This window comes from Anabrus simplex, chromosome 1, assembly GCF_040414725.1.
Source record: "Anabrus simplex isolate iqAnaSimp1 chromosome 1, ASM4041472v1, whole genome shotgun sequence".
NCBI classification, from domain to species: Eukaryota; Metazoa; Arthropoda; class Insecta; order Orthoptera; family Tettigoniidae; genus Anabrus; species Anabrus simplex.
Window position 1 is genome coordinate 451,649,597 of NC_090265.1, and position 72,089 is coordinate 451,721,685.

Consider the following 72,089-nt stretch of genomic DNA (forward strand, 5'->3'; position numbering starts at 1 on the left):
AATTTCTTTCTGTTATTGTTTAAGTTGGCTGTATACCCCTCTCTTTCCCCTTGTTTTGCATGTAGCCAATCCCGAATTTCTTAAATTAATTTCTATCCAATCAGATGTATCTTCCCCCAACTTGAATCGATTGCGGGGTCCTAGCCAATAAAATAATTGTGGGCGGGTGTTTTCATTCCCCTAACGCCTAGAACCTTCCACGAGAGGTTATAAACTGCTGATTTTTGGGTCTCCGTGCCACTTCTGTTCCATCTTTCAGTGTGTTAAGTACATAGCAGGAGGCGGGAAGCGCCTCTTTCTTCGGCAGCGGTCAACATCAAGGTAATGGCCGATTAATAACTTCTTTCTTTGCTAGCTCAGCAGTTTAACTTTCGGGGCGGGTTCTAAGCGTTCAACCATGTAACCTTTTCCTAAAATGTAACTACTCTTTTCATATATTCTCTTTTAAAGCTTCATATTGGGATAGAGAGTGCTAACCCTCTCGAGCTCCCACTCATATTGTTGTGAGGTGAACTTAGTTTTCTCAATCTATTCTTCGTTAACGTAAAACAAATTGTTCTCTTCTTTAGTATGGGATTAGCCCTTGTATTAACGGCCTAGCGCCAAGTAGGTCTTAAACAAAGTGTATTAGGAGTGCAAGTTCGCCTCCTCTCAAATTGTTTTAGAGGTCATTTAATTAACCTTCTTGTCATTTAATAGACCTCAGTAGGTTGGGTATTTTACCCCTGTGTATATGTCCTTTGAGGACAGCTTAAAGGTGGAGTTTGGTGTGGCCTGGGAGAGGCTTAAAATTGAGAGCGAGTGGCTCTTTTGAAAATGGTATATTGTATGCCTCGAGGAGGCTTTTCAGTGTAATTTGGAGCAAGGGCTCCTAGGTATGAATGGGGTTTTCTGCCCCTCTGTTAAAATTGTGTTTGGGGTAAAACTGAGCTGATTGCCCAAAAATTATGTTTCTGACTTTTGAAGCCCCAAATGGGGTACCTATGTAAATGTATTTTTTCAATTGTGTTTCGGCTACTAAGTACCTGTTCTATTTGTTGTTACCTAATTTTGAAAAGAAAATATAACCTTGTTAAATTTTAAAATTAATTTCACTTTAGTAGCTTGAGATCTATTCACCACCCAGCACCTTCTTTCACGCATAACTACCACCAAAAACACGGTAACAAGTGGTAGCAGAGCGTGGTTGAATGGGTCTCAATTTAGCCCCTTTTGACGGCTAAACACTGTTTTGATCCGAACTCTAACCATTTTCTCAGTTGCTGGAAATTTTTTATTGAGGTTGTTCAAAACTTTTTTCGTCATCATGCCCGGCCCTCGCGATGTTCTCCTCCTTAACTATTTGCGCAAAGAGGAGTTGATCTATGAATTAACTATTAGAAACGTGCAATCTGGAGGCACGGTTGCTATCGACACTAACAAACTTAGAGAGTCCCTTGATTTGCCCATTTCCATCCCCAATTTGGGAGAGAAAGAAATTGATGACTCTCTTTCCACGATCGTCGAGAATATTTCTGGGCTAGCATCTGTAGTTAGTTTTTTTGATGAAAATGATCCGTCTCCTAATCAAATTAAGCGTGTGCAAGGCAGACTATATCACTTTTCAAATAGAGTTAATGATCTGTTGTCTCTAAAGGTGAATGACGTTCAGAGGAAGGAAGCTAATACGCTCCTTGAAACTATTTCTGAATTGTCTAGTAAAGTCACTCAATTGTTAACTGGGGAAGTTCCTCCCAAATCTGATCAGCCCACCATAGTGAATGCAGGTAGTGAGGAAGCGCCTCCCAAGGGAGAAGTCAATAGGATAACCGTTGCTGCTCAAACTATCCCGGCCCCATTGGACACTGAATCTGAACGCCGTGCATCGTTGAGTAACATCCGTTCTGAATTAACTTCCTTACCATTGAAACCTTTACCTACTATGTCACCCGGGTTTAGCAGCTTGCCTCATCCATTGGCAATGTTGCTCAGAGGTATTTCTAAGTTTTCTGTTAACACCACCAGTGATGTAATTTCATTTTTAAGATTTCTAGTTGAATTTCAGGATCACGCCCTTGTGTTTTCTCTTTCCCCTTGTCAAATTTTGCAAATTATCTATCCTTATGCTATTGGTGTTCTCTCAGATAAAATAGTAAGAGCTATTGCTGAACAGTCATCTATTGAAGATTTTCACGCACACTTGCTTGCAAATTTCATTCCTGCCCGCGCGAGGTCATCTCTGATTCAGAAATACTATTATCGGGTACAGCGCTTGGATGAAAACTTGGCTGATTTCATACAGGACATTAAGTTTTATACTAGGGTGTTTGTTCTCCACTTCCCTGAGGATCAGATCGTGCAAGCTATTGTTGAAGGGATCTCCCCACCCTACAGGTCATATTTGTGTTTCGCGGCATGCCCGCAAACTTTCTCGGAACTTGAAGCATTGGCCGTCTCAGCGGAAGGAGTTAGATACGCCGATTCCTTGCGTGTTGCGAAAGAACCCCCGCCTTCCTTTAGTAACACTCGGCCTCCACCTCGCCGATCAGTCACCCCTCGTAAATGTTATGCTTGCGGGTCGCCTGACCATCTGCGCAATAAGTGTCCTCTGATCAAGTCTAGTAGGGCAAATAATGGAGCTGGTTCATCACAGGGCTGTTTTAAATGTGGGGCTTTCTCACATATCGCCAAGAATTGTCCCAATTCGAATAGCACCCCCTCCTGCTCAACTTCTGGGGTAACTTCCAACAACAGTCAAAAGTGACTAGTGGCTTCGGCTGAGTCAACTAATCCATCTTCCCAAGGCTCAGCCCCTGGCAAAATCGTCGAGAATTCAGGGAACGATAAGTCTTCGAATACATCTTTTGAATGCCCCAAAGAGTGTCTTAGGATTGCGGCGGATATCCCCGCACCTGTTCCTTTTCTTAAGATTGAGATAAATAACGAACCTATAACAGCTCTATTAGATTCAGGCAGTGTTTGTTCCATTATTTCGGCTGAATGGTACTCCAAATTGAAATCTGTTTGTAAACTACCTGTCTCTGACTCTTCTCCTGTTAAATATGTTTCGGCTAATACATCTCCATTAGAAATTCTAGGTTCTTTACTGGTCAAAATTCGTATTTTTAAGTTTACATGGAAAATCAAACTGTTTGTGGCTAAGCACTTGTCTTGCCCCATCATACTGGGAGCGGACTTTATTTCTCACACTGGTCTTGTGCTCGATCTCCAGTCTAGGTCGTGCACATTCAAATTTGCTTCTAGTTGCAAAATCCCACTATTAACGTGTAATTCTGTGTCATGTTTCTCTATTTCGCCTACCCAGGATGAGATGTTGTTAGACCTTAGACATCTACCTGAGGAGCAGGCTAATAGTATTCGTAAATTATGTCAGTCATTTCCAGAGGTATTCACTGATACTCTTGGTGTTACTGATCTTATTGAATACAAAATTGAGGTCACGGATTCGATTCCTGTCCGTTTTCCACCTTATAGGCTATCTCCACCTAAAATGAAGGCCCTGAAAGAAATCATCGATCAGATGTTGAAGGATGGTATTATTAGGCCCTCTAAGTCGGCGTATTCATCGCCTATTTTTCTAGTCCCGAAACCCTAAGGAGGCTTCAGGCCTGTCATTGATTACAGGGCTCTCAATCGGAAGGTGGTGTTGCAATCTGTGCCCCTTCCTGACCTTCATTCTTGTTTTTCATGGTTTCGTAAGGCCAAGTTCTTCACTATCTTGGACTTGAATCAGGCCTATAATCAAATTCCCCTTGCCGAAGAGTCTAAACACCTTACAGCGTTTGCCACGGACTGGAATTTATACGAATACAACCGCGTGCCTTTCGGGCTCCCCACGGGGGCAGCTGTGCTCACTAGGCTACTAGATAGGGTCTTCTCCGACATCAAATTTGAATACTTATATCACTACTTGGATGATGTCGTCGTGTTTTCGGAGACCTTCGAAGAACATCTAGATCATCTGCGAGAAGTTCTGAATCGCCTTCGTAAGGCTGGGTTAACTGTTAAGTTTTCCAAGGTTGCCTTTGCTAAGCCCTCTATGTCTTTCCTAGGGCATATTGTGTCACCTGATGGTGTAGCAGTCGATCATTCTAGAACACAGGCCATCCGTGATTTTAAACCTCCCAAGGACATTAAAGGCATCGCCAGGTTTATTGGTATGGTGAATTTCTTCAGAAAGTTCATTCCTAACTTTGCTAATAGAGCGGCGCCCTTAAACCTTCTTCGTAGGAAAGGCATCAAATTCGAGTGGGGACCTTCTCAACAAGCCGCTTTTGAAGATCTGAAATTAGCTCTCTGTAATGCCCCTGTCCTTGCTATGCCTGATTTCTCAAAGAAATTCATCGTCCAAACGGACGCGTCGTCGTCAGCTGTAGCTGCAGTCCTTCTTCAAGAGACTGAACTAGGGAGGCGACCCATCGCCTATGCATCTAGGACTTTGTCGGCTCAAGAAGCCAATTATTCCATCTATGAGCTCGAAGGTTTGGCAGTCTTATTCGCCTTAGAGAAGTTCCGTCTCTATCTGGAACATGTCAAATTCGACCTGGAAACAGATAATCAAGCCTTAAGCTGGGTCTTAGGTAGGCCGCGTCGTACTGGTCGTATAGCCCGTTGGGCCATTCGTATTTCTGCCTTCCAATTCGATGTCAGGCATATCAGAGGTACTGAAAATGTTGTTGCTGATGGACTCAGCCGTATGTTTTCAAACGAGGTCGAGACCCACGAACCGGTCGACAGTTCATCACCTTCCGAGTCCATACTACCCGAGGTTAATGCCATCCTAACAGATGCTCCCATGCTTTTTAGAGATATTGAGAAATACCAACGTGAAGATCCGACGCTGGCTCCGATAATGGAAACCCTTTCTTCTGGGGAACAGGTTGTCCCTTATGTTCTGAGGAATGGTGTTCTATGTTGCCCATCGAGGCATGATAAGATGATGAAAGTTGTCGTTCCAGCCGTTCTGGTACCTATGATCTTCAAGTATTATCATGAGACCCCATTAGGAGGGCATCTTGGAATCTTTAAAACCCGTGAAAAGATTCGTGAAATGTTCATCTGGAAAGGTATGGACGGTGAAATCCGTGAACTTGTAAAAGCTTGTAAATCATGTTTGCTGAGTAAACCCACCATGTCCACCAAGGTAGGCCTTTTGTTTTCGCATCAAGCGTCGCGCCCCATGGAACGCCTGTATATTGATTATGTAGGACCCTTCCCCCAGTCAAAGGGTAATGCCAACAAGTTCATCTTTGTATGTGTAGATGGTTTTACCAGATTTTCTTGGTTATTTCCGACTAAGCTGGCTACCGCTCAGTCCACCATTACCTGTCTAAATTCCATTTTTGCTTCTTTTGGTCCGTCCCAATATATTGTATCTGATAATGCTAAGGCGTTCACATCAAATCTTTTTCGTAAATTCTGTTTTGACTTGTCCATCTCTCATGTAACTACTTCTGCTTATTACCCTCAACCATCTCTGGCTGAACGGGTTAACCGTAATCTCAGGTCTGCACTTATTGCCTATCATCATGAAGATCATTCCAGGTGGGACACGTCCCTGCATTGGATAGCTTTTGCTTTGAATTCGGCGGTTCATGAATCTCACAAGTTTACTCCAGCTTCTTTGATGTTCAAGTTTGTTCCCAACTCGCCGCTCTCTAACCTCTGGTCTCTGAATGACATTCTACCCGAGACAATAGATCCGGATAACATTAAAGATCTTTGGAAGAAGGCTAAAGCCAATCTTAAAGTGTCTCATGAAAAGGTTAGGGAAAGGTATGATCGTGGACGGAGATCCACCCCTTTGAAGGTAGGTGACCAGGTTATGGTCAAAAATTTTGTTTCCGCGGGCAAGCTTGCCCCCAGATTCCATGGGCCATGCATCATTCTCGATTTTCTCACACCGGTTACATTGTTAGTAAGCAATCCACCCACCGAGAGGATATTTAAGGTTCACCTGTCCCAGGTGAAACCGGTGTAAATTTTGTGTCAGCTTGCTTCATATAATTTGATAGGAATATGATGGTTATATTTTTTTTTGAGTTCCACTTTTAAGGCATTCTGCTCCTTCTATTTTATTTTATATGTAAGCATTTCTGTAAACCTCCCCCGATTGTTAAACTGCCATCCTGTCCTTGTCACGGCCATTACCACGCTCCCGTCTCCTGCTCCACTAAATACAGTGGCTGGCTTAGATGAAATGCCATGGATATCGCCACGCCGCTGGCCCCTCAATCTACATGCCTGTGCCCTCAAAAAAAAAAAGATGATGGTCCAACACAATTTTGCCGCCGAGCTTTTATGTTTCAGTGCCCCCGCAGCCGCGCAGCGCCGTGCAGCAACTGGGGAGGGGGATGGGCCCCCTCCTCTCCAGCGAGGACGACATGTGTACGGCGAGCCGGAGCTCTCCTCCCGGCCAAGGCTGATGTGCGGCGCACGACCTGCTACTGGCCCGCAGCCTGTATATGTTCACCGCGGGCGCGGCGTATTTCAACACCTCTGCTCCCCTCATAGTGCGGGCGAGCGGTATCTCAGGGTACTTGAGGGGTCCGAGCGGCCTCCTTTCGACGCAAGCTGCAACGGCCGGTCTGGCCAGCCAACTTAATCTACATCAACTACATGGACAGTCACCATAAGCAATAATTACACTTGGGAATTCAACAACAATATTTGGTGGACATTGCAAAATTTTCTTCACTTTTAAGTAGTAAAAGTTTATCTTCAGAAATTCAAATTCTACAAACATAAAGACTTTCATTCACCTGCAACAACAACATTTTGAAACTGAATTAAGAAATCTTGTAAATGCTCCTGCTATCTATCTTCATATCAACATCATTACTTGGACTTTGTTCCAAACTGATCTCATGCGTCACCCCTGGAGGAACTTTTGGGGGGGGAGGTCTGTACCGGGCGGTACACCTCTACACCGTTTATTTAAAAGTTGCGCCAGTTGAAACTCCTCTTCTGGAGGAAGGTTGAACTTTATCTACTCTATTAATTCTCTACTTTCTCAGAAGATGTCACCACGTGGAAAATTTTGAGTTTTTGAACTGTGTCACTTTTGATGTGTTTTTGTTTAGCTTGAAGTAAGAAGTGTGAACTTTCTCTTCTAGAGGACACTACTGAAGATCAACAATAGTGCAACCTAGTGCGGAGTCAAAGAACTATTTTGTTGAAGAAATTTTTATTTCAAATGTTTGTTCTTTACTAAATTTCTTTCTGTTATTGTTTAAGTTGGCTGTATACCCCTCTCTTTCCCCTTGTTTTGCATGTAGCCAATCCCGAATTTCTTAAATTAATTTCTATCCAATCAGATGTATCTTCCCCCAACTTGAATCGATTGCGGGGTCCTGGCCAATAAAATAATTGTGGGCGGGTGTTTTCATTCCCCTAACGCCTAGAACCTTCCACGAGAGGTTATAAACTGCTGATTTTTGGGTCTCCGTGCCACTTCTGTTCCATCTTTCAGTGTGTTAAGTACATAGCAGGAGGCGGGAAGCGCCTCTTTCTTCGGCAGCGGTCAACATCAAGGTAATGGCCGATTAATAACTTCTTTCTTTGCTAGCTCAGCAGTTTAACTTTCGGGGCGGGTTCTAAGCGTTCAACCATGTAACCTTTTCCTAAAATGTAACTACTCTTTTCATATATTCTCTTTTAAAGCTTCATACTGGGATAGAGAGTGCTAACCCTCTCGAGCTCCCACTCATATTGTTGTGAGGTGAACTTAGTTTTCTCAATCTATTCTTCGTTAACGTAAAACAAATTGTTCTCTTCTTTAGTATGGGATTAGCCCTTGTATTAACGGCCTAGCGCCAAGTAGGTCTTAAACAAAGTGTATTAGGAGTGCAAGTTCGCCTCCTCTCAAATTGTTTTAGAGGTCATTTAATTAACCTTCTTGTCATTTAATAGACCTCAGTAGGTTGGGTATTTTACCCCTGTGTATATGTCCTTTGAGGACAGCTTAAAGGTGGAGTTTGGTGTGGCCTGGGAGAGGCTTAAAATTGAGAGCGAGTGGCTCTTTTGAAAATGGTATATTGTATGCCTCGAGGAGGCTTTTCAGTGTAATTTGGAGCAAGGGCTCCTAGGTATGAATGGGGTTTTCTGCCCCTCTGTTAAAATTGTGTTTGGGGTAAAACTGAGCTGATTGCCCAAAAATTATGTTTCTGACTTTTGAAGCCCCAAATGGGGTACCTATGTAAATGTATTTTTTCAATTGTGTTTCGGCTACTAAGTACCTGTTCTATTTGTTGTTACCTAATTTTGAAAAGAAAATATAACCTTGTTAAATTTTAAAATTAATTTCACTTTAGTAGCTTGAGATCTATTCACCACCCAGCACCTTCTTTCACGCATAACTACCACCAAAAACACGGTAACAATAATAATAATAATAATAATAATAATAATAATAATAATCATAATAATAATAATAATAATAATAATTGAAATAATACGACAATTTTGCGCAGATCAAAATCTAGAAATGTCACTACTAATCTCTCAAATATGTGAAATAAGTTTACCAACAAACATGCCGGAAGTTACCATAATATAATAATTAATTAATTTTACTAATTTAATTGCACTCAAATTTATTAATTACATAATTAATTGCCTAACTAACCACTGGAAACCATTATCATGTGACTCAAATCCTCCAATGTAGTGATATCAACGAATTTACAATGCATCGAGATCATAATAATAATAATATTGTAATAACAATAATAATAATAATAATAATAATAATAATAATAATAATAATAATAATAATAATAATAATTGAAACGATAATAATATTATCAACTAATGAATGTTATTTCTATGTTGGATATCATAAAAAAATCTTAAAGAATTTATAATCGCCTACCAAAATCCAATACTGTTGTTAACCAAATCGTAGATAAATTGAATTAAAAAAAATATAAAATGTAAATTTTTTAATTAATTAATAAATCCACAATTGATTGACACAAGTGATTAATATGGTATTCATCAAGACTCCCTAATTGCTTGTGAATTGCATTGGTAAAATGTTAAATAATAATATTCAATATTAATAATAATAATAATAATAATAATAGTAATAATAATAATAAATAATAATATCTTAACATGACCTGTAATTACGGTACTCTTGATCCACCATCCTGATAAATTATAGTATGTTTATGTCAGTTATCTTAGAACATTCATTTGCCATGAGTAACACCATTTGAATAGAATCTTTCATAACAGTGCTTATTGGGTTTTCTTTATCTATAAAACCATATTTGCCATAATTTAATTAAATACCTAATCCACTGTGTAAAGGCATAACCATGAAATTCTCATAATAGAGTTCACCAATATTAATAATAATAATAATATTTCTCTTATCAAAACCGTTACTGAGTTCCCATAATTTCAATATCTTCCTTCTAGGTGCAATAAACAATACTTGCTTTAACCTGAGAATTCAGTAACTTTAACTCACATAATGGACCTTGGTTGTTGTTGCACACAAATCTAAAGCTTTACTTTCGATACATGCGAGTGACCCTTACTTAGATATCGTAAAATTAATCTGGAAAAGACAAACTCTCCTACTTTAAAGAAACATACACTAACTTATGCTAATACGTACACCAAGCGAGGTAACGCAGCCAGAAATCCTAACCTAATACCAAATTTCCACTAATATATACATATATGAACCTTGTCATCAGCACATACCACACTTTTGGCCTATTTCAGCGTCTCAACATATTATAATTCGCTGAAATATAGCCATGACCCATTGCAAATGTTACTATGGTTTCTTCAGAATAAAATGCATAGACAATGCACAGACAATAAAAGAAAGTACCTAAATAATGGCTGATATGAGGCAAATAAAAATAATAAATATGTCTAATATTAATAATAATAATAAACATCTGTTAAAACCAATAAAATAGTTCCTAGTGGCAAGCATCCACACCAGCCCAGTTGCGTGATCCATGTTACCAACCTAACTTTAAAATATCATTTAAATGCGTACTATACTTTCTCTGAATAGAATGATATTGTGTCACGGCTAAACCATTTACATGTATCATCTGGTCCTTCTAACTCGTATACCTTCTTTAACTGGCTTATTTATTTCCTCACATTTATTCATTTACGACGTCATCATCATTTCTTATTCTGCACGAATTCTATTACCTCTCAGCTATCACGCTGATACTTATATTTCCATTTTTATTGAGAATATGTTCACCATAGTCTTTGTTCTCCATAATTATCTTCAGGTAAATAACCTCATGTGTTACCATATACTCCCAACTACGGACCTTCAAACATCTCAAATAAATTACCGTTGCTCAATATCGTTCTTATCATTTGACAACACCTTGTTTTACCTGAGCCAAAATAAATCCTTTTATTTAGCATTGTTCACTCAACTGTCTAACCGCGTTACTTGCCATAGCAACCAATATGTGGATGTATCAATGTTACTGTCGTCCCAACAGAATTCTCGACAGTAACTATTGAAAATATATATATATGTTTATTATCATTATTGACTTCTTCACTCCTCCACCACGATAACTGTGCTTGCGTGAAACAAATAAAATTCCGCCTAAATGCAATAGTGCGGGTATATGCGAAACACCCATTATAATTGCCTCAAAAATATAACTTGTTCGATACTAACAGATCAAATTTAGTACATACACGATTAATAATAATAATAATAAATATAAATATTTACACTACTAATAAACGGAATTATCCTAATTTTCTGGCTGTATACTCGGATTTATAGTTACATCATCGTCACTCGCATACCTATTTAAATAAAGATACCATTATCAAAGGAAAGCTTTAGATTTTAAATCAAACATGAGATTGTGTACTCACATTGAGGGCACTTCGGGATCGCCAGGACTAAAGGCAGCCATGTTGTCTTACAGATTCATGACCAACATATTAATATCATTGACCATTCTTGCTGTATCCGGCATTGGCTTATATTACTACTTTCCACTCTTGTTTGACACTGTGCACACGTTTATTTCCTACCCATAATATTAAACACGACAACTTGTTTTAAAACTAGACATTACACTGTAATACATATATACACACATACGCAGTACTCAGATATTTTGGAACTTAGGCCGGATTTTACGTACTCTGCTTTAACACACTGCTGCTTCTCACGAAGCGAAGTCTTGCATGGGCTCAACGGTTTCCTTTGTAAAGCCCCAGCTGGGGGAGAAAGTGTCCACCCCCACTCGACCTAAATACTTATAGAGAGGGAGAGTATTTCCTCCGCTCAAATGTTTCAAACATACTAACAGCTCCGCGGTAGCAGGCGAATTGTTCTCCACCATTTACGGCTTACACATGTATTTTAAACTGTTTGGGTTGCTCTGCGGGCTACACACTCAAACTGCGTCACCTAAGATGCAATTAATGCACAATTCAAAGTTTCGTCTTCGCCCTGCATAGACTGAACACTCGTAAAATCTGTCAATTTAATACTCCACTCACTTGGGTGGTTTTAAGTACCTTAACAACTCAACTACTGTTTATAAGGCGTATATCCACCTCCACTGTAGTAATAAATACACACAATTCTGTACCTTTGTGCTTGAACACGGAGCAAAGTTAAGACACGTCTGACCCCCACAAGACTCTTGATGATGACTGACCCGTGAGAAGCCACTACTCGGGGATGTTGGCGCACTAATCGGCGTAGGAACACTAATTCTTGCCACTAAAAATCCCAACCAAAGGAATGCTGGGTAGCTCCAAAACAAAGTTGCCAAAAACATGAAATGCTTTGTACACACAAATTGCATCAATCTTTGTTACTGCCATGATGCATCGTGACTCTAAAATTGTTCGTAATTTCTTTTACAATACAGTAGGCGTTAGTTGGACTATATCTTCTGCCGCGCTGATAAACCACTCTCCACGCTGGCAAGGGGTTCCCACTGCCGGTGATAACAAACATCTGGATACACAATATTCCAATCCATTTGCCACAAACCAATAAGTTAGTTCAGAATTACTATAATAATTACTGACATCTTCCTTAAATACTGACAGGGATTAATTACAAGCCACATGTCATTCAGTCACGCTAATTTTGAAATTATTTAAATGCAGCAATCTGATTGGAGCACATACTCCGCTGTTCATCTATATGGACGAGTTCATTCCAAAATAAGGGGATTCGGGTATTTAGAACCATGATTCTCCATCTCAGTCACTCCTGCCAGTACTTTTCCACTCTAACTACGCAGTTCCAAAAGATGATGTAATAATAGGTGTCCCAATAATTTATTTTTAGCAGAGAAAGAAGCGTGGGTTCCTATCAAGGCTTCATTCTCACGAGCTAGCTACCAGAAATTTCCAATGCTGTCCCTTTGTTTAAGAACGCTGGCTAATACTATTTATTATCAAATATAATTATTAAAATGTTGCCAATCAGACTCGTCCGATGGGTGCAACACTCTCCCACTTTTAAAAAACAAATTTGAGAGTATCGAGAAAATTTTTCCACCTCCATGTTGATAATGTAACTTGCATGCATCACTTGCAACCATCTGTGAGTCTGTACTATTTTATGCTCTATTTGACTTAAGCAAGTTACTCCGGAGCTCTTGATTCTCTTGAAGAAGGCGTCTCTGTTCTTCTATTAACTGTTCTGCTATATTTAGTAAAACGTTCCTCAATTCTACTTGTTCTTGCAGACATACTGGACAGCATTCTCTTCTCTCTTCTCCCTGGCGTTGGGCCGAAATGGTGTTGTCTTCTCCCTCGGAAACAAGGGATGTCGTTTCCTCATCTGATGATAAATCCGTGTCCTCCGCATCTCCTTCCTCCTTCTCGGAACAGACGTCATCTTCTTCTGATGATTTTCCCCACTGTTCGGCGATGTTAACTTGTGGTGGAACCTCGTGTCGTGGCTGTCTATAGAGTTTCAAGTTTGAAGCATTGAAAATGACTTCGTTGTTCCCGTCCAGATCCGTTATCTTGTATGCATTGTTGTTAAAGGTTTGAGTGACTCGATATGGGCCTATGTAAAGTGGTGCGAATTTAGCATAGTATCTATTAATTCCAGTTAGGTTTAGTTGAGAACTCAAAATTGGTGCTCTTCTTCTTTTCTTGACTGTTACCCTCAGGTGGGTAAGCTTGAGCCATTGGATTAAGCGATTGTTGGCGTCGACCATCCTGCTCCCTTGCTCGCTGAAATTCTATACTCTCTGCTCCAGTGAGATCGGGATTTAAGTCTTGTCTGTCCAACGCTTGCTTCCACTTGTGTTGCTCTTGCTGTTGCTGTTGCTCCCGCAGTTCCTGCACATACCTTTTTTCTCATAATTGCGGTATTCCGGATTCCTGTAACCTGATCTCTGCGATGGATGATCATTCCACGTCCCTCTCCGATTATACCGTTGATATGGCCGACTTCTATTCCTATTTTGGTATCTATTTTGCTCCTTATTCCAGTATCTTCTCGCATATGACCTGGGATAATTGTAGTTCTGTTGATACTGCCGATGTTCATAAAATTCTCGACCACTTGATGTATTCCTCTCATTCGGTGGTCGTCTTGAAATTGTACCAGTGACACGTCCCTTTTCGTCCTGTTTATCATTTGCCTTCACAGTGTCAACTACAAAAGCCCTGTGCTCTGTAGCCTTGGCTTGCCTCGGAGTGCTCATATTTACAGTGTTGTCCAGCTGTCGCAAAATTCCTTCCGCTTCCTCAGGACTTTGTGCTTTGGCGGTAATCATCATCCTTTGTACATCTGGAGGAAACTGCTTTACTATGGCTTGAACCAACTCCTGTTGACAAGGAGGATTATCTAGCTCTTTCATCTTGACCAGCTGGTTCAAAAAGTAATCACTGTATCTCGTAGGCATACTGGAATTGTACTTTCTGGAATACAACTCAAGCCTTAAATTCTGTTGAGCGTCGCTTCCCCGATACCGATTCAGAAATGCCTTTTCAAAATCTTCGAAAGTTTCAAATAAAAATCGGAAACCAATAAACCATGTTTTAGGAGAGCCCTCGAGATATCTTTCTGCGATTCTCAACCTCTTTTCTTCAGGTACTTGCATTTCCCTAAAGTAGGCCTTAAGATCTTTCAGAAACATTTTTGGAGTTAACGACCCACTCCCATTAAATTTTCTCGGTTGTTCATCAGTAATCTTAAGCACATTTATGAGATTTGCCGGTGCAGCAACTGTATGTCCACCTCCAACTGAAGTTAATGGAGTATTGGATTCCTTGTTAATCAACAAATCCCGGAACGGATTAGCATCTGTCACTACCTGTGGTGTCGTGGTTTGAGCCAGCTGTTTCTTAATTTCGCTTTGCTCCTCTGTCACAAATTTTATTAACGTTGCTAAGTTATCACTTTGTACTTGCAACTGGTGTATTTCCTTATTTAGGACTTCTTTCACCTCTTCTCTAACCCCTTCTTCACTAGAGATCAAGCCTTTATCTAACTGTTCCCATTTACTATTCATGTCCACCTGCCATTCAACTATGTCTTCTTTCATGTCAGCGAATTGTTGTGTCACCTTTTCCTGGTCTGCTACCCGGTTGGCCTCGACCGTTTTGAATCCCTGGTCCAACCTTTCCATGGTTTCCTGCATTCTAGTGCTAACCGCCGTAAGGTTATCACGTGTCTCCGTCTCCACCTGATTGACCCTATCTTCGATCATAACGATCTTTTGTGACATCTTCTCACACTGAGCTTGCACTTCTTCTTTGGTTTCTTGCAAACTTTTTGTAAATGATATGCTTACATCGCCTATCTGCTTAATTAGTTGCTTATGTGCAACAGCTAAACTATGCAACTCCTGCTTAGTGTGTGCCCTATTAGTCTCGCAGAGCTTTAATAACTTTTCCTGGTTATCTAGGAATTCCTTTCTCAATTCGCCCTGACTACTAACAATTTTACCATCGAGTGTCTCCAACATAGCCCGCGTATCCTCTAGTTTCTGGGAAAAACTTTCAGTTACGTTCCTAGTGATTTCATCTTTAAGCACTGTTTGACTACTCTCTATGCTTTCTGTTAAGTTCCTAGTAATTTCGTCCTTGAGTACTGTTTGACTACTCTCTAAGTTTTCCGTTAAATTCCTAGTAATTTCGTCCTTGAGTACTGTTTGACTACTTTCTAAGTTTTCCGCTAAGTTCCTAGTAATTTCGTCCTTGAGTACTGTTTGACTACTTTCTAAACTTTCTGTTAAGTTCTTGGTAATTTCGTCCTGTCCTTCCTTCATCTCACTCTGTACAGTTTCCACCTTGGTGTTGAGCATATTAATGCTCGCGACCAGCTGCTCCCACTGCTCCTGTGTTATAACCATTATGCATAAAAGTCTGCCTCTATGCCTAGGTGACCTTACGTGCTATATACAACAACAACAAATGTCCCATGTTTTACATAAATAAACATTAATAACATATATTCAATATGTATCACATATATGAAATTCCGCCTTTTACACAGTGTTCATTTTACTACAAGTTCAAAGAATGTTCTAAGTTTCAGTCTGGTCATTTAAATAACCCTAACATTGACTTACCATTCCCTTATAGACGACAGTCAAGCCTCAACGTTGGGTGACATTTTACAACTCATTCCTGATTACCTATGCACCCTTGCAGAGCTCCTTCGGTGTAGAATAGATGTCAATGTTGCCCCGGCTGCCATAAAAAAAAATATACTTACCGAAGGTGGTGAGGTCCTCTTCTCAGGCGCGATCAGTCCCTGTCGTCGAATCAGGATGCATAGGGATAGTGCATTCGGTAAACTATTGACTACAATAATTTATGACTCAGACTGATTTGAGTTTAAATATGTGTATAAAATTTTATTTATAAATCAAAAGAGAAAAGTAAATAAATTTTATAAAATGTAAAATAAGATTGGTTAATGTTACATTATTACCTTATGAGACTGTACAACTAGAATTCTCAATAATGACACACATGACTACCTCATTAATCCCTAAAGAATAATATTTATAATTTTCCATAAAATTTGTTTAAAGGATGTTTCCCATATTAATTCATCCAATTATATAATGTCTGTGTAACTGTACATATATACTAAGATAATGTTGTTTATAAACCAGGTGGATCAATTGAATAACAATATACTCATGGGAACATTTAGTGATAATAATAATAATAATAATAATAATAATAATAATAATAATAATATTGATGTGAATAAATTTTTGTATAGCCAATTCAAGTTATTCATCCAAAAAAAACTACTTGCCATCAGTCAAAATAATTATAATAGATAAAATTGTTTTATATAAATATAAAAAAAATAAAGTATCGATTAACTAATTAATAAAATTGTTTTGATATCACTGAATTACATTGTAAACCAATTAAAAGAATACAGGAAAGTCTCCACAGTGTATCCCAAATGCATATCTGTAGTGTGGAAAACCAACCTAAAATGTAATACAATAGTAATAATAATACTAATAATAATAATAATTATTATTATTATTATTATTATTATTATTATTATTATTATTATTATTATTATTATTATTATTATTATTGAAATAATACGACAATTTTGCGCAGATCAAAATCTAGAAATGTCACTACTAATCTCTCAAATATGTGAAATAAGTTTACCAACAAACATGCCGGAAGTTACCATAATATAATAATTAATTAATTTTACTAATTTAATTGCACTCAAATTTATTAATTACATAATTAATTGCCTAACTAACCACTGGAAACCATTATCTTGTGACTCAAATCCTCCAATGTAGTGATATCAACGAATTTACAATGCATCGAGATAATAATAATAATCATATTGTAATAACAATAATAATAATAATAATAATAATAATAATAATAATAATAATTGAAACGATAATAATATTATCAACTAATGAATGTTATTTCTATGTTGGATATCATAAAAAAATCTTAAAGAATTTATAATCGCCTACCAAAATCCAATACTGTTGTTAACCAAATCGTAGATAAATTGAATTAAAAAAATATAAAATGTAAATTTTTTAATTAATTAATAAATCCACAATTGATTGACACAAGTGATTAATATGGTATTCATCAAGACTCCCTAATTGCTTGTGAATTGCATTGGTAAAATGTTAAATAATAATATTCAATATTAATAATAATAATAATAATAATAGTAATAATAATAATAAATAATAATATCTTAACATGACCTGTAATTACGGTACTCTTGATATACCATCCTGATAAATTATAGTATGTTTATGTCAGTTATCTTAGAACATTCATTTGCCATGAGTAACACCATTTGAATAGAATCTTTCATAACAGTGCTTATTGGGTTTTCTTTATCTATAAAACCATATTTGCCATAATTTAATGAAATACCTAATCCACTGTGTAAAGGCATAACCATGAAATTCTCATAATAGAGTTCACCAATATTAATAATAATAATAATATTTCTCTTATCAAAACCGTTACTGAGTTCCCATAATTTCAATATCTTCCTTCTAGGTGCAATAAACAATACTTGCTTTAACCTGAGAATTCAGTAACTTTAACTCACATAATGGACCTTGGTTGTTGTTGCACACAAATCTAAAGCTTTACTTTCGATACATGCGAGTGACCCTTACTTAGATATCGTAAAATTAATCTGGAAAAGACAAACTCTCCTACTTTAAAGAAACATACACTAACTTATGCTAATACGTACACCAAGCGAGGTAACGCAGCCAGAAATCCTAACCTAATACCAAATTTCCACTAATCTATATATATAAAGTAGCTTGTCCTGACTGACTGACTGACTGACTGACTGATTCATCATCGCCGAGCCAAAACTACTGGACATAAAGAAATGAAATTTTGGAAATATATTCATATTAAGATGTAGGTGCTCGCTAAGAGAGGATTTTTGGATATTCCGTCGCTAAGGGGGTGAAAAGGGGGGTGAAATTTTAAAATGAGTGTGTCTATATCTCAAAACTTTAAAAGTTTACAGATGTGAAAATTGGTATTTAGAATCTTCTTTAAAAATAAGGAAACACGTATTTTTTTGTTTTGAGACAATCCCAATAAGAGGGGCACAAAAGGGTGAAAAAGGGGTTGAATGCCTTTAATCGGGATACCGGTACTTATATCTCAGAAACTGAAGATATTACAGACATGAAAATTGGTACTTTTGATCTCTTTTAAAAATAAAGAAACACGTATTTTTTTTTGTTTGGGGGAAATCCAATTAATGGGAGAGTAAAAAGGGGGTGAATTTTTAAAATGGGTGCATCTATATCTCAAAACTCTTAAAGTTTACAGACGTAAAAATTGGTACTTAGAATCTTCATTAAAAACAAAGAAACACGTATTTTTTTTGTTTTCGGAAAATCCCAATAGGAGGGGTGAAAAGGGGTGAAAACGTGGTTGAATGACTTTCATGAGGATACTTATATCTCAGAAACTGAAGATATTACAGACCTGAAAATTGGTGTTTAGGTCTCCTTTAAAAATAAAGAAATACATATTTTTTGTTTTTGGAAAATCCAATTAATGGGGGGTGTGAAAAGGGGGTGAATTTTTAAAATGAGTCTATCTATATCTCAAAACTTTTAAAGTTTAAAGATGTAAAAATTGGCATTAAGAATCTCCTTTAAAAATAAAGAAACACGTATTTTTTTGTTTTCGGAAAATCCCAATTGGAAGGGTGGAAAAGGATGAAAAAGCGGTTGAATGCCTTTAATGAGGCTACTTATATTTCAGAACCTGAAGATATTACAGACCTAAAAATTGGTATTTGGGATTTACTTTAAAAATAAAGAAACAGGTATTTTTTTTTATTTTGGAAAATCCAAATAATGGAGGGTGAAAAGGGGGGTGAATTTTTAAAATGAGTGTGTCTACATCTTAAAACTTTAAAAGTTTACAGATGTAAAAAATGGTATTTAGAATCTTCTTTAAAAATACAAGAACACGTATTTTTTGCTTTCTTTAAATCCCAATAGGAGGGGTGTAAATGGGTGAATAATGGGATGAATGCCTTTAATGAGGATACATATATCTCAGAAACTGAAAATATTACGGAAATGAAAATTTGTATATGGGAGCTCCTTTAAAAATAAGGAAACACGTATTTTTTTGTTTTTGGAAAATCCAATTAATGGGGGTTAAACAGGAGTGACAAACTGGGGTGAATTTTTTGAAAGACTATATCTACAGAATATCTGAGAAACGTAAAATGTTATAGACGTAAAAAGTGGGTATTTGGAATCTCCTGTAAATGTAAAGAAAGATAGGTGATTTGTTTTCGGAAACTCCACGTAAGGGGAAATAAAAAGGGGTGAAATTTTAAAAAGCGAATTTCTACAGTATATCTCAAAAACTTAACATGTTACAGAAGTGAAAAATGGTATTTTTATCTCTATTAAAAATAAAGAAACGTGTATTTTCAGCTTTCGGAAATACCACTTGGGTGGAAGGGGGGGGGGTAAAAGTGACTGAAAATGGTGTTGAATTCTTTTAATTAGGCTACCGATATCTCAAAAATGAAGATATTACAGACGTGAAATCTGCTTTGGAATCTGCTTTAAAAGTAAAGAAACACGTATTCTCGGAAAATCCAATGAAGGGGTGGTGGGGGGGGTGAAAGAATTGAAAAATTAATTGAATTAATTGTATGAGAATACATACATCTAATAGAAACTAAAGTTGTTACGGACGTGAAAATTGGTATTTGAATCTCCTTAAACAAAGAAAAACGCGTTTGGGGGCGGGAGTGAAAAGGAGTTGAATTCCTTTCATGAAGACACATAAATCAAAAACTGAAGAAGTTAGAGTCGTGATAATTACTATTTAGAAGATCCTTTACTATTAAGGAAACAAGTATATTTTGCCGGAAAATTCACTTACGGGGTGGGGGGAGGGGAGTGTGAAAGGAAGTGAAAATAAAGTGAATTATTTTTATGGGGATACTTATATCTCAAAACTGAATGTAACAGATGTGAACATTGGTGTTTGGAATATCTTTTAAACATAAAGAAACACGTCTTCTATTTTTTTTGGGGGGGGGGTGTAAATAAACTTAACGGCGGTGGGGTGTAAAAGGAGGTGAGATCAATTGATTTTACTGTTCATAATGTACTTAAGGAGCCTCCGTTGCTCAGGCGGCAGCGCGCCGGCCTCTCGCAGCTGGGTTCCGTGGTTCAAATCCCGGTCACTCCATGTGACATTCGTGCTGGACAAAACGGAGGCGGGACAGGTTTTTCTCCGGATACTTCGATTTTCTCTCTCATCATTCATTCCAGCAACACTGTCCAATATTTCATTTCATTTGTCATTCAACGATCATTGCCCCAGAGGTGTGCTTCGGCAGCCGGCACAATTCCTATTGTCGCTGCTAGATGGGGCTTTATTCATTCCATTCCTGACCCTGTCGAATGACTGGAAACAGGCTATATAGTTTCGATGTACTTATTCTGATCATAAACCGATCATTTTTAATCTTTCCTGGGCTGGTTTTCAACAGCCATCTTTTCCTTCGGAGAACGTTCTTAGATTACAGTAGATCCTCCTGGCATGTAAATAAAAATTTAAACACATTTGAAATAAACGATAGGAATGAGATGGACCGTCAAATTGTTCACCTCTATAATAAGGTCAACAATGCACGGAAGTATGTCATTGGTATCGCCAGAAATCCCGCACACTTGCCTACGCGCGACGATGGTGCTGGTCACATTGTAACAATGACACTGGCGCAAGATGTAATTTACCGCCAAGTAGCGATCTTGCAGCTTGCTGTGGGGTTCAGAACATCTTTTAATAATAATAATAATAATAATAATAATAATAATAATAATAATAATAATAATAATAATAATAATAATAATGTTCTGGACCGTTGTCAAATGTGCGGACCCCCCTGGAAAATGGTCCTGGACGGGTAATGACTAAGAATGCAGTCCGGCCGCGGGTTCAGTACCGCCAAGGCACCTAAGACGACACCACGCCGGATCTCCTGAAGGATTTGATCCATATTAAAAACGCTTATACGAAAAGATGGCAAAGATTTAGGGACCCAACTGACGGGGTGGAATATCTGGATCTAGCCCGGGAAGTACGAAATCGATTGCTGGAAAGAAAGATTGAAAAATGTGAGGAAACATACCGTAATCTATTAGAAAACGAGTCAGATCGCGAATTTTGGCGGATTCTCGCAGAAAACGAGTCAGGTCGCGAATTTCGGCGGATTATATATCTAAAACAATTAGCATTCAATTATAAATTTCAGTATAATACCGTAGCGAAGCACGGGTATCTTGCTAGTATACACATATATGAACCTTGTCATCAGCACATACCACACTTTTGGCCTATTTCAGCGTCTCAACATATTATAATTCGCTGAAATATAGCCATGACCCATTGCAAATGTTACTATGGTTTCTTCAGAATAAAATGCATAGACAATGCACAGACAATAAAAGAAAGTACCTAAATAATGGCTGATATGAGGCAAATAAAAATAATAAATATGTCTAATATTAATAATAATAATAATCATCTGTTAAAACCAATAAAATAGTTCCTAGTGGCAAGCATCCACACCAGCCCAGTTGCGTGATCCATGTTACCAACCTAACTTTAAAATATCATTTAAATGCGTACTATACTTTCTCTGAATAGAATGATATTGTGTCACGGCTAAACCATTTACATGTATCATCTGGTCCTTCTAACTCGTATACCTTCTTTAACTGGCTTATTTATTTCCTCACATTTATTCATTTACGACGTCATCATCATTTCTTATTCTGCACGAATTCTATTACCTCTCAGCTATCACGCTGATACTTATATTTCCATTTTTATTGAGAATATGTTCACCATACTCTTTGTTCTCCATAATTATCTTCAGGTAAATAACCTCATGTGTTACCATATACTCCCAACTACGGACCTTCAAACATCTCAAATAAATTACCGTTGCTCAATATCGTTCTTATCATTTGACAACACCTTGTTTTACCTGAGCCAAAATAAATCCTTTTATTTAGCATTGTTCACTCAACTGTCTAACCGCGTTACTTGCCATAGCAACCAATATGTAGATGTATCAATGTTACTGTCGTCCCAACAGAATTCTCGACAGTAACTATTGAAAATATATATATATGTTTATTATCATTATTGACTTCTTCACTCCTCCACCACGATAACTGTGCTTGCGTGAAACAAATAAAATTCCGCCTAAATGCAATAGTGCGGGTATATGCGAAACACCCATTATAATTGCCTCAAAAATATAACTTGTTCGATACTAACAGATCAAATTTAGTACATACACGATTAATAATAATAATAATAAATATAAATATTTACACTACTAATAAACGGAATTATCCTAATTTTCTGGCTGTATACTCGGATTTATAGTTACATCATCGTCACTCGCATACCTATTTAAATAAAGATACCATTATCAAAGGAAAGCTTTAGATTTTAAATCAAACATGAGATTGTGTACTCACATTGAGGGCACTTCGGGATCGCCAGGACTAAAGGCAGCCATGTTGTCTTACAGATTCATGACCAACATATTAATATCATTGACCATTCTTGCTGTATCCGGCATTGGCTTATATTACTACTTTCCACTCTTGTTTGACACTGTGCACACGTTTATTTCCTACCCATAATATTAAACACGACAACTTGTTTTAAAACTAGACATTACACTGTAATACATATATACACACATACGCAGTACTCAGATATTTTGGAACTTAGGCCGGATTTTACGTACTCTGCTTTAACACACTGCTGCTTCTCACGAAGCGAAGTCTTGCATGGGCTCAACGGTTTCCTTTGTAAAGCCCCAGCTGGGGGAGAAAGTGTCCACCCCCACTCGACCTAAATACTTATAGAGAGGGAGAGTATTTCCTCCGCTCAAATGTTTCAAACATACTAACAGCTCCGCGGTAGCAGGCGAATTGTTCTCCACCATTTACGGCTTACACATGTATTTTAAACTGTTTGGGTTGCTCTGCGGGCTACACACTCAAACTGCGTCACCTAAGATGCAATTAATGCACAATTCAAAGTTTCGTCTTCGCCCTGCATAGACTGAACACTCGTAAAATCTGTCAATTTAATACTCCACTCACTTGGGTGGTTTTAAGTACCTTAACAACTCAACTACTGTTTATAAGGCGTATATCCACCTCCACTGTAGTAATAAATACACACAATTCTGTACCTTTGTGCTTGAACACGGAGCAAAGTTAAGACACGTCTGACCCCCACAAGACTCTTGATGATGACTGACCCGTGAGAAGCCACTACTCGGGGATGTTGGCGCACTAATCGGCGTAGGAACACTAATTCTTGCCACTAAAAATCCCAACCAAAGGAATGCTGGGTAGCTCCAAAACAAAGTTGCCAAAAACATGAAATGCTTTGTACACACAAATTGCATCAATCTTTGTTACTGCCATGATGCATCGTGACTCTAAAATTGTTCGTAATTTCTTTTACAATACAGTAGGCGTTAGTTGGACTATATCTTCTGCCGCGCTGATAAACCACTCTCCACGCTGGCAAGGGGTTCCCACTGCCGGTGATAACAAACATCTGGATACACAATATTCCAATCCATTTGCCACAAACCAATAAGTTAGTTCAGAATTACTATAATAATTACTGACATCTCCTCTTAATATAATCTTCCTTAAATACTGACAGGGATTAATTACAAGCCACATGTCATTCAGTCACGCTAATTTTGAAATTATTTAAATGCAGCAATCTGATTGGAGCACATACTCCGCTGTTCATCTATATGGACGAGTTCATTCCAAAATAAGGGGATTCGGGTATTTAGAACCATGATTCTCCATCTCAGTCACTCCTGCCAGTACTTTTCCACTCCAACTACGCAGTTCCAAAAGATGATGTAATAACAGGTGTCCCAATAATTTATTTTTAGCAGAGAAAGAAGCGTGGGTTCCTATCAAGGCTTCATTCTCACGAGCTAGCTACCAGAAATTTCCAATGCTGTCCCTTTGTTTAAGAACGCTGGCTAATAATATTTATTATCAAATATAATTATTAAAATGTTGCCAATCAGACTCGTCCGATGGGTGCAACACTCTCCCACTTTAAAAAAAAATTTTGAGAGTATCCAGAAAATTTTTCCACCTCCATGTTGATAATGTAACTTGCATGCATCACTTGCAACCATCTGTGAGTCTGTACTATTTTATGCTCTATTTGACTTAAGCAAGTTACTCCGGAGCTCTTGATTCTCTTGAAGAAGGCGTCTCTGTTCTTCTATTAACTGTTCTGCTATATTTAGTAAAACTTTCCTCAATTCTACTTGTTCTTGCAGACATACTGGACAGCATTCTCTTCTCTCTTCTCCCTGGCGTTGGGCCGAAATGGTGTTGTCTTCTCCCTCGGAAACAAGGGATGTCGTTTCCTCATCTGATGATAAATCCGTGTCCTCCGCATCTCCTTCCTCCTTCTCGGAACAGACGTCATCTTCTTCTGATGATTTTCCCCACTGTTCGGCGATGTTAACTTGTGGTGGAACCTCGTGTCGTGGCTGTCTATAGAGTTTCAAGTTTGAAGCATTGAAAATGACTTCGTTGTTCCCGTCCAGATCCGTTATCTTGTATGCATTGTTGTTAAAGGTTTGAGTGACTCGATATGGGCCTATGTAAAGTGGTGCGAATTTAGCATAGTATCTATTAATTCCAGTTAGGTTTAGTTGAGAACTCAAAATTGGTGCTCTTCTTCTTTTCTTGACTGTTACCCTCAGGTGGGTAAGCTTGAGCCATTGGATTAAGCGATTGTTGGCGTCGACCATCCTGCTCCCTTGCTCGCTGAAATTCTATACTCTCTGCTCCAGCGAGATCGGGATTTAAGTCTTGTCTGTCCAACGCTTGCTTCCACTTGTGTTGCTCTTGCTGTTGCTGTTGCTCCCGCAGTTCCTGCACATACCTTTTTTTCTCATAATTGCGGTATTCCGGATTCCTGTAACCTGATCTCTGCGATGGATGATCATTCCACGTCCCTCTCCGATTGTACCGTTGATATGGCCGACTTCTATTCCTATTTTGGTATCTATTTTGCTCCTTATTCCAGTATCTTCTCGCATATGACCTGGGATAATTGTAGTTCTGTTGATACTGCCGATGTTCATAAAATTCTCGACCACTTGATGTATTCCTCTCATTCGGTGGTCGTCTTGAAATTGTACCAGTGACACGTCCCTTTTCGTCCTGTTTATCATTTGCCTTCACAGTGTCAACTACAAAAGCCCTGTGCTCTGTAGCCTTGGCATGCCTCGGAGTGCTCATATTTACAGTGTTGTCCAGCTGTCGCAAAATTCCTTCCGCTTCCTCAGGACTTTGTGCTTTGGCGGTAATCATCATCCTTTGTACATCTGGAGGAAACTGCTTTACTATGGCTTGAACCAACTCCTGTTGACAAGGAGGATTATCTAGCTCTTTCATCTTGACCAGCTGGTTCAAAAAGTAATCACTGTATCTCGTAGGCATACTGGAATTGTACTTTCTGGAATACAACTCAAGCCTTAAATTCTGTTGAGCGTCGCTTCCCCAATACCGATTCAGAAATGCCTTTTCAAAATCTTCGAAAGTTTCAAATAAAAATCGGAAACCAATAAACCATGTTTTAGGAGAGCCCTCGAGATATCTTTCTGCGATTCTCAACCTCTTTTCTTCAGGTACTTGCATTTCCCTAAAGTAGGCCTTAAGATCTTTCAGAAACATTTTTGGAGTTAACGACCCACTCCCATTAAATTTTCTCGGTTGTTCATCAGTAATCTTAAGCACATTTATGAGATTTGCCGGTGCAGCAACTGTATGTCCACCTCCAACTGAAGTTAATGGAGTATTGGATTCCTTGTTAATCAACAAATCCCGGAACGGATTAGCATCTGTCACTACCTGTGGTGTCGTGGTTTGAGCCAGCTGTTTCTTAATTTCGCTTTGCTCCTCTGTCACAAATTTTATTAACGTTGCTAAGTTATCACTTTGTACTTGCAACTGGTGTATTTCATTATTTAGGACTTCTTTCACCTCTTCTCTAACCCCTTCTTCACTAGAGATCAAGCCTTTATCTAACTGTTCCCATTTACTATTCATGTCCACCTGCCATTCAACTATGTCTTCTTTCATGTCAGCGAATTGTTGTGTCACCTTTTCCTGGTCTGCTACCCGGTTGGCCTCGACCGTTTTGAATCCCTGGTCCAACCTTTCCATGGTTTCCTGCATTCTAGTGCTAACCGCCGTAAGGTTATCACGTGTCTCCGTCTCCACCTGATTGACCCTATCTTCGATCATAACGATCTTTTGTGACATCTTCTCACACTGAGCTTGCACTTCTTCTTTGGTTTCTTGCAAACTTTTTGTAAATGATATGCTTACATCGCCTATCTGCTTAATTAGTTGCTTATGTGCAACAGCTAAACTATGCAACTCCTGCTTAGTGTGTGCCCTATTAGTCTCGCAGAGCTTTAATAACTTTTCCTGGTTATCTAGGAATTCCTTTCTCAATTCGCCCTGACTACTAACAATTTTACCATCGAGTGTCTCCAACATAGCCCGCGTATCCTCTAGTTTCTGGGAAAAACTTTCAGTTACGTTCCTAGTGATTTCATCTTTAAGCACTGTTTGACTACTCTCTATGCTTTCTGTTAAGTTCCTAGTAATTTCGTCCTTGAGTACTGTTTGACTACTCTCTAAGTTTTCCGTTAAATTCCTAGTAATTTCGTCCTTGAGTACTGTTTGACTACTTTCTAAGTTTTCCGCTAAGTTCCTAGTAATTTCGTCCTTGAGTACTGTTTGACTACTTTCTAAACTTTCTGTTAAGTTCTTGGTAATTTCGTCCTGTCCTTCCTTCATCTCACTCTGTACAGTTTCCACCTTGGTGTTGAGCATATTAATGCTCGCGACCAGCTGCTCCCACTGCTCCTGTGTTATAACCATTATGCATAAAAGTCTGCCTCTATGCCTAGGTGACCTTACGTGCTATATACAACAACAACAAATGTCCCATGTTTTACATAAATAAACATTAATAACATATATTCAATATGTATCACATATATGAAATTCCGCCTTTTACACAGTGTTCATTTTACTACAAGTTCAAAGAATGTTCTAAGTTTCAGTCTGGTCATTTAAATAACCCTAACATTGACTTACCATTCCCTTATAGACGACAGTCAAGCCTCAACGTTGGGTGACATTTTACAACTCATTCCTGATTACCTATGCACCCTTGCAGAGCTCCTTCGGTGTAGAATAGATGTCAATGTTGCCCCGGCTGCCCTAAAAAAAATATACTTACCGAAGGTGGTGAGGTCCTCTTCTCAGGCGCGATCAGTCCCTGTCGTCGAATCAGGATGCATAGGGATAGTGCATTCGGTAAACTATTGACTACAATAATTTATGACTCAGACTGATTTGAGTTTAAATATGTGTATAAAATTTTATTTATAAATCAAAAGAGAAAAGTAAATAAATTTTATAAAATGTAAAATAAGATTGGTTAATGTTACATTATTACCTTATGAGACTGTACAACTAGAATTCTCAATAATGACACACATGACTACCTCATTAATCCCTAAAGAATAATATTTATAATTTTCCATAAAATTTGTTTAAAGGATGTTTCCCATATTAATTCATCCAATTATATAATGTCTGTGTAACTGTACATATATACTAAGATAATGTTGTTTATAAACCAGGTGGATCAATTGAATAACAATATACTCATGGGAACATTTAGTGATAATAATAATAATAATAATAATAATAATAATAATAATAATAATAATAATAATAATATTGATGTGAATAAATTTTTGTATAGCCAATTCAAGTTATTCATCCAAAAAAAACTACTTGCCATCAGTCAAAATAATTATAATAGATAAAATTGTTTTATATAAATATAAAAAAAATAAAGTATCGATTAACTAATTAATAAAATTGTTTTGATATCACTGAATTACATTGTAAACCAATTAAAAGAATACAGGAAAGTCTCCACAGTGTATCCCAAATGCATATCTGTAGTTTGGAAAACCAACCTAAAATGTAATACAATAGTAATAATAATACTAATAATAATAATAATAATTATTATTATTATTATAATTGAAATAATACGACAATTTTGCGCAGATCAAAATCTAGAAATGTCACTACTAATCTCTCAAATATGTGAAATAAGTTTACCAACAAACATGCCGGAAGTTACCATAATATAATAATTAATTAATTTTACTAATTTAATTGCACTCAAATTTATTAATTACATAATTAATTGCCTAACTAACCACTGGAAACCATTATCTTGTGACTCAAATCCTCCAATGTAGTGATATCAACGAATTTACAATGCATCGAGATAATAATAATAATAATATTGTAATAACAATAATAATAATAATAATAATTGAAACGATAATAATATTATCAACTAATGAATGTTATTTCTATGTTGGATATCATAAAAAAATCTTAAAGAATTTATAATCGCCTACCAAAATCCAATACTGTTGTTAACCAAATCGTAGATAAATTGAATTAAAAAAAAATATAAAATGTAAATTTTTTAATTAATTAATAAATCCACAATTGATTGACACAAGTGATTAATATGGTATTCATCAAGACTCCCTAATTGCTTGTGAATTGCATTGGTAAAATGTTAAATAATAATATTCAATATTAATAATAATAATAATAATAATAGTAATAATAATAATAAATAATAATATCTTAACATGACCTGTAATTACGGTACTCTTGATCCACCATCCTGATAAATTATAGTATGTTTATGTCAGTTATCTTAGAACATTCATTTGCCATGAGTAACACCATTTGAATAGAATCTTTCATAACAGTGCTTATTGGGTTTTCTTTATCTATAAAACCATATTTGCCATAATTTAATGAAATACCTAATCCACTGTGTAAAGGCATAACCATGAAATTCTCATAATAGAGTTCACCAATATTAATAATAATAATAATATTTCTCTTATCAAAACCGTTACTGAGTTCCCATAATTTCGATATCTTCCTTCTAGGTGCAATAAACAATACTTGCTTTAACCTGAGAATTCAGTAACTTTAACTCACATAATGGACCTTGGTTGTTGTTGCACACAAATCTAAAGCTTTACTTTCGATACATGCGAGTGACCCTTACTTAGATATCGTAAAATTAATCTGGAAAAGACAAACTCTCCTACTTTAAAGAAACATACACTAACTTATGCTAATACGTACACCAAGCGAGGTAACGCAGCCAGAAATCCTAACCTAATACCAAATTTCCACTAATATATACATATATGAACCTTGTCATCAGCACATACCACACTTTTGGCCTATTTCAGCGTCTCAACATATTATAATTCGCTGAAATATAGCCATGACCCATTGCAAATGTTACTATGGTTTCTTCAGAATAAAATGCATAGACAATGCACAGACAATAAAAGAAAGTACCTAAATAATGGCTGATATGAGGCAAATAAAAATAATAAATATGTCTAATATTAATAATAATAATAATCATCTGTTAAAACCAATAAAATAGTTCCTAGTGGCAAGCATCCACACCAGCCCAGTTGCGTGATCCATGTTACCAACCTAACTTTAAAATATCATTTAAATGCGTACTATACTTTCTCTGAATAGAATGATATTGTGTCACGGCTAAACCATTTACATGTATCATCTGGTCCTTCTAACTCGTATACCTTCTTTAACTGGCTTATTTATTTCCTCACATTTATTCATTTACGACGTCATCATCATTTCTTATTCTGCACGAATTCTATTACCTCTCAGCTATCACGCTGATACTTATATTTCCATTTTTATTGAGAATATGTTCACCATACTCTTTGTTCTCCATAATTATCTTCAGGTAAATAACCTCATGTGTTACCATATACTCCCAACTACGGACCTTCAAACATCTCAAATAAATTACCGTTGCTCAATATCGTTCTTATCATTTGACAACACCTTGTTTTACCTGAGCCAAAATAAATCCTTTTATTTAGCATTGTTCACTCAACTGTCTAACCGCGTTACTTGCCATAGCAACCAATATGTAGATGTATCAATGTTACTGTCGTCCCAACAGAATTCTCGACAGTAACTATTGAAAATATATATATATGTTTATTATCATTATTGACTTCTTCACTCCTCCACCACGATAACTGTGCTTGCGTGAAACAAATAAAATTCCGCCTAAATGCAATAGTGCGGGTATATGCGAAACACCCATTATAATTGCCTCAAAAATATAACTTGTTCGATACTAACAGATCAAATTTAGTACATACACGATTAATAATAATAATAATAAATATAAATATTTACACTACTAATAAACGGAATTATCCTAATTTTCTGGCTGTATACTCGGATTTATAGTTACATCATCGTCACTCGCATACCTATTTAAATAAAGATACCATTATCAAAGGAAAGCTTTAGATTTTAAATCAAACATGAGATTGTGTACTCACATTGAGGGCACTTCGGGATCGCCAGGACTAAAGGCAGCCATGTTGTCTTACAGATTCATGACCAACATATTAATATCATTGACCATTCTTGCTGTATCCGGCATTGGCTTATATTACTACTTTCCACTCTTGTTTGACACTGTGCACACGTTTATTTCCTACCCATAATATTAAACACGACAACTTGTTTTAAAACTAGACATTACACTGTAATACATATATACACACATACGCAGTACTCAGATATTTTGGAACTTAGGCCGGATTTTACGTACTCTGCTTTAACACACTGCTGCTTCTCACGAAGCGAAGTCTTGCATGGGCTCAACGGTTTCCTTTGTAAAGCCCCAGCTGGGGGAGAAAGTGTCCACCCCCACTCGACCTAAATACTTATAGAGAGGGAGAGTATTTCCTCCGCTCAAATGTTTCAAACATACTAACAGCTCCGCGGTAGCAGGCGAATTGTTCTCCACCATTTACGGCTTACACATGTATTTTAAACTGTTTGGGTTGCTCTGCGGGCTACACACTCAAACTGCGTCACCTAAGATGCAATTAATGCACAATTCAAAGTTTCGTCTTCGCCCTGCATAGACTGAACACTCGTAAAATCTGTCAATTTAATACTCCACTCACTTGGGTGGTTTTAAGTACCTTAACAACTCAACTACTGTTTATAAGGCGTATATCCACCTCCACTGTAGTAATAAATACACACAATTCTGTACCTTTGTGCTTGAACACGGAGCAAAGTTAAGACACGTCTGACCCCCACAAGACTCTTGATGATGACTGACCCGTGAGAAGCCACTACTCGGGGATGTTGGCGCACTAATCGGCGTAGGAACACTAATTCTTGCCACTAAAAATCCCAACCAAAGGAATGTTGGGTAGCTCCAAAACAAAGTTGCCAAAAACATGAAATGCTTTGTACACACAAATTGCATCAATCTTTGTTACTGCCATGATGCATCGTGACTCTAAAATTGTTCGTAATTTCTTTTACAATACAGTAGGCGTTAGTTGGACTATATCTTCTGCCGCGCTGATAAACCACTCTCCACGCTGGCAAGGGGTTCCCACTGCCGGTGATAACAAACATCTGGATACACAATATTCCAATCCATTTGCCACAAACCAATAAGTTAGTTCAGAATTACTATAATAATTACTGACATCTCCTCTTAATATAATCTTCCTTAAATACTGACAGGGATTAATTACAAGCCACATGTCATTCAGTCACGCTAATTTTGAAATTATTTAAATGCAGCAATCTGATTGGAGCACATACTCCGCTGTTCATCTATATGGACGAGTTCATTCCAAAATAAGGGGATTCGGGTATTTAGAACCATGATTCTCCATCTCAGTCACTCCTGCCAGTACTTTTCCACTCTAACTACGCAGTTCCAAAAGATGATGTAATAACAGGTGTCCCAATAATTTATTTTTAGCAGAGAAAGAAGCGTGGGTTCCTATCAAGGCTTCATTCTCACGAGCTAGCTACCAGAAATTTCCAATGCTGTCCCTTTGTTTAAGAACGCTGGCTAATACTATTTATTATCAAATATAATTATTAAAATGTTGCCAATCAGACTCGTCCGATGGGTGCAATATATCATCAACAACGTTTTTCGTGATTTTTCAATCGTAGCGCCACGCCAGTGGTTAGGGGAACTATGTTGCTTGGAAGCATGAGCAGTTTCAGCCTACTTTGGGCAAGGAACTATACCATACAATACATTTGGAAATGTTCCTCTTTCTGCCTCATTTTTATTGAGATATATCGTACTTCACATTCTTCCAGATAAAAGTATCATTTCAACATGCCTTAATTAACCTGAGAATTGAGCCACGTAACTTTACACAAATTCATGTAGAAAACATAACGCATAATGCAGTTCGAAGAACGGGTAAAATTCTATTTATAATTTATTTCTCATTTACATGTTCGTGCCGTCGCTTTGTTCCATGCATGTTGTTTTAATGAAAGGTTACATCGCGCATTTCTATCTACGAAATGTCACTGTAAAATTTGTCACAAATGGAACATAATAATTGATTTTACTTAAATGAAGTGAAAAATCTGCGGTAAATTAAGAAATACCATCGTTATTAGAGAAATATGAATACATACTTAAGGCCTGTAGACAGGACTCCTTTATGTCGCATTTGCTGCTGCTGCTGCTGCCGTCTTTTGTTAATTTCTTGAGGTCCAGGGCTAGCACCGAGGAATGGGAGTGCTGTCTGTGGGTTCTCATTATCTTTGTCCATATGACTAGTGCGGCCAATTCAAACAGCAAAATGGAGGTCAACAGCATTCACGATGTTATTTCGTTCTTCAATGAGGCAAATGACCATGTTATAGTGATGTGTCTGCAACTCTGCGGAAAAACAACTAAGGACGCATTCACCAACTTGGTGCTGCACATTACAGAGAGATATCTTAAGTATCACAAAAATTTATTTTTGTTGAAAGAAAAATAGCATGATCCCTGGACCAATAAATCACCAGTCCACAGAATTCTTCTTATGTACATTGGCCATAGCTTTTTGTCGCCTATTAAATCTTGCATATCGCGATACAATTCAGGAAATGTCATTGACAACTGAAGCAATGAAACGAAAGCAAAGAACTTCAGTGAACACAGACATCACACACGAAATTGTTGAAAGTGTAAGACAAACAAAAGACATAGTGTTACTGTGAGCGTAGCACCAACGGTACTTGTAAAGTAGTTTTTTTTGTTTGTTTTTTTTTTTGCTAGTTGCTTTTACGTCGCACCGAGACAGATAGGTCTTATGGCGACGATGGGTCAGGGAAGGGCTGGGAGTGGGAAGGAAGCGGCCGTGGCCTTAATTAAGGTACAGCCCCAACATTTGCTGGTGTGAAAATGGGAAACCATGGAAAACCATCTTCAGGGCTGCCGACAGTGGGATTCGAACCTACTATCACCCGAATACTGGATACTGGCCGCACTTAAGCGACTGCAGCTATCGAGCTCAGTTTGTAAAGTAGTAAAGTAGGTGTACATAATATTCTTTTAAAATAAAATATTTCTTAATTTACCGCAGATTTTAGACTCCATCTGTGTAAAAGCTATTATGTTCCTTTTGTGACAAATTTTACAGTGACATTTCGTAGATAGGAATGCGCGATGTAACCTTCATGAAAATTCTTTTTTTAAATACGTTCTTGAAGGAATGGTCAGTAATACAGTATATTATCGGCTATATATTCCTAACACAAGTCCTATAACTTCTTCTCACGCACTTAAATAGCGGTAGCAGACGCAAAACGTGTACGATGTGGATATTGAAATTAATTTTTAACTCACCGTCTTTCTAATAGATGGTTGTGTTGCGGTACAGTATTATCTACTGAAATCAATTCGAGAGCTTTAACAAATGAAATCACAACAAAACGTGTTGTTCTATGTTCGTAGTTAAACACAATTACAGTTCGCGTATATTTACTTAAGCAATTAAAACAAAATACTAGCAACTCGCGCCATCATGGCCTTCAGACAACCGTTCTACTGGCCAATGCTAGTAAATTGTTCTCTAACATTTGTTTCACTAATGGAGGGAGTCTGTACACAGTTTAATTTGATACATCAGCTGGTCAGGCAGGCTACACATTCCTTTGCTACTTTGTAAGGGTAATTTCCTTCGCATCCGATGCTTATCAGGGGAAATTGTGCTCCCTAACGTAAGGATTCTCGCATATAAAATGGAAGCTCTGTGAACTTAAGGGAGTCAGACTAAATTTTGCGACTTTGGACCAAAAAATGAAATATTCAATTTTAACCTTAAAAAGTCCCCCAATTCTTTCTTGCATAAAAACAACATCTTAGAAAATTAATTTAAAACGTCCGATAGTTGGAACAGATGCTCTTAAATCCGAACATCACAGAAACATGGTGCCCATTTTCCGGTCATCATATTTTTGCCAGTTACAACAGTTTCGTTCCCCGCTATTCAACTTAACACAAGCGCGGCACATTACTATTTACATTTCATACTGTTTTACAACACATTTGTCCGAGTCATCGGCTGAATGGTCAGTGTTGAGGCCTTCGGTTCGGAGGGTCCCGGGTTCGATTTCCGGCTGGGTCGGATATTTTGATCAGGTCTGATTAATTCTTCTGGCTCGGGGACTGAGTGTTTGTTTTTTCCCAACACTTTCCTCTTGATAGTCAGACAACACACTACACTACCAACCACCACAGAAACATGCAATAGTGATCGCATCCCTCCATATACAGTAGGGTTGGTGTCAAAAAGGGTATCCGGCCGTAAAAACAAGGCCAAATCCATATGTGTGACAATTCGCACCCGTGACCCCACAGATGTATGAAAAGCGTTAGAAGAAGAAGAAGATTGTTTTACAACACATTTGCCGCACACAAAATCACGCTTTCCTGCTGTTCGCACGCATACTTCGTGAAACCATATTTGTCACAGACCGTACTGAATCCATGATGCCATTCGTCCAGAAACGTCACTAAAATAGTCAATACCACAAAAGCCACATAAATATGTATTGTCAAAGTTTTTTAATTTTTCAGGACGGGATTGTGGTAGGGCCTTATTTCTCCTCTATATTGGACACCCCTCTATAACCGAAGCTGGTCAGCGTGAGGGTCATATCAAGTCTGTCATTTTAAAGGTGCTAAATTCTCTGATAAGTGTACCTGATATGGGTTCAGTCGAGCCTTTCGTACAAGTCAAAACAGAAATAAAGCTTTCGCATATGCATGTGGAACTAAACATACAGATAATCTTAGCTGCTTCTCGATGCAGCTTAGGAAAATCTTCCTTTGACAAAATCTTGTAGAATTCGAGCAAAGCCTTTGTATTGAAAAATAGATCCTTTTGATGGTCACGTAATTATTGTCCCACGAATCATTTGGCTTTATAGTCACGACTCAGAAAAATACGAAAGTTCCCAGTTCGATTGAAATGGATTTTCGGAAGTCTTTGCTTTCTTCGAAACAGGTTGCTCCATTATTTTGTTATCTATTTCACTGACAAACAAGCCGTTTATCATCGAACGCTTCGTCGCTCTCAACACACTACACCATCCGAGTCAAGCCGAGTCAGACCGATGCACAGTGCACAGAACCTCTGCACCTCAGTTTTGCACGCGTGACATTTTGGGCGTTTGAAAGGTTCTACTCCAGACAATATCAAAAGAAACAGGGGGACACGCACCTCCTATAATTTTCCTTTACTCTATATTTATTCTGATTTTTCGTTTCACTTTTCCTAAACTCCATCGAGAAGCAGCTCAGATTATCTGTATGTTTAGCTCCACATGCATACGTGAAAGCATTTTTTCTGTTTTGACTTGTACGAAAACTAAATCGGGTGCGAATACTTCTGATTGTAATTTAAAGAATGCTCTCAGAATTCTGTCAGCCGACCCCTTGTTCCAAACATTACGGGTATAAGGAAAAAGAAGAGCTAGAGAAGATAAATTCTGTACTCAAACCAAACTGAAAGAAGATTTTTTCACACCTGTAACATTGTCCCATACAACACAGTGTCTCCGCTCACCACACATAAACATTTCGCAATGAGGGCAGAAGCAGCGAGGAAGGTGAAAAAGGTGGAGACAGGCCGAACGGGTGAAAACGGTGTAGGGAAAGAGGAGTGGGTTTGCACTCTGGTCAACATAGTGAAGTCGACTCCTGCGCCTTGCACCGTGCAGTGCACTGGCGCATGCACTCTGAGAGGCTCTGGTCTGGAGCAAGAACCGCGCGATTCGTACCATTGACTACTGTTTTACTCCACTGCAAGAGGGTGCTGCCGCACATTTGGTGCTTATTTCAAATGTACAGTAAAGCACATAGACGTTACGAGTGTCCGGGAATAGGAGCTGTCCGGGTATTACCCCTTCCCTGCCCATATTTATTATCATTACTTTTAATTTTGTACTTGTTCGCTAAATAACGAAAATAAATAAATAAATACAACTCGAGCTCCAATTTCTGCATCTGACAAACTTGTTTTTGTAGAATTGCTCCAGTTATGTTAAAGATTGTCAGCAATAACATTTGTTTCCATACGTTTAAATCAGCTGACAGAACATTTGGCTAAAAGATGGCGGAACCAATCAGAAAAAAGCACTCCTTGGTCACACTGTACAGTACATATGGAGTCTCTGTAGAGGGGCATCTCAAGAAGCGCCACGTAGCGTTGAACACAAGGAGGTGAAACAGGTAGTCAGCTGCGGCCAGTCGAACGTAGAGCGTGAGAAGAATCGTGTCACAGTGCAATGGGGCAAACCATAATCAGCAAGTTTTTTTTAGAACTTAGGAAAACGGGGTGGAGACGCATGCGATGTTTTTTGCAATTGTATGAAACAGAAGCCGTAAACAGAAAATTTGTTTACGACTGGTTCAAACGCTTTCGCGATGGACTGGAAACTCTTAATGATGCACTACGTCTTGAACGTCCACCCCACTTCCCGGATCTGGAACCTGCAGGCTTCTTTTTGTTTCCCGCCTCACGGGAATCCTGTAATGCATACATCGTGCTGACATGTGGGACATCCAAAGACATGTGACATCAGTGCTTCGATCGCACCGCTTTCGCTGTCAGTTTCCAGCAGCTGTATACACATTGTGGCCAATGGAGAGTACTTTGAATGCGACTGAAAGTGTTTTGCTTGTAACTTCTGTTTTCTTTTGTGGTATGTTAACATTCACCAAAGTTTTTAGATGCACCTTGAATTTTTAAGAAAAATATTTAACAAACAAGTTCGAGTGGATAAAGGATTGAGATTTCTTACGTAGTTAATACACGGAAGCGTATCTACACTTTGTCTATGCAAGGGCGCATTTCTATGCTTTAAGAACGAGTTCAAATAACATTTACTACAAATTGCCCTAAACGCTACTTGTCACTTTCGTAACGTAATCTATGTATATAAAATAACATGGACTGACTGACTGACTGACTGACTGACTGACTGACTGACTGACTGACTGATTCATCATCGCCGAGCCAAAACTACTGGACATAAAGAAATGAAATTTTGGGGATAGGCTATATTTATATTAAAATTTAGGTGTTCACCAGGGGAGGATTTTTTGATATACCGTCGCTATGGGGGTGAAAAGGGGGATGAACTTTTAAAATGAGTGTATCTGTATCTCAAAAAACGTAACAGTGTAAAGACGTGAAAATTGGTATTTGGAATCTCCTTTAACAATAAAGAAACATGTATTCTTTTGTTTTCGCCTAATGCCATTAAGGGAAATGAAAAAAGGATAAAAAGGTGCTGAATACCTTTTATGAGGTTACTTATATCTCAAAAACTGAAGATGCTACAGTCATGAAAATTGGTATTTGGGGTCTCCTTTAAAAAACTGTTTTTGTTTTGTTTTTGGATATCTACTTAAGGGGTGTAAACAGGAGAGACATCTTTGGCGGAGAAGATGGACTTCGGTACGGTATAGATGGCGGAAGTGGCAGCCCAATACTCGGGATTAATAGAGTATGACACCGAGTAACCACCGGTATAAGTGGTTCACCTCTTCCAAGTGCCAACGGCCTCTTCGAGGGGGGATGAGCGGAAAGAGGGCAGGGCACCCTGATGTCCTTGGAGTAAGAAATTACTTCTGAAGGCAGATGAACCTAACTGTAGGTCAACGGCATAGGATGTGGAAGGCAACAGGAAACCACCACATTAAAGATCCTTGTGATATCCCAAGAATAGAAAGCATGATTATGTCTTTGAACGTAAAATATTCCGGAATAGCCCCCTGTTCGGATCTCCGGAGGGGGATACAGGAGAAGGCAAAGAGCAAGTCCTACGGAGGTACATGTAACGTGAGATCCTTGAAAACGTGTGGTAAGCTGGAGAATGTGTAGAACGAAATGAAGCGACTAGGAATGGATGTTTTGGGAATGAGTGAGGTAAGATGGCCGGATAGCGGAGACCTGTGGAGCACAGATTTCAGAGTTTTGTACTCTGGCTGTTCAGACGGAAAAGGTGGTGTTGGATTTATACTGACAAAACAGTTAGGACAGCGAGTGTCAGGTATTTGGGGATATAATGAAAGAACACTGCTCATATAATTAAAGGCAGAACCTATAGACACAGCTCTCAATCCAGGTGTACATGCCCACTTCTACATACACAGATGACGAAGTGGAGGAAGTTTAAGAACAACTGGAAGAAGTGTTACTAAAGGTCCAGGATGAAGAAAATCTCATCATCCTCGGAGATATGAACGCAGTTGTTGGAGAAGGCAGAGAAGATGATACGGTGGGCGATTATGATCTTGGTTCCAGGAAAAAAAAAGGGGAGAAAAGCTCATCAAATTTTGTCGAAGTCACTCCCTTGTAATTAAAAATACTATCTTCGAACAGCCAAAAAGGAGAAGATATACATGGACAATGCCTGGAAATGGTAGTAGATATCACATAGACTATATAATAGTTAGAGAACGGTATCGAAATCAAGTAAAATCAAGTAAAAGCGATCCTGGGGCTGATTTTGACTCCGATCATATCCCCGTGATAATGGCAGGCCAACTAAAACTTAGGAAAAGAAGAATAGAAAGATGCCCCCGAAAATGGAATTTGAATAAATTAAAGAAAGACAGCGAGACTATCAAAATATCCGAAGAAGAAACTAACAACAAAATTAATACTGAAGTACTGGTTGGAAGTAGTGCTCAAGAAAAATGGGAGGAAATCAAGAAACAAGTAATTGATGTAGGAGAAGATTATTTTGGAAAAGAAGAGAGGAAAATCTATAAGCTATGGGTTAAACCCCACATTTTGGAACTAATGAACGCACGGCAGATGGCCAAAAGGAACGGAAATCATGAAGAATACAAGAAAATGAGAAATAAAATCCACCGAGAAAATAACAAAGCAAAGGAAGAGTGGATCAAAGCACAATGTAAACAGACAGATGAAAATATAACCAACGGTAATACCGAAAAAGCTTTTTTCAGAAGTCCGGAGGCAGTTCCAAAGAAAGATAAAGCCCTTGAGTACAATAAAAGGAAGCAACGTAAATGTGATAATAGAGCAGGATAAGATAGCTATAATATGGAAAGAATATTTAGAAGGCCTGTATAAAGGACAAATAGATGACGATATAATAGAAAATGAAAGTGAAATAGAACAAGATCATCTGGGACCATGTATACTTCGAGAGGATTTTGATAAAGCTTTCAATGAGCTAAAACAAAGGAAAACTCTTGGAGTAGACTCAATTCCAGGTGAAATACTACAAGCTCTAGGGGATAAGGCAGTAAACTTCTTTATATCAACTAGTAAATTATATTTATATTAGCGGAGAAATACCGGAAGATTTCTAGAAAACTATATTGATACCTATCCCAAAAAGTAATCATGCAAAGTGATGTCAAGATTATAGATCATTAAGCCTGGTAACACATGACTCCAAAATTATTACAAGAATAGTTCACCATCGCATGGAGAAAAGAATAGAAGAAAATCTCTCAGAGGATCAATTCGGGTTTAGAAGAAACAGGGGAACAAGAGAAGAAATTCTGAGCCTTAGAACAATCATTGAAAAAGCCCTAAGAATCAATAAGAACATCCTAATTGTTTTCATTGATATAGAGAAAGCATTTGGTAATATTAACTGGAATATTATAAATAAAACCCTTAGAAATCTGAAATTAGACTACAGAGATCGGAAAATCATCTATCAGAACCAGACAGCGCTTATAGGAAAGGAGCAAATCAACGCGAAAATAAGAAAAGGAGTAAGGCAAGGATGTGGTCTGTGACCTCTATTATTCAATGTGTATTTAGAAGAAGCAATGAAAGAGTTTTCAGCCACCTCCACCCATGGAATAAAAATTAATGGCCAACTATACCAAACAATACGTTTCGCGGATGATATTGCCCTCATAGCTGAAACTGAGAAAGAGATAGAGACTTCACTAAAGAAATTGAATGATCTGCTAATACTAAAATGTAACATGAATGTTAACAAAACAAAAGCCAAGATAATTAAATGTACTCCGGATGGTAAACAGAATGTTAATGTTTGGTTGGAAGGAGAAAAATTGACTCAAGTAAATCAGTTCAGTTATTTAGGAAGCATCATTACATCCGATGGGAGGTGTGAAAAGGACATCCGTTCTCGAATAGCCCAGGCTAAAGAAGCTTTCAATAAAGAAAAAAGCCTGTTGACCTCCAAGGATATATCCCTACTAGTAAGAACGCATTTCATTAAGAGCTTCATTTGGAGCATTGCGACCTATGGTTCTGAAACCTGAACTCTATTAAAGGCTGATAAGAAAAGAATAGATGCATTCGAAATGTGGTGCTGGCGTCGAATGTTACGAATACCCTGGACTCACAGGCTAACAAATGAAGAAGTTTTCAAGAGAGCTGAAGAAACCACCAGTCTAGAGAAAATGATCGTGGAAAGAAGATATAGTTGAGTAGGTGCACCACACTGCTTGAAGGAAAACTGGAGGGAAAGACTAGAAGAGGACGACCAAGAGCAGGGTTTCTCGATGGCATTAAAGGGCGACGTCCATATCAACTAATCAAGCAGCTGGCTCAGGATAGAAGGTCGGTGGACGAGGACAGTCATGCTACCCACCAACCATCAGGTTGAGGAGAACGAGAGGGAGAGAGAGAGACCCTCTATCTATAGCATATCTAAAAAAAAAAAAATATTACAGAGGTGAAAATTGGTAACTTATTTTTAAACTTTAAGAAAGAAAGTAACACTTTTTTGTTTTCGGAAAAATCACTTAAGGGCTGGGGGTGGGTGGTAACAGGCCTAATGACTGAATAAGGGGTTTTAATTATTTTTATTACGATACTAGTATCTCCAAAACTGAAGATGTTACAAACGTGAAAATTGGTATTTGGAACCTCCTTTACAAACAAAGAAACACGTAGTATTGTTTACGGAAAATTCACTTAAGAGGGGGGGGGGGGTGTTGTACAAAGGAGTAAAAAGGGGTTTAATCATTTTTATGAGGATATTTATATTTCAAAAAATGAAGGTGTTACAGGCATGAAAAGGTGTATTTCAAATCTCCTTTAAAAATAAAGAAACATGTAACTTTTTGTTTTCGGAAAATCCACTTAAGAGCCTGGGGTAGGTGAAAAAAGTGGGGAAAGTGTTGAATTATTTTATGAGAATACTTATATATCAAATACTAAATATGTTACGGACATGATAATGGTATTTGAAATCTTCTGTAAAAGTCAAGGAACATGCAAAATTTGTTTTCTGAAAATCCACTAATGGGGATTTTAAAAATTTAAAAATTTTTGAAACGAGCATATCTACAGTAATTTATATCTAAAAACTTACATGTTACAGAAGGGAAAATTCGTATTTTTAGTCTGTTTCAAAAATACAGTAACACGTATTTTTTGTTTCAGGAAAAATCACTTAAGGGGAGAGGTGTAAAAAGGATTGAAAAAGGGGTTGAATTATTTTTATGAGGATTCTTATATCTCAAAAACTGAATTGCTTCAGACATTGAAATGTGTATTTGGAATCTCCTATAAAAGTATAGAAATACGTATTCTTTTGTTTTCGGAAAATCCAATTAAGGGCGGAGGAGGGAATAAATGAATTGAAAACTGAGTTGAATTCTTTGTTTGACGATACTTATATCTCAAAAACGAAGGATGTTTCGGATGTGAAAATTGGTATTTGGAACCACCTTTAAAACTAAAGAAACACGTATTTTGTGGAGCGGTGTGTGTCAAAAAATATGAATTTTTATGAAACCGTTTCAATTACGAAGTCAAAATTTCAAATGATATCGTAGGGGTTAAGGTTAGACACAAATTTAACCCCTCAGAAGGTTAAATGGGGGTTAAGATTCGAAAACAAATATATTAGTTCCTTCCTCCGAAACTGTTTTACGTACGAAGACAAAATTCGAAATAGCTGTATATAATTATTTGAAATCGTAGGTGGGAAATAGGAAATATTTTTAAACGTTCCACCACTGAAGTGTCAAATTAGGTTAGCTCCGTAAATAACTTATTCATCCCTCCAAAACCACTTGGCGTACAAAGTTGTAATTTTACGAGAAAGGTCTTCTTTTATGTCCTACGTGTAAAATACCGCATATTTCAAAACGTTTCTCCCCTAAGAAGTTTAGATTGTGGTTGACTCTCAAAAACACAATATCCATTCTTCCTAAACCGTTTCAGGCACGAGCATATTTTTTTTATGAAGGCTGGTCGTCTATATCCCAGATGTTAATAAATATTTCAAAACATTTACCCCTTAAAAAGTATTAATTCCTCCATTCCTGTTCCACGTGCAAAATCAAATTTCCACAGGTTGGTCGCTTTTACGTCCTAGATGTTAACTCAGATATGGTTTAAAACATTCCAATTATTTCGTACGAGGTTCAAGTGAGTGGTAGATTATTATAAAATAAATACTCATACCCCCAAAACCATTTGACGTACGAACTGAGGACGTAGTTTAGAGGCTCAACTGACAGTGGACTCTCTAAAATGTAAAACTTTGAATAATAACTTTCATTTTAAAGCCATAGCGAAGCACGGGTATCTCGTTAGCAATCTATATACATATCTCACTGAATACATTTTGGCTCCTCAGTTTGTAGACGACGATGTATATGGATTACTTGTATTATTATTATTATTATTATTATTATTATTATTATTATTATTATTATTATTAGAAAGCCTCCGTGGTTCAAATTCCGGTCACTCCATGTGAGACGTGTGCTGGACAAAGTGGAGGCAGGACAGGTGAAAAGTGGGTGGATTTTTAAAATCTGTGTATATATCTCAAAAACTTAGCAGTTTAAGGACGAGATAAAATAAAGAAACACGCACTTTTTGAGGTAAGTCAACTCAAAGGGGTAGTGTTGCTAAAAACGTATTAAATAATTTTTACGAGGATAGTTAAATCTCAAAAACTGAAGATGCTACACACGTTAAAGTTGGCATTTTGAATCTCCTTTTAAAATAAAACATGTACCTTTTTGTTTTCGGAAAGCCCACTTAAGGGAGCAGGGGTGGAAAGAAGTGAAGAAGTTGAATTCTTTTTTTATGAGAATATTTATCTCAAAAACTGAAGATGTTGCAGACGTAAAAACTGGTATTTGGAAACTCGTTTAAAAATAAAGAAACGCGTATTTTTTGTTTTCGGAAAATCCGTTTAAGGGGGTGAATAGAATTGAAAAAGCGAGTGAATTTTTAAAATTAGTACCAGTATATCTACAGCATATGTCAAAAACATTACATGTTACAAACGTGAAATTTGGTATTTGGAAAGTCCTTTAAAAATACAGGAATAATTCATTTTCTTTTTCTTTTCTCAAAAGGCACTTAACAGATGTGAAAAAAGTGAGAAAAGAGTTTTTGTTTTCTTGAATCCACTTAGGTGGGGGTGGAGGAAGGACTGATAAAGGGGTTGAATTATTTTTATGTGAATACTTATATCTCAAAAACTGAAGACTCGCTTTTTCAATTCTATTCACCCCCTTAAGCGGATTTTCCGAAAACAAAAAATACGCGTTTCTCTATTTTTAAACGAGATTCCTAATACCAGTTTTTACGTCTGCAACATCTTCAGTTTTTGAGATAAATATTCTCATAAAAAATAATTCAACTTCTTCACTTCTTTCCACCCCTGCTCCCTTAAGTGGGCTTTCCGAAAGCTGTCGAAATAGGTATTTTGAATCTCCTTTAAAAATAAACATGTATTTTTTCGACTTGAGAGAAGACGTCGAAATAGGTATTTTGAATCTCCTTTAAAAATAAACTTTTTTTTTTCGACTTGAGAGAAGACTGATTCTCACATGAACAGTTTTATGTCGCATTGTCATCTCAGCCCCAAAATTCATATCACAAACGTGGTTTACAAAGACTTTCTGGGGTAAATGAAACTCAGTTTTTCGGTGAGTTTTTATACTTTAATGATTTTCAGATAATGTCTTAGTAAAGTACCGAGGAACGGTTACTTTTATCAAATTACGAATTCCGCGGGTAACTGATAGTCTGCAATATGTACCATCTTACTCGCACGGCAGTTTAGGTATATTTTACATTATCAATGTGTAAGAGTGTATTATGTGAAAGAATATCGAGGCAAATTACGTAGTATTATTACCGAGCAAGTGACCGTGCGGTTAGGGGTACGCTAGTGTGAGTTTACATTCGGGAGATGGCGGGTTCGAACCCCACTGTCGCCAGCCCTGAAGATGGTTTTCTGCGGTTTCCCATTTTCACACCAGGCTAATGTTTGGGCTGCACCCTAATTAAAGCCACGACCAGTTACTTCCCACCCCTAGCCCTTTCCTATCTCATCGTCGCGATAAGACCTATCTGCACCGGTGCGACGTAAAGCAAATTGTAATTAAATATTATTATTCCATAATTAATTTCTAGTATCAAAATATAAATTTATAGGTAGTCACAAGTAAGGATGTTCAAACCATGCATATACGTGGTAAGAATCAGCCAGCCATTTTTTGGGACATTTCAACTCAGACTACTTGTGTATAAAAGTGGGGCGGTAATCTTTGATAAAACCACGGCCAGGAATATCCTGGGAAATATATTCAAGTGCGAGTACACTCCGATGAAAGTTCTTCTTCTTCTTATCTGTTTATCCTCCAGGGTCGGTTTTTCCCTCGAACTCGGCGAGGGATCCCACCTCTACCGCCTCAAGGAGTGTCCTGGAGCTTCAGACTCTGGGTCGGGGATACAACTGGGGAGGATGACCAGTACCTCGCCAGGCGGCCACACCTGCTATGCTGAACAGAGGCCTTGCGGGGGAATGGGAACATTGGAGAGGATAGACAAGAAAGAAGGAAGGAAGAGGGAAGGAAGTGGCCGCGGCCTTAAGTTACGTAGCATCTCGGCATTTGCCCGGAGGAGAAGTGGGAAACCACGGAAAACCACTTCGAGGATGGCTGAGGTGGGAAAAGTAGTTAGGAAAAAGTGAACACTGCGGATGGACATCGAGCAATGACATTGTGAGCCTGGTTTTATCCGAGCAACTAGTTATAAAAACACGAATTGACATGGAACGGAATGCAACTGACGTAGAAGGTAAGTCAAAAAGGCGAAAAACGGGTAGTATACGGTACTACTATATAGAACATAAACCTAGCGAGTGTTATTCACTGGACTAATGTTCGGCTCCATGGCTAAATGGTTAGCGTGCTGGCCTTTGGTCACAGGGGTCCGGGGTTCGATTCCCGGCAGGGTCGGGAATTTTAACCATAATCAATTGGTTAATTCCCCTGGCACGGGGACTTGGAGTATGTGCCGTCTTCTTCATCATTTCATCCTCATCATAACGCGCAGGTCGCCTACGGGAGTCAAATCAAAAGACCTGCACCAGGCCCCTCCGGAGGCCACGCGCCCTTTATTTAGTGGACTCATTTTGACTCATGTTTACTGTGAACTCATTACTGATTACTCATTTTGTTAAGGCCTAGACTGTTGTCAGTATGTCGTGCTGTTAGTCATGTTTTTGAAGTTAGTTTCAGTAGCTACGAGCTGTTGCAGGACAGTTATATGCCAGTGTTATTTATTCATGACTGTTATAATTCGTTCACAGAATTAGAATTATCGCACACGATCTATAATGAGTTCGTTGGAACAGTGATTTTATTGGGGTGTAACATAACACGGCACGGGTTTGGGGAAATGTCTTCGCTAGGTCGAACCAAGGACAGCATGGAGTTTCAGTACGTGAGTCTTCAAAACCAGTAACGTAGGAGCGTTCTATTGGAGTGAGTAACCATCCTTTACGAAGGTAAGAAGAAAATGGAAAATAATATGTATAATCAGGGTTGATCTGATTCGCGCAGAAATATTATAAATTTTCGTTGTTATTTCTACATTATTTTATATTGTTACGGATAAAACACCGTCTGTTTTATCGCTCTAAACTATTTCAGGATGTCCCAATAAATGCACACACACACACACACATACACGCACACACTACTCCGTTCCGTACGCGACGATACCCTGAATCTCGTGGGACCATGATGGCAGCCAAGCTCGACACTCCGACACAACAACCACTCCTCGTTCAGATTCCGGTGGATTACTGCCGACATTCAGCACCGCTGTCGCTCTTAGCCCATCCACCGAATCCTAACACTCCGACTCCAACACCGACTGACTGACTGTTCGCGGCTAGCCCCCTTTTTATAGCTCGGGTGATTTGTACCGGAATATTCGTTAAGTGGTTGGAGGAGGAATATTTTGAATTCATCTCGCAGAACCACACCGGAAAACCAGACGAAGAGAACAATACACAGAAAGGCCGGCCGCGCCCTCCTGGCCAGCTGGGAGCTCCCCGGTCGTATGACTCAATGGTCCGTTCCATGAAGTACTAAAAGGGGCTAGCACAGGGCTAGCACGTAACAATATATATTAGAGTCGAACAGAAAGTCGTTAAATGTTAGCCTTGTCTGTGTGCTCCCTCCAGTTTCCATTGTTTGCAGGAGGTATTAGGGAAGGGCCAATCAACGGAAACGAGTTTTTTCAGCTTTTATGAACACTACCTGAGAGGAAACTTATATCCTCTACTATTAACTATTAATATTCTATTTTTTTTATTAACTTTACGTCGCATCAACACAGATAGGTCTTAAGACGGCGAGGGGATAGGAAAGGCGTAGGAGTGGGAAGGAAGCTATTATGACCTTAAATGAGGTACAGCCCCAGCATTTTCCTCGTGTGAAAATGGAAAATCGTGGAAAACCATCTTCAGGACTGCCGACAATGCGGTTCTAACCCACTATCTCCCGAATGCAAACTCACGCCCCTAACCGCACGGCCAAATAGTCCGATATATTCTAAATTGAGGGAATCTATGGTGACCTCTTGTGCCTATTTCAGCAAATGCATGCTTATTTATTTATTTATTTATTTATTTATTTATTTATTTATTTATTTATTTATTTATTTATTTATTTATTTATTTATTTATTTATTTATTTATTTATGCTTTACATTTTATTTCGAAGTCGCCAAGTGATAAATTACATTCAGATGTATTACAATTATTAATAGAGTTATCAATTTTTGTAACGTTAAAATTGAAGCTCAAAAGTAGGTTCAAGTATAATTCTGAAGTTACAATTGACGCCCAACAGTGGTGCTAATACATTTGAAATAAAAATTATACAGTTACAAATAGAACTACGCAAGATTATTGGCCAAGTGTGTACTGAACGAATATAATTATACTAAGGAGCAAGACAAGAAATTCATATTTTATACGAAGGAACATAGTACAAGGACGAGGATTACGAAGTTTGATGGACGATTCTAAACATCCCACAATATACATATATATGTTTACAATTTGTTTTATGTCGTACCGACATAGATAGCTCTTTGGTGACGATAGGATAGGAAAGGCCTAGGAGTGAAAATAGGAAATCATGGAAAACCATCTTTAGGGCTGCCGACAGTGGGATTCGAACTCTCTATCTCCCGGATTCAAGCTCATGCTGCGCGCCCCTAACCGCATGGCGAACTCGCCCGGTCACAAATTTATTAAGGTACTTCATATCTTTTCGACATCGTGTCTTTTTAGACAGATCGCCCCGATGATTTTCTCCCACAAAAAAGGGTATATTTTAGAGCCGTCTGACCATTTCTTAATCTGCACGGTTCCTGGAAGTACGCAGTCGTGGCAGTACGAGATGGTGTAGATTTGTGGCGCTCTTGACGTCAACGGCATACCACTTGTCACCAGACTCTCCTCGCAGAGAAGGCTATAAGAAACATTCCCGCGTTCTCCCCGCAGATTATGTCCGGGACATAACATATCCCAGAAATGAGTGAGGCAGGAATAAAGTGAAGAATGGTAGGTTGGAGAATAGGCTGGGACTGGTTATACATTTATCTCCCGTTCACAATCACTTGTTGTACAGATTGCCCGCAGTCACTGTCCTTTCGACAATGAGCAATTACGAGTCACTTTTCTTTCCAAGTGGTTTAACATCGTACTAATATATCGAAGGTTTTCGGCAACGCACGAAAGAGAAGGAAGCGGTTGTGGCCTTAATTAAGGTACATCCCCAACATTTGCCTGATGTGAAAATGGCAAACCACGGAAAAACAACTTCTAGGCTACCAACGATGGGATTCGAACCCACAAACTCCCTAATGCAAGTTCACAGCTACAAAATCCTAATCTCACGGCCAACTCGCTCGGTCTCCTGATGTTTCTGTGAGGTCGGTTGAGCTTTCCTTTTTCGGTCTTTCATGAATGATTTTCCTACCACCATGCGTTGATTCTATTGAATATTACTGGGATTCTAATCCACAAAACTCGGTCCGGTAGTCTAGTGGCTTGACTACAGTGCCAGTGCGCGCCCTTACCTCCATTCTTAAATTTTAGGGGTGGATGCCCTTCCTCACTCCATTCTCACCCAGTTCCATAGGGATTAGGTCTGTTGTCCGCGTGAAAAGCCAGCAGAGCAGATACTGCACTATTCACGCCACCCCCTTCCCCTCCCCCATCTCGACTTTGACCACTTCGAAAACTGAATATTATATGGTAATCAGTAAAGATCATTGGTGAATGTATTGGCCAGTGACAACAAAATATACGTATATACGATTAGATTTAAAATTTCAATCATTAATGTTTTTGTTTTCTTATATTTCGTCAGAGAACTCTGTGTCCACAGTGACGTTTGGATCGTCCTGATTACGAATGCCCCAACTTTTTACTTACTCCTGCCGGACGAATTGTAATTTGACACCGTATTTCAAAATTTTCGAGCTGTAACCTCCAAACATATCTTACATATTTATCCTAAGCATATTCTGATATCTTCCCTTAAAGTTCACTTATAACTTTCTTAACTCAGTTTATTACTACTTTTGTTAATTATACAGGCAAAACTACAGTAGTGTTATAAAATGTAGAATTCCTAGTCATATTTCAAATATATTTGGAAATAATATCATGGAAATTTTGTTCCTGGGAAGTGCAGTGTAAAATAATTTAATTCAATAGCTTCGTGACATAAGTCCTGCAGTCACCCCCTAATTGATGGCTCAATGGTCTATTAAGTGGTCCTGAGAGTCCGGATACCAGTTTCTATGGCAACGTACTTGGCATGTCGGGCATATTCTGAATCGTGGCCCTCCATGCGCTCAGGCCGATAACCCACAATCGTCAGGGAGATAAATAAAATAGGTAGATCCTTATTAGGGCAAGGACTAAGTAAGACTAGCATTTTGGCCGATGACCTTCGATGTTAGGCCCCTTAAAACAAAAGGCAAGCATTTTCCTAGAGATAATAAAATGTACTCATAACGTTCACGATGTTTCAACAGGCCTCTGAGACCTATGGAAATGATGGGAGTCTTGTTTATGTTTATAGTTCGGGGATTTATCGAAACCAACGCACTGAACGAAGTGGAATTTGATGGGATTCTGTCAATACCAATCTGGCTTACGGGAGAAATAATAGAAGAATGTGTGTTTGGAATAAAACGATATTCGGGTGAGAAAAGATTACGCTCGAGAGGTGGGAGGGTCTTAACATGATTGCAATAGTCTAGTGTAGAGTGGAATCCATAAGAAAATTATAGCATACATAATACTTTATTTTTGGCATGTAAATGATCGAATTCTGTGGATAGATTTGATAATTGGAGGGAGCAGGGTTAGGATTGTCTCAGTAATTCATCACGTGAAGGAGATGATGTAGAATCATAATGTAACGCGTGACATAACACATGACACAACAGCAAGGATACTGTATTGCTAGTGGCCGATTTCAATAGAGGAACTGGAAATAGAACACATGACTACTACAAAGTGATGAATGGATATGGGGAAGATTTGGAAGCTAATAATAATGAGAAATTACACAGGACTTCTGTAGTAGCATGGGGTTAGCAAATGCTAATTCATTCTCCAACCAAAAGGTTATTCACCATTGTCACCATCGACTTATAACAGACTGTATCATAACTGAGTTTGAATTCATAGAATCCGTAAATACAGCAATACTTGGGTATTCAGAGGATATTGCAATGATGCCGATCAATATTCGATCTGCTGCGAAATATTAATGAGCGAAAATTAAGTCCACTTGCAGACTGACTATGGATGAAATTACTTAGGATGAGGAAAGTAGACAAAAGTACATAAATAATATAATCAGTGAAAAGTTCTACAGGATAAGTAAACAGGTCCAAGATACACAAGGACAGATGATATATAGGCCAGGGAAATGATTTTGAACCGTTGGTGCTTAAAGATGGAATGGTGGATGGTGGAATGTTGTTGGTCAGGAGCTCTTCAAGCGTGGAACGAAAGCGTATTAAAATGCCTACAAAATGAACTGATTCATAAAGGAAATGTTATGCACAGGAGGGAAATAAAGTCAAAGTAATGAATGAAAAGTACCAATTGAAATCATGGGAAGACACTGGAAAAATAAAATAGCAAAGACTCGGTCTCCAGAGAGTATTTAAGAAAGACACTGAGGGAAAGTGATTATTTTGCAAAAATAGATGATCTCTGTGCATAGCCTGGTAAATGGTTGGACGGAACGAAAGAGTATATTTTTAATGTATTCAATGTAAAGGAAATGATTCTGATAACATTCAAAAATATAGAATTCATTGGTATGACGCTAGAGGATGTGGAAAGAATGGTAAAGTACATTATCATAAATCATCAGTAATATGAGAAATTTAACCGTAAATTGTGAAATATAGTGGGATGGAATGGGTAAAGTGATCATGTTTTTGAAACTTTCGTGGCGGGAGCTAATGCTGCTGTCCGTGACACTTCAGGCAGTTGAATCGCGCCCTGGGTTGGTGAGTGAACGACATTTCGCCATCATACCAGTAGGCTTTGTCAAGGTTGGCACGACAGCCAGAAGCACCACGGACAATAACATGAGTAAAATGGCTTTTTAGAATAACACAGCATGGTTCAAAATGTGCACCCTCACGTCTCACGGTCCCAGCCCTCTTGATTGTTGAATATGTTGGTGAACACCGGTTGCCACAAGGACACGAAAAATGACTAACCACTCGTAATTCAGGAACATCTCTAGCTGCTTCATCTGCTCGGAAAAAGGATTCCTCCAGGATGCCCTTTATGTAGGCATCTGATGTAGGCATCTGAAAGAGTGAGATCTGGGGAGTGGACAGGGTAGAAGAAGTTAAGCTATCTTCAGAGTGGTGTTGCTGAAGAAGTGCTGTAGCCCCATCTTCCTGCATCCGTTGTTATCGCAGTGACACGTTCTGGCGATCTTCAGTACTGTCTGATGTTAAGTGCATGTTTACAATTTCATCAGCCTACTGTTTGTTTTGCCGCATACTGTACTTTTCATTTTGACTTTATGTGTTGCTTGTCCGTCAAATTCTGTTCTTCGGTGCATAACATTTACAAATGTTTTTAACTCGTAGCTAACGTTCAAACCTTTCAGAAGGGGCTAGAAAAACAACTATAGGAAATCAGCCACCTGAGCGACAGCCCTAAATGCAAATCAGTGATTGATTGACCTAAAATTAGCATACTGTGTGAGGAAGTGTGAAGTTTCCACGAGTTGCCCTGAGCAGTCACTCAGATGGCGCTCAGCCGACGTCGAGCATCGGTCAGTGCCATACCTAAGTACTACTAATTACACAACATATAGGCGAATAAAATTCAAATCCATGGTAAAATCATTAGCCGTGAACCAATGTTGCTACCTTGGAACATCAATCATGACAACTACTGTATACCTAAAGACAGAAAGAAGGCAAAGAAAGATGAAAAAGCCTTCCGAAACAAAAGTATACATACATTTCTTTTACAACTTACTTTACGTAACACCGCCACAGGTAGGTCTTATGACGACGATGGAATAGGAAATGCCTGGGAGTGGGAAGGATTTGGCCGTAGCCATAATTAAGGTACAGTCCCAGCATTTGCCTGGGGTGAAATTGGGGAAACCACGGAAAACCATCTCCAGGGTTGCCGACAGTGGGGCTCGAACAAGTATATATTTGCCTACAAGCATCTAAATATTAAAAAAGACCTTTAAAAATCATTTTTCTGAGCAGTATAAATTTAGATTTGGCGCAAAATAATTCGGAGAAGTTGGATCGAAATGAGTAAGTCCTGAGAGAAACACGAAAAAACCGGTGTCTGATCTCTGAGATCGAAGGAAAATATTAAACCATATGGTTATGTGGAGTAATGTATTCACTATTGCGTGATTTTGGTTGGTAGGGTGATGTGTTTTATATACATGATGATGATTTGTATCAAGACAAACACTAACACCCAGCCCACGAGCTGAAGGAATTAACTGAACACGGTTGAAATCAATGGCCTGGCCGGGAAATGAACTCGCGGTTCTATTAACCGAAAGTCGCTGCGCTGACCATTCGGTCAAAGAGATAGACTTAAAGAACCTATTCATGAGTATGTAATACAACTCCTGCGAAGAGTTGAAAAACGTTAGCTGTTAACTGATACAGCCGCATCAACAGGTAGCCTATGTTACCATGTCACAAAATGTCACAAATGAAAACTGTGTCATTTGCTGAACACTGATACGTTTATGGTTTCAAGTCAAAGTTGTAAGAAGACAGATATTATAAATACTGGGGAAGTATCAATAATCATCCACGCGTTCTAATCAATGGTTTAAATTTTTATTTTTTAATCAACGTCAAAACACACAATAAGATGGTACGTACTCAAGTATACTCCAAAATTTATAAGAAATTGAATATTTTTTATGAAAATATTCAAAATTCTATATTTATAAATTTTGCTACTATTAGCTGTTTATTCTAATACCACCCATTATTAATTTCCCTAACAGCGTTTTAAATGAACAAACAGATAAACGAAACGTTAAATATCGATGAAATTAAATCATGGTTTCCTTCTGGGAACTTTATTTTTGATATATTAATAGGTTTATTTTTCTCACTCCGAAGTTATATAGTACTTAACAATGGTTTATAGTAATTATGACCATGACAGAGTGTATGAATGCGCTATAGGGCTGTTGATAACACCATCCGAAAGTAGGTAGCTTTTGACCAAATAGGTCCTCCGAAAAAACGGATTCTACCTTACAACCATCCCGTTTCGACATTGTTTGAGGATAATAATCTATTAGCATTGACTTAAAAGTGATTTGAAGATTACGGATAATATTTTCCACACACAATCTTGCATTTGATCGCAGGATGAAGGTGCGACGGGTGTCGCTAGTTTTCGAACTATTCATAATCTAGTTAATACAATCCAAACTTGTGTAACGAAATAAGGAACCTAAAAGAAATTCATTCTTAGTTTCTCAAGCACTCTGCATGAATTGGAGGTCTCAGAAATGCTCCTAAAGAGACACACCCTGTATATCATAGGGGAAGAGCCAGAATTATTCATAATTGGATCTGCTTCAGATAGCATGCCACTGGGGGCTGCGTGGTGACCCTTAAAGCCATATTCCGAGACGGTGGTGGAGGCTGAGAGGGAGGAACGACACAGCAAGGGAGGGAAAAAAAGGTAAAATTGGATTAAGTTGGCAAGGGTCTGTCATATTACATACCGCACGCTGTATACTAGGCTTTGTGTGGATGCTTTATGTAACCCCATATATACATCCCCTGGAGAAACTTGGATTGTCTATATATTACGTTAAAAGCGGTTCACCATTTTTTTTGTACACAACAGTGGAAACAGTGCATCATCATTGCTTTTAAGTAGATTAACACATCACATACCTCCATGGTAAAATAACCTATGCCAAGAAATAAGATAAGTCTCTTGTAACCTTTCTGGTTTCTGCAAGAAATAAAAAGTAGAACTCATTCCTCCACTAATACTAATTACTATGTTTTATTCTAGTGAATAACTCTAATAGGTAAGTATAATAATAATAATAATAATAATAATAATAATAATAATAATAATAATAATAATAATAATAATAATAAATATTTCTCTGTATTTTTCCAGTTATCTGGGGTCGGCACGATTTATGGATTTGGCTCAGTTTTACTCCCGAATGCCTTTCCTGGCTTCCCATTCCTTTTCTTCTTTTTAGTTTTGCTGTACCTCGCATGTCCGGCTCCCTGGCTAAATGGTTAGCGTGCTGGCCTTTGGCCACAGAGTTCCCGGGTTCGATTTCCGGCTGGGTTGGGAATTTTAACCTTAATTGGTTAATTTCGCTGGCACGGGGGCTGGGTGTATGTGTCGTCTTCATCATCATTTCATCCTCATCACGACGCGCAAGTCGCCTACGGGAGTCAAATCAAAAGACCTGCATTTGGTGAGCCGAACTTGTCCTCGGACATTCCCGGCACTAAAAAGCCATACGCCATTTCATTTATTTATTTTTTACCTCGCACTGACACCAAAAGGTCTTACGGCGACAATGGGACAGAAAAGGGCTTGGATTGGGAAGGAAGCGACCGTTGCTTTAATTGAGGTTCAGCCCCAGCATTTCCTTGGTGTGAAGATGGGAAACCACGGAAAACCATTTTCAGGGCTGCCGACAGTGCTGTTCGAACCCACTATCTCCCGAATACAAGCTCACATTTGCGCGACCCTAACCGCATGGCCAACTCGCTCGGTTCGCGACTCCAAACCTATGTGGAGGAATGTACTGACTATTGTGTATTTTTGTGGTGGTTTGTAGTGTTATGTATTGTATGTACATGAATATGTGTATAAAGATAAACAGAAGCACGCAGCCCCCGAACAATGTGAATTAACTAGACGTGGTTACAAGGTGTTGACCCGGACGGGAATCGAACACAAGGCCATATGAACCGAACGTCACTACGGTGACCATTCAGCCATGAAGCCGGATGGTGATAATCTATATAAATAAAGTTGTAGTGGGTCCGCTGTCTGTAATTTCGGTTGTTTAGCCAATTTTTCAGATATTTATCCGTTTTAGATCAACTCAAGATCGTATCAGTGCTTTTTATTTTTCCTGTCTGTTTGTCTTCTTTGTTCCACCATCACGGTGAAATGGCTGGATAGATCTCGACCAAACTTCACATTTAGAGTATACTCATCCCGGGAAAGTTTCTGACATGCCTATGATTTAAAATTCTCTGCAGAGACGGGGGTTTACAGGAAATCCAGAACAGTTTTCTTCCATTTTCTTTTATACTATTGATTTTCTGTAAAATCCGTTGACTGTATCTGAAACGTCCCTTCATTACAAACAACGTTTGTTACGTACATAATTTGGCTTCCTCTTCAAATGACGGAGAAAATTACTATTTCCTGCAGATCTCATGCTCTGCATTGAGTGAGAGACAGACCGACAACGAACCAACAGGTTACCATGGCAACGTCTCTGCTTGCCAGCAGGGATGTCATGTATTGCCAGCTTCCTCATCATTCCTGTAAACTCGTGGTTGTTCCTTGGGTAGAAAGCAAGACACGTCAATCCGCCATTCTCCGGGATATTGTCGGAATACCGTTGGAGGTTACAATCGTCCTCCAATAGCACTAAGCGGCGCTGTTAATATTTGAACAGTACCGCTGAGTGTAGCCCATTACTTCACATCATAAGGCGTTTTCCGGTATTTGCTCTAATTTTTACTGTTTTCCTATTCTATTTCTGTTTTCCGCTTTGATTTCTTCCCTCCGCCTTGCCTCTTTAGACTTACTTGTTTACCTAAGAATCCCTGCGTCTAAATTTCTCCTTTGTTACCGGCTTCTTATATCCGTAACTCATACCATCACAATTTATTGAGGGACATTTTATTTTCCAATACATCTACTTGGTATTTACACATATGTCCTATCCGGCTGTCCTCTATTCTAATGCTATTTTCTATTAATTTCAACTTTCTTAACTGTGTTACTTTCTCCCGTAATTAGTCCGTGTGCATGAGAGTGCTAATCCCGAAACCTGGACACACTTTTCTTTGAGGAAAATTTCCAAATTTATGACTTTTGGCCCCGGAAAATATCGAAATATGGATGCAATTTTAATGACTGTGCAGACCTTCGTTTCGGGTTAAATGGTGGTTAAGAGTAAGTCGTATTGCAAAACAGATGCACAATCGCTGTTCAATCGGGAGAGATCTACAACTTTGCTCCTATGACTTATTGTCGTGTGTTGATTGTTGATACGTCAGATAGCGCTGCGTTTCTCGATTATAATCAAGTCTCTCCAACTCGATTGTGACTGTCATTAGGAAAAGGGGCCTGTCTTTATAACTGAATCTCTCCACCACAATTGTGAATGGCAGTTGCCAAACGAGCCTGCCGTTATATTAGAAACTCCCGAATTCGATTGTGAATGGCAGTAGGAAATGTGGCCTGCCATTATCCTCAAAACTTCCCCAATGCCTACTTCACTTTGGAAACAACGTATGGCGTCCTCCCTGTTTTGTTTCTCGGATAGCGGTAAGAGACTTACAGTTTAATATAATCTTACTCACTGCCTTCGCAGTAATTTATGGAGAAATCCATATACAATGTAGAATACCGTAGAGAAGCACGGGTACATTTGCTAGTCTATATATTAAAAGAGTTCACTAAAAACAGCTTTTGCAGATCCTTCCGTCCGTTCTACTGGACCGATTAGCATCAGTTTTGTTTTATTCTCTCCAAAATTAGCTGCAGGTGAATCATGAGGCATTGATAGGTCTCTAAGTTCAGCCAAATTTGAGTAATCGTAAAATCAAGTCACTAATGATCACTCCAATAATTGCAGACGAAGGCTTACCCTAACCCACAATACATTCTGACTTTTTTTGCTAGTTGCTTTACGTCGCACCGACTCAGATAGGTCTTATGGCGACGATGGGACAGGAAAGGGCTAGAAATGGGAAGGAAGCGGCCGTAGCCTTAATTGCCTGGTGTGAAATTGGGAAACCAAGGAAAACCATCTTCAGGGCTGCCGACAGTTGGATTCGAGCCCACTATCTCCCGGATGCAAGCTCATAGCTGAGCGTCCCTAACCGCACAGCCAATTCGTCCGGTTTGACATGCAGCCATGTCTGATTACCTGTCAAGTTAGAAAGTATACACTTCCTCTGATCAAGGAAGAATACCATTACCTGTTAGATGCTCGTTGATGATGATGATGATGATGATGATGATGATGATGATGATGATGCTTGTTATTGAAAGGGGCCTAACATCTAGGTAATCGGCCCCTAATGGTACGAAATGAGACGAAATGTAATGACAATTTAAAAGTCCAAAATCTTCCACTGACAAGAATTCAAAACGTGAGAACGAAGAATGAATGGATGGATATGAATTTAAAACAATTTAAAACAATCAGTGGATCCGACCCGCAATGCCCCACATTCCCAGAAACTAACGTTAAACAACAGTATTACTAAGCAAAGGACTGCTTCTAAAGCACAATACTGAATCGATGATACTTGTAGTCTAAAGGAGTCCATAATCCAATTCAACAGTCCCTGGTAATGGTACGTATCGCTAGGAAAGTAGAACCTCATGGTATTTGACATGTTGCGGTACTAATCAAAAGTAGTGTAGACTCGCGGTATTCCACACATTATGGTACTACTCACAGGTAATGTAATGCGCACATGTAACACAGACCTATGGTGTTTCTCACATTGGAGCCCCATGTACAGGCAACGCTAACCTATGGAGTTCATCACCTAAGTGTACTAAACACAGGGACACCTACTATCCCGTGGTGTTCCTCACATAGTGGGTACTAATCATAGGCAAGGCAGAACAATGGTGTCGCTCATATATACTAATCACAGGTACTGTAAAAGGCGAAAGCACACACTGTCGCTACTAATCACAAACCCGTTGTGTACCTAACATAGCGGTACTACGCGCAAGGAAAAGCGACCCATGGTGTTTCCCACGTGGTGGTACTAATTACAAGTAGTCTCATGGTTCTAATTCGATCATCCCTTGGTCGTCCCTTTTAGTCACCTCTCACGACAGGCAGGGGATATCGTCGGTGTATTCTTCGCCTGCATCCCTCACCCACAGGGGGTTGTGTGTTTGGTCCGCGAGAGCTATTTTATTTCGCTCAAGTCCGCCGGCAAGCCGGTTAGGACACCAATATCCGCCACCTGAGACGCGCCACGTGGGGGTATCACCTTTCCCCCTGCTACGCCAGCGTAGTAGGTTCGTGGGATACTCTTCGATTCCTTAACCTTTCCCAGCTTCTAAATATATTCAGAGATGGCAGTGCGTTCCTAATAGACTAACTTATATGGTGCTAAGAGGAAAAACCCTACGTTCGGAAAGATCTCTTCATGACATACGCCTTAGACATTATCGGGGAACACCTATCGAAAGATAATCTAGATACACTAGAAAGAGTAAAGGACATGTATCTTAAAGTTCTTTGCCTGAGGAAAAGCTCTGCTTCGAGACTAACATATGAGCTCACAAGGCAACCACTCTATACAGCACAACTACGACTAAAAATACAATTGCCTTCTACAACACAGTACCAAGCTTTACTTCATGAACACCGAGCTCGATAGCTGCAGTCGCTTAAGTGCGGCCAGTATCCAGTATTCGGGAGATAGTAGGTTCGAACCCCACTGTCGGCAGCCCTGAAAATGGTTTTCCGTGGTTTCCCATTTTCACACCAGGCAAATGCTGGGGCTGTACCTTAATTAAAGCCACGGCCGCTTCCTTCCCACTCCTAGCTCCTTCCTGTCCCATCGTCGCCATAAGACATATCTGTGTCGGTGCGACGTAAAGCAACTAGCAAAAAAAAAAACTTCATGAACGGCAGGATCAAAAAGCGAACATATGGATGGATTTTTACCAAACAGACGGCATGATGACGTCAGAATGGATGAATTCTGACTACGAACTGCGGTATACCATAACGCGCTTCTTATTAAGTGTTCATAAAACCATTGAAAAGGGCAGGCAAAACAATATGTCTACGACAGGCATATCAAGACGAGTTATCTGACTTATTTATAACGACTGCTGCGGAGCAGCACGGGTCCTCTAATAATAATAATAATAATAATAATAATGTGGCTTCAGCTACCGAGTTACAGACCTTTTGCCACTAGGTGGTCGGCCTACCAACTGCTGCTGTCTAGCTAGGAAAGTCAAATTCTACCAATGGACAGTTCCTGTGGCCGAGTGGATTTGATCGGGTGACAGAGAGGTCTTCAACATGCTAGAACTTAAAGATGGAGAGTCAAGATTTTTACTGCCCTTCAAAAATCGACTACTTCGTCCAGAGTCGAATCCCTGAACTCGGGGTCTACTCTTCAATTGATCCACCGATGGAGCTATATTAGAAGTAATTATCATTAACGATTCCAGGACCAAGGTCTTGTCTCTAAAATATTATGTTAGTGATACGCATGAAATGCATGGTATCCAGTACATATATTTTCACATTAGAAGTATACACATGATTCATCGAATTGTTCGCTGTGGTCGTGTACTGTGAACAATGTAACACAGTGTCTCAGATTACAGTTAGTTCCATTCCATTCCTGCCTAGTCATAGCATCTGTACTGCAGAAATCAATCCAAATTCCTTCCACCTCTCGTTGTAAAGGACTGTCTCTTTATGCAATGATATAGATTGTACAAGCATTTGCAGACACAGATATATCAAAAACATTACTTCCGTGTTAATCACGTAAACATGGCCTTACGACGAGAAATTGTAGAGACAAGTGCTCGTTTAATGGGAGTCGCTTTTACTTTCTTCGATATCCTTTAAGAGTTTTTTAAAATAATATTTGTAAGGTATTTTCCAATTAATTAAGGTTCAGATATAATCTCTGGTATGATTTTGCTTTTAAATTGAAAGTATCTCATTGCCGCCGTAAGGAGGAAGATGTTTCGAGAGGTTTTAAATCTGTCAATATAGAATTTTCACAAAATGCACTTTGAAACCAAAAACTTCTGTGTCTTTGAAGGTTTCTTAATTTGTACAACATGAAATAGACGAACAGGTAGAAGGACAAGGATGTATCACGCAACAGATTTTAGCTGGTCACTCACTCCTGTGGTACATGACAAGCTTGATAGTATCACCTCCAATACAAACACTCTTTATGAATGTATATCTAATAAATTATAGTATTTTCTTAGATAATAAGGAATATAATCTGCTTTACGTCGCACCGACACAGGTAGGTTTTATGGCAACTACGGGATTGGAAACGGCTAGGAGTGGGAAGGAAGTGACCGTGGCATTAATTAAAGTACATCCCCAGCATTTGCTTGGTGTAAAACTGAGAAATCACGGAAAACCATCTTCAGGAATTACAGGAAAATCAGAGCGATTTTTGGAGAAAGAAAAATGGGATGGGGAGGGGGGTAGCGTGAACATTAAGAGCTCAAATGGGAAATCACAATTAGGGAAGGAGAAAAAATCAAAGATTGAAGGAATACATTACAAGCGACAGGAACTTGATGTAGAACAGATTCTAGAAATAGAAGAGATGGTCGATAATGAATGGAGAGACCCAATTCTGAAATCAGAACGGATGTAAGTAGAAATATGGAACTCAATACATTACTGGTGGCACTGGGAGAAACAGGAGTGGCCCGGCTATATTAATTAATATGTAAGATGTGTCAGACAGACCAAGACTGAATTTAAGAATAATGTAATTATTCTCATAGAAAACAGGAGCTGGGAAGTGCGAAGACTACCTTACCATTAGCTTTGTATTTCATGTATATAAAATCTTATCAAGGTTTATTTACTGAAGGATGGAAAGAGAGAATGAATTGAAGGAACACTAGTTTGATTTTCGAGAGAATTTAGGAACTCGTAAGGCAATTCTATCCTTACGGTCCATAGTAGAAAACTGTAAGAAAAAACAAGCCCAAAAGAAATATATTGATAATGTAGACTGGACTAAGTTTTTGAAATTCGTGAACGATTGCAATTACGTACAAGGAAAGAGGAATCATTTATAATTTGTAAGAAAACAAACTGTAGTGATCAGAACCGGGGGATAGGATAGAGTAGCAACAAGCCACCAGGGAGTAAGGCAGGATGTGTAGTCTGTCTTAGGTACTTTTTAATAAATAAAATAAAATCAAGGAGGAATGTGGAAAAGGAGTCTCTGTTCAGGTACTAAAACTCGCAGATTTGCTGACTATATAGTAAACTTACAAGGATCAGCAAGAGATTAGGAAGAAACACTGCATGAATGAATATAGTTTTGAAAACTCAGTAGAAAATGAAAAGCAAATCCAAGGAAGCATAACAAATGAACAGTTTCTGTGAAAGCATTGAAATAAACAGTATAATACAAATCTAACAGTAAAACCGAGCGAGTTGGCCATGCGGTTAGGGGCGCGCAGTTGTGAGTTTCGGAAGTAGTGGGTTCGCACCCCACTGTTGGTAGTCCTGAAGATGTTCTTCCTTGGTTTTCCAGTTTCAAACCAGGCAAATGCTGGGGCTGAACCTGAATTAAGGCCACGGCCACTTCCTTCCCACTCCCAGCCCTTTGCTATTCTATTGTAGCTATAAGACCTATCTGTGTCGGTGCTATGTAGAGCAACTTGTAAAAAATTTAAAAACCTAACAGTAAAAACACTGAGTTACACTACGTCGGCCCAGTACTGCACTACTTGTAGAGCCACGTCCGTACCTTACATTAAATCTTCCTGGGTGCAGGTCACAGGAGCCAAAGGGCATTGAGTAAGATTGCTCATAGTCTGGATTTCTCACCTGCACATAGTGCAGTACCGGTATCTCGCAGATATCCCCATTTCATGTAGTTCAGCACAGACTACAAGACCAGGAAATGAACTCAGCGAAGTAGAGGAATTTTTCTATCTAGGAAGTAAGATGACCAATATTACGGAAGAAGCAATCAGGACATTACATATCGGTTAACATGTGCAAAGAAAGCCTTTAAAAAAAAAAAGATGAATGATTGCCATTTCTGAAAGCATTTGTATGAAACGTGGCAGTAAAGGAGAATTAAGCATAGACTACAACTGCCGCAGAAAAAAGTGGAGGCCCTTGAAATGTGGTCTAATAGAAGAATGATACGAGTCAATCGGAACGCAAATGAAGTATTGAGCTGAGGAGGTGTGAAGTAAACAATTTAGCGATATTCGACTCGAAGGAGAGAGTAGTTAATTTATCATATTCTCAGACATGCAGGACTTGTTGATTTAGCTTTGGAGGGAGGCGTGTGATATAAAAATGGCTGAGGGAGAGCAAGGACTCAATATTAAAACAAATTAGGAAGGGTGTAGTATGTGATAGTAATGTTGTGACGAAGAGATCGGCGCAGGATGGGATGGTATGGAGGCTGCATCAAACTAGACCAACCGAGGGATAACTTATTGTTCACGGTACGGTATCTTCTGTGAGGGAGCGACTTACAGTACATGGGTAAGGTAAGGGTGTATTCTGCCCGAAGGCAGGTCCGAACCTCCGTAGAGGTGTGCCTGAGCCGGAGTTTACGTACGGTAGGGTGGCCAGTTCCTTTCGGCTCCTCCATTCCCTTACCCCCTCTCCCCACCAACAGCGCGTGACAACCCATCAAATCTTGACCACGCCCAATATTGCTTAACTTCTGAGATCTCACGGGATCCGGTGTTTCAACACGGCTACGGCTGTTGGCACAGTACATGGGTTTTTAACTAAATCGTTTCGAGGTGATATGAGTGATGGTCTAGGTGAACACGGAGAGCTGGCGTGGTTTGCTCCGAGGGACTGTCAACTTGAACTTTAGGGCTGGACGGTTTGTAGTTGGAAGGTTTCTATGCAGAGTAATTGGAAGAGTAGAGTGGGATAGAAAAAGTCAGGTGGATTTGAAAACTACATCAGACCATTCCAAGGACTAATGACAAAAGAAAGATACTCTACCATTGTAAGTTGTAAATATCATGAAATAATTTTCTAGACTTATGGCGTTCTAAGACACCTACATCTCCTGTAAAACTGGAGTGAATATAGATTGCCATGTTTGCTTCTAAGCCTGTATTATGAAATGTTTACATAAAAAATACTATTAAAAATAAGACAGTTACAATGCACACTATAGTGCATGACAACTTGTAAAGTTACCTGCTTCTAAGTTTACAAAAGGGAGACGCAAGTACTTTAGTCTAAATGCAAAACATGCCATTGCTTTAGGTTCGCGACTTCTTTAAATATTAGTAGAGTCGTACATCAATCTATTGACTCCTTGCCAAGGTAGGGGAGCATGCACAAATGTGAAAGTAAGAGTGAGGAACAGAGGATACCAGGATCTGGAACATGTGGCTTTAATGATTTCTGGAGCACGTTGGTCCTTTCATCTCAGGCTCAATAAAAAAATGCCTGCTGCTTGGTCTCTCAGAGAGTAACTAAGTCATTTCCTTTTAAATTGCGTTTCGCCTCGTCTGGTGAGGGAGCGAGGAGGCTGTATATTGACAAGTGATCACACCGTAGCACGCACACGTCTCCTCCATATAGAAGTAATGATGAGAAGATCAAAAGAAAGCAGCAAATTCGATTCGACGATACAAGAAGCCAATCTCCAGCCGGGCTCTCGTACGATGAGCTCCTGCTGGACGTGTGGTTCTTGCCGCGAGGTGTTCTCGGATAACACGACGTGAGCCAAGATATATTAACCGACATAACGGTGTGGAAATGTCAATGTTATCACCAATGTTATCCAAACTCCCTTCGAAAAAGAGAAGAAATGGACCTTCTACAGAATATCTTCAAAGCAGGAAAATGTAGTCTATATCCACAGAAGTTGAAGGTTTGGCAAGTACTCAGACTAGTAGAAACCGAAATATTAGAGTGTTCTGACTCAGAAAGTGCCATAGTCTTCTTCAACTCCTCTCACACTGCCTACAAGGAACGAATTCCCCAGAACGACACAACATACCCACTTACAGCTTCTTGTTTACTGCTCCGGACTCGGGAATGAATTTCAAATGGACAGTTCCCCGAATTAGAAACACTTGGCCCTCATTGACAGGACGACGCCACCAGAACACTTTTGATTTCGACGCCGTAGCGTCACTGCACAATACATACTCTGCCATTAGAAATATTGAAATGTCAAATATTACTCAATATGTTTCGTCTTTGTTCACTTCACCGACTCAAATAAATCCCAGGCAGTTCTATTCAACATCGTTCAAGGTGTGCAGTTTTGCAGATGTCATTACACTGGAATAACGTCAACAATTTTCTCACAGAATTTTCTCCCTCGTGCCTTATATTTCACAAATCATTTACACTAACATTGTCTTATTACACCTTCTTTTGCAGAAAACTACGAAATTAAGATGAATTTGCTAAATAGAGAGGAGACCGTCGATAAATTAAGAAATGAACAAGATAATTTATAACTATCTCTGCTCTCCTAGTAAGATTGTGAAGAACAATCTTTGGGTGGCTTGACTATAATTTCCTTCCATTAAGCTGTGGCAAGATCAAGTAACGGTGGATTGAATTTTTACCGGAGACGCCGGCCAATGTTCAAAGTACGTGTTCTAAAGGGACTTACTGAGACATTCCCATCAGCACAGAGTAAGATTTTCAATAGTCACAACAGTGAGAAAATTGTTAAAGTGGAAAGTCTATGAAGGAATGAATTGTGCTCCGGAAATGACAGAAATCGCTGAGCCATTACAGTTCGTATCAACAGAAATGAAAACTGAGTCATGCTAGGCTCAACTGCGCAGGACACCCAGCAACCAGATCGCGTATACGAGGAAGAGGCGGTAATTTACCGACCATACATATATCACTTAATATGCTGACTACAATGGACGAATAAACTCCTCTAAGGATAGCCAGCGCTTTTCTCCCGTAGAGGAGTGGCGTCTTCCAGATTACCGCGTGACAGTAGGCAGTAGTACTTTTGGTCGTCAGTAGAAGGGGACCGAATTCATTTTCTTTTAACTTTAAGCCCAAACAACGTAGTCATTCACCTTCTGCTACTCCTTGAAGGTTATCTTCCTTCTGGCGACATTGTAGACCGCCAGTACTGTGAGAAATGGCGCGTAGCAGTGTAAACTCCGCGCGCGATGCCTGAAATAGGAGAGATTAATTTATTAATAAGCCATGTCTATGGAAGAAAACAATGGTATACTGTTTAATGAGGGTTCAGAGGGTTATCTTATTCCCTCAGACAGTGAAACTGGGTTCGAAAATTATTTTTGTGTGAGAACTGAAAAGTTGGTTTTCGGATTACTACCGAGGACTCCCCGATTTTCGCCCTCTATCTGCTATAGGCCTAATGTGTGAATATATACCTAACTGAAATGTAATTGTTATATGTACAGTGAATATATTTTGAGACCGTGATTGTTTGTTTATTCGAATGAAAATCTACAACCTGTTTTCCGGTCAATGACCGGGTCAGGGATGGGATGAATGAAGCCCCCAACTTGCAGCGCTGATAGGAAGCCGAAGCCTGTCGCACTCCTCTGGAGCAATGATTAATCACTGACGGATGAAATCAAATGATAGTGGAGAGCGTTGCTGGAATGAAAGATGACAGGGAAAACCGGAGTACCCGAAGGAAAACCCATCCCGCCTCCGCTTTGTCCAGCACAAATCTGACATGGAGTGACCGGGATTTGAACCACGGTATCTAGCGGTGAGAGGCCGTCACGTTGCCGCCTGAGCCACGGAGGCTCACATTTATGTTTGTTCATTTATACTGAACAAACTACTAACTTGGAAACAGAACCAGTGTTGCCAACTCAGCGTATTTTCCGCCAAATTTGGCGGAATTTTAAATGGAACAGCGGAATTTTTGACGGAATTTCAAACTTCTGTTAACGGTGTTCAGCGGTAACATTATCATATTTTATCGTTAGGATAAACAATAATGTAGAACATACTATAAAATTTGCTACATTTGCTGAATAGAACTTACCATCATTGTCTGCTGCTGCAGTCGTCACCGAAATCATGTTGAGCTGGGTGTGTTGTGTTTGATACCGTGTTTCTATGCCGAAAGGAAAGGTGCAGCAAAGTAACACAAGATGGCTTGTCTATTCAAGTCGCAGGAAATCGTGTCCTTTCCTAGTGGCTTGAGTTAATCACCCGTTTTCAAGTAACAACGTCAAATGAAAAGTGTTTCACTGCCAAACAGTGATATCATTAATAAACTTTATGTTGTTTTCTGAAACCCTCTTTGTCAAAAAGTTGGAAAATCAGTAAATCATTCCAGTCGAACTCTGCAGACCATATCGCTAGAAGAACTGTTCCGAGATACTACGGTGAAATTTTGACAAGAGATATTAGTAAATATAAATTTACTTACATATATCTTGGCTATGAAAACAATTAAATCTATGATGAAAGTGAAAAACTTTTCGAAATAGATCCGAAAATGTAAAATCTGCCTAGCTGGTGAGCTTCAAAGTCGACGGAAAGTTTCTTTGGCTGCTCTGAAAGAGTGATAAAAAGAGTTAGGATATTGGTCTAATTCTGTTGTTAAGAGCTCTCAGCCAATTTCATTAGGTAAAACAAATCTTGAATGTCTACAGCTATTGTTTACCATTCGAGCAGGATTGAAACGAGTGAACAAGTGTTGCAGTGATCATGAATTGGCATCGGATTTTTTGAAAAGGAATGGTATTGTACCAAGGCTTCATATTATGAAACCACAGGAGAGGAGAAGATGATGAAACCTTGTTCTATAACTGGCGAGTGTCAAGTTAATATCCTCTATACAAAAAGCTGGCATATGCTATTTTGATTTAATTCTAAATTTAGCGGAATTTTGCGGGTTTTAAACTAAAATTTAGCGGTTAAAATATTTCTCGGTTGGCAACATTGAGCAGAACAAGTGATTGCCACAGCTCCACGCCCCTCCACGAAGTATTCAGTTTTTTATCATTGCATGTGTGACAATGAACCACACACTCTAATCCTACTAGAACTCATGCATAAGGTATGATGAAATGTTCAGATTTTAATTTATTGTAGCATTTAACATTAAAAATATATGGAAGAATACAAAAACAGGGAGCCTCCAAGATGTACATTTAAAATTCCTGAGCTTTAAAAAGGCTAAAAGATAGCTGGTAGTGAAAGTGATGAGAGACATAAACTTTGTATAAAAGCATGTGTGGTGAATGGTCTTTTCTTCGAAATTCAGGGAGTAACTTCCATGCATGTGGTAACCCTCATCAACGAACTCAGTATTTGAGAAAAATCAGACGAAATTTGGTGCAACGCTTTTTTTCCACACTGCTGTCATTATTTCTTACTTTGCAGTTCAAACACAACTAACAATAGAAAATGTATCTGCGCACTCCGTTGATTTTCTGTTCACAGGCGAAACTATTGTGATTATAGACAAGGTGGCCGTATTTTGGACATCATTATTATGCTCATAAAGTACCGGCTTTTTCCAAAATGCGGTGTTTGTATACAAATCTATAAGCACATGGAAGATAAACACAAATATTAGATGATATACACAGTAGGTTATACACACACTATCTACGTATGGTCTTTCATCTTAATTCATCATAGTGCGATAACGTTTCATTCAAATAAAAAGTTGCCATCCACAATCAAATTTACGAAAGAGAAATTGTAACTGTGACATTAACCAAACCAAACTAGCTACAAAACGGAGAACTGGTCGTTTAATCCCTCCTCGGTGGAGAACGCAACAAGTACTGCATATTGCCTCTCACATATCCTGGTAGACGTGATTACCATACACAAGCGACCGCTAAAAGCTTTCGAATAGCGTGTTTACAGCTCTTTTCATATTCAGTGCATCGCGCGAACCACATAAGGAAGCGCTATCCGGTAAATGCATTTTAGTAAGAGCTGGAATGTTTAGGTTGTGGCACTGCTTCAATAGGCATTCAAAATTTGTTTGAAAGATGGAAAATTATTTAACATTAATTTTATAAGCCTGGAATGTACAAGATTATAGTCCCATGAAACTCCAGCCAGAAATTGTTCATAATGAAATGATAGGCACTCCGGCCGAACAAGCTGTTAAGAACGGATCACTAATTTCATTGCAGTTCTTTTTTGCATATTGTATGGCCTCTCTTCCTGAATATAAACTTCGGTACAAAATTAACTACAGTTAGTACGGACAAAAATATGGCAACACAGAGGAACATACTACGGAACGAATTAACATTATAGCATCCTTACTCCATCATACAGGAAAAGAGAATGTGGGCGATTTAAACCACACATTTTTCAAGTTCTAAAATACTCAAAACACTAAAATGTTTTCTTTCACAAAGTAATATCTCCCCATGTTCTACCTTCCTCAATTTAAATTCTCCTTCCACTCTATCACCGATACAGTTTTCTTGATATTATATGTCCTTTCCCCGTAATGTATAAATTAATATACAATAACTTCTTACGCAAATGTTTTTCTCCTAACGTTTGATTGTTTGACTACCAATTATCGAGTTATCGGACGTAAAGTATTCGTCAAAAATATATCTTGTTGAGTGGTTTTAGGTTTTTAAAAATAATGAAAATAAATAAATAAATAAATAAATAAATAAATAAATAAATAATCTGTAGTCCATATCTGGATAATTATTTAACAATCTTTCTCAATATAGGCTTGCCACTGAGGCGAAGAATCACAAATTTTGGCTTCAGTTCAGAAAATATGGTTTCAAATATGACTAATTATTGTGCCATAAAACAACAACAACAATAATAATAATGCCTGTACCGGGAGGCACACCTCTACGCCGCACATTTAAATCTTGCGCCAATTACAACTCCTCTACAGGAGATACACTGAACTTGAAACTAGACCTACTTAAACTTTTCCTCAGAAGATGTCACTACCGTAATTTTGTGATTATGAAGTTGCCAGTACTGTGTGAATTTCAACTTGTTTTGTTTTCCATTGATCAAGAAGTGTGGATATTCTCTCATAGATGTCACTACACAAACTATGATCATGCACCCTGGTGCGAAGAGAAAGAACCTTTTTTGAAGAGATTTTGTATTCATAAGTTTTTTCTTTACTAAATTTTGTTCATTCATCTTTGGGTTGGAAATATTTATCTTTTCTTTCCGCCAGTTTTGAATTCAGCCAATCCCTAATTTCTGTAATTAATTTTCAGCCTATCACATATGTCTTCTTCGATTTTGAGTGTAAATTTTGATGTTAACCAATAAAATGCCGTGGGTGTGTCTTGATTATTCAGGAAAGGTCTCCGACCTTCCCCGAGGGTTTATAAACTGCGGATTTTCACGTCTCTTGTCCACTTGATCAACATCTAAGTGTGTGTATGTGAAGCAGGAGGCGGGAGGTGCCTCTTTCATCAGGGAGCAGTACTTCGACAAGGTATGACCACTTAACATTTTCACCTTTTGCTAGCTCCGCAGTTTAACACGTGGGATAGGTACAAAACTTTTCCATGTAACCTACTTTTCTAAATATGTAATTTTTGCCGGCTTATGTGAAACTTCATGAAATCTTTAACTGTAAATCGGGGATAGAGAGTGCTCTACCCTCTCGAGCTCCCCTTCATATTGGTTTGAGGTGACTACGTTTCGTAACTGGTTTTCTTCCTTTCTGTAATGTCTTAAATTATTCTTATACGAGTCACCCACATCGTTTGGGAATAGCCCGTGTTTCATCGGCCTAGTGCCTTTTAGGTTTTAGAATGAGTATTTAGGAGTGCAAGTACACGCCCCCATTCATTTTGGTATTTCGGGCCATTTCCTTAACCTGTTCTTTTTCCGCTAAGGCCCAGTAGGTTGGGTACAAGATACCCCCGTGTCAGTTTTGTAAGTTGTGCCTTGATGGCAATTAATTGTAAAGTCTGGTATTGCCTTTAAGAGGCTTGAAAAACTGAGAGCGTGTCAGCTCTTTTCAAGTGTTGTAAATGTGCCTCTGGGAGGCTTGACATTGACATTTTGGGAGCTAAGAGCTCAATTTTTCCAAAGCACAAATTTTAATGCAAGGGCAAACCCTTAATGCCTGGAGCACATGCTCCCAAAATGTCAATGTCTAGCCTCCCAGAGGCACCTTTACAACATTTGAAAAGCGCTGACACGCTCGCCGTTTTTCAAGCCTCTTAAAGGCAATACCAGACTTTACAATGAATTGCTATAAAGCCACAACTTACAAAAATGACACGGGGTATCTTGAACCCAACCTACTGGGCCTTAGCGGAAACAGAACAGGTTAAGGAAATGGTCCGAAATACCAAAATGAATGGGGGCGTGTACTTGCACTCCTAAATACTCATTCTAAAACCTAAAAGTTACTAGGCCGATGAAACAGGGGCTATTCCCAAACTATCGAGGTGACTCGTATAAGAATAATTTAAGACATTACAGAAAGGAAGAAAACCAGTTACGAAACGTAGTCACCTCAAACCAATATGAAGGGGAGCTCGAGAGGGTAGAGCACTCTCTACCCCCGATTTACAGTTAAAGATTTCATGTTCACATAAGCCGGCAAAAATTACATATTTAGAAAAGTAGGTTACATGGAAAAGTTTTGGACCTCTCCCTCGGGTTAAAGTGCGGAGCTAGCAAAAGGTGAAGATGTTTAGTGGCCATACCTTGTCGAAGTACTTCTGCCTGATGAAAGAGGCGCCTCGCACCTCCTGCTTCACATACACACACTTGGTTAGATGTTGATCACGTGGCCAAGAGAACTGAAAATCCGTAGTTTATAAACCCTCGGGGAAGGTTCCAGACCTTTCCTGAATAATCATGACACACCCACGGCGTTTTATTGGCTAACATCAAAAGTCACACTCAAAATCGAAGAAGAAATACGTGATAGGCTGACAATTAATTACAGAAATTAGAGATTGGCTGAATTCAAAACTGGCAGAAAGGAAAGATAAATATTGCCAACCCAAAGATGAATGAACAAAATATAGTAAAGAAAAAACTTATGAATGCAAAATATCTTCAAAAAAGGTTCTTTCACTTCGCACCAGGGTGCTTGATCATAGTTTGTGTAGTGACATCTATGAGAGAATGTCCACACTTCTTGATCAATGGAAAACAAAAGAAGTTGAAATTCACACAGTACTGGCAACTTCATAATCACAAAATTACGGTAGTGACATCTTCTGAGGAAAAGTTTAAGTGGGTCTAGTTTCAAGTTCAGTGTTTCTCCTGTAGAGGATTTGTAATTGGCGCAAGATTTAAATGTGCGGCGTAGAGGTGTACCTCCCGTCCCAAATGTCCTTCCAAGGGGTGACACAGAAGAATTTTGAAAAAAAATATTCTTTAACTTTGAAGGCAAGATTTTTTTTTTGGAAGTAGTCAGGTAGCAACTCGTTAAACTTCAGCTTTAGAGTGTCTCTGTTGCTGCAGAATGTGAATACATATGAATATTTTTGACGGCAAGTCCTGCCGCCGCTGCCGACATCCAGTTTGAGGTCGCCCGGACCCCTGAAGTACCCTCAGATACACCTCTCCCGCTTGTATGAGAGGGGTAGTCGTCGTGAAGGACGCCACAGATCAGAAGTGTATTTACAGTCCCCAGATGAATTGGCGGTAGGGGCGCCGCACTT